The following is a 72,089-nucleotide window of genomic DNA, read 5'->3' as shown; positions in this document are numbered from 1 at the left end:
AACAAAATTTTGTAAATACCATGACTGGTAGAGAAAAAAACTTTAGAAATAGGAAAAAGCATTTTTCCTGCTTTTTGAACAAGAGGCCTGTGTTTTCACTTCGCACCGGGCCCTTAAAATTATATAGCTGGCCATGCTTGTGAAACGTAGATTTTTATCATGCGCAATTTTTGCGTATACATCAAAAAGGAAACATAAGACAGATTGGTTCTGTCAGAGTGGAAAGTCTAGCATCTAGCATATATTAATTTCTCAAAATGTTAGTTAGCTTTCTTCTCTATCATTATGTCTTTCCCTTTCAGCAAAGCAAGTTGTAAAACTACTAATGAGCATTTACTGAAAACTAAACTGTTTCTATTCAGACGAATCTAAGTAGTTAAAAAACATCCTAGAACTTATCCTGGGTGCTCTTCTAATGCTTTCTGTTTTCTAGAATCTTTGGATCAGGACCAAGGTCAGTCCCTGCCATAGCAATTCAAGTCACAAGGCCCTGTCATATAAGAACCAACTTCTATCAACACTTTTATAAACAACCGAACCAAGAGATTTGCTCTGTAAACCACCGAAAACGGCATTTCCCTCTAGGGAGACATATTCAGAACAATTAGAAGTTTCCACTCTGACAATGACTTGAGATTTTGAACTATATTAAATCCTTTTTTTAGAAATAGATGGAACATAAATAAAAAATGAATGTAATCTCCGTTAGAGCCATCTGGTGTTGATATTTCTGCTGTACCTCTGGAGAACTCCTAAGAGCCAAAAAGAAAGGAAGTCATAATTCTGTTCACTGCAGCTGCTGAAGTTGTCACCAACTTTTTTTCTACATTTACCTATAAATGAGAACCAGCAGTCAAAATAACACATTTTCTTAGTATAAATAGTTATTAGTCAAATAGGGAATGATTTACGTTGTTATAACCCAATACTAATGACTTTTGATCCTTTAAAGTTCCTGGATTTAGACAATGTAATTTCTCAGGTGTGGGCTAATAATGGGAGAAAAATAGAGGCCCAGAGTAGTTTTGGTAAAGAACTGCTTATTCCCAGTTCATATTTTAACTGCAGCAAACACATTTTTCCCTTAATCTTCCCTTTGCAGAGTAAATACAGAATTCTCAAATCTTTTCATTTTTCACGAGAAAGGCTTTTACTCTCATCTATGCTTATTGTCACTGATGTCTGCAAAATTGCTTCCAATCTGGGTCTTCCTTGAGTTTGTTGACTTTAGAAATTATGTGTATTTGTCTCATGAAGGTAAATAGGCTATTTTGTGACTACAAAGTCTCTGCTTATGCTACTACTCTCGTTTCATTCATCAGGCAAAAGAAATACAGTGAATAAAACAGACGCCTCTGGGGCTACTGTGTCCAGAAGACCCCAGGTGGGCTGCTTAGTCCTGGGCTGTTGACGATGTGGTAAAACAAAAATAAAAATCTTCCCAGCTCTCTAAAACTAATACCCCATGAAGCACCAAGATGTGTGAAAGTGTTCAGTTAGGCTTCATTTCTTTGGTCAAGCTGACCTAGGGCTCTGTACCCACAAAAATCCAAATATGCTGAGATAGAATACTGAGTGATGCTACTGTCTTTCCTAACTCACTTTAAATAAGTTGATCTGAATTTTTTTCTAAGAGCAGCTGTGTCCCTCTGTGTGGAGGAGTGGGTGGTAAGAGGGGGGGAAATAATGTTTAGATGCCACCAACGGGATTTTCTAAATAGCAAAGAATTTATTCTACTTCATAGTTTTGACTAGGGCTCATCATGCTGATGATACATTGTAAATTATTTTCATCTGACTTTCTTTTAGAAAATATAAGAATGCAATTTAGAGGGAAATGAAAGCAAAGAATAAAATAGTAAGGACTAGATCAGCAAAGTCCTTATCCTATAATGTCAAATATTCCATCGTATGGAATCTAACACACCATAATTGTAAAACATGCTATAATGTACTAATAAAAAAGAAAAAAACAAACTATGACAAAAGGCTTTCCTAACACTAAGAATATTCATTTATACTTATTTTAAAAGTACTTTTGTACTTAATTATTGTAGATTTTTATTACACATCATTGTGTGCACATACCAAAAAAAAAGGTAAATAAATTGGTTATTTCTTTCTACAATTTTTACATCCAAGTCTACCTTTTGGGCTCAGTCTCATGTTTTAATTTATTTCCACAAAATATCCTCTGTTGCATTAACTGCACTGGTGACACAGTATTTCATAAAATAATCTATCAAAGAACCAAAAGCCATTGGTGCTACTTGAGACTATGTAAAGCTGGCTGACATCCCTTTGACTCCCAATGCAAGCAGGTTGCAAACACATGTGACTCACCACCTCACTTACCTCTTCCACAGCCATTTTGTTCCTATGGTTTAGAAGAGTGCTCAATTAAGAAATGATGAAAGGAGGCAGGGCGCGGTGGCTCACGCTTGTAATCCCAGCACTTTGGGAGGCTGAGGCGGGCGGATCACGAGGTCAGGAGATCAAGACCACGGTGAAACCCCGTCTCTACTAAAAATACAAAAAAAAAAAATTAGCCGGGCGTGGTGGCAGGCGCCTGTAGTCCCAGCTACTCGGAGAGGCTGAGGCAGGAGAATGGCGTGAACCCGGGAGGCGGAGCTTGCAGTGAGCCGAGATTGTGCCACTGCATCCAGCCTGGGTGACAGAGTGAGACTCTGTCTCAAAAAAAAATAAAAAAAGAAATGATGAAAAGAAAAAAGATATTTAAGTGAGCACAGAGTTTCTTCCTACATGATACATGTTGATTACCAAAGGAAAAATAGTAACTACAGTGTGGAGGAACCTGGTGACATCATGTTAACCCAATAATCAAAGTTGACATCAGTGATAAGACAAAATGACATCATCAGGTAACTCCTAATGTGCTACACTGAAAATAGATATCTGTGATTTTCCTGACCCACTTCTCCTCCACCAAAGAAAGTATAACCTGAATCTAATCATGAAGAAACACCAGAACAAACTCAAATTAAGATACATTTACAAAATAACTGGCCTGTAATCTTAAAAAATGTTAGGTCATAAAAGAGAAGGAAAGATTGAAGAATTTTTCAGATTGAAGGAGACTAAAGAGACAAGACAATTGAATACAACATGTGACCCTGACAAGAATTATTTCTTTTGCTGAAAAAGGGCATCTGTGGGGCGGGGAGTGCTGGCTCATGCCTGTAATTCCAGTACTCTGGGAGGCCAAGGCGGGCAGATCTCTTGAGGTCAGAGGTTCGAGATCAGCCTGGCCAACATGGTGAAACCCGGTCTCTACCAAAAATACAAAAACAATTAGAAGGCTGAGGCATGAGAATGGCTTGAACCCAGGAGCTGGAGGTTGCAATGAGCCAAGATGGGGCCACTACCCTCCAGCCTGGGCAACAGACAGAGTGAGACTCTGTCTCAAAAAAGGCCAGGGTGGGGTGGGGGGGAGTGGCATCCATGGAACAATTGACAAAATTGGAATGTCTTTAGATAAGAATATTTCATCAATGCTAATGGACTAATTTTGATGTCTGTACTATGGTTATGTTAGGAAATGACCTTATTTTTAGAATATACACATTGAAGTATAGTATTATTTAGGCTAAAGGGCATTGTGTCTGCATGCCCGAAACTTACTCTCAAATTATTCAGAAAAAAACACCAATATATATTACCTAGATAGAGACAGAATGGTAAAACAAAATGTGGTAAAATGTTATCTTTGTGAAATCTGGGTCAAGCTTATAAAGAAATTATTTGCATCATTTTTTTCTGAAAGTATGCAATTATTTCAAAACAAAATGGTTTCAATAGAGTGCCATGATATTTTTCTGACATTTTCTTTGAAATAGTTGACATTCCTTCTGCAAATTTTGTTAACAGTGCTTCTAGGTTCCAAAAAGAAGGGTAATGCCACTACAGCACCTTTGCCATCTGACCAGCAACAATTTTAAGACGTCATTGATTCTAAGATGCATCTCAATTTCCAAGATGTTAAAATGAACAAAATACATCGCTTAGGATCATAAACACATTTTAGTTGGAATAAACACATTTGAAGACCAGATTTGAACAATGATTCTCCCATTTAGTATCCACATTAGTTTCCTACTGCCTCTGTAACAAATTAACACAAATGTAATGGCTTAAAACGAGACAAAAGTGTTGTCTTATGGTTTTGGAAGTCAGAAGTTCAAAATGGATCCACAAGGAGGGGCTGGAAAGTAAAATGGTTTTTCTTGTCTTCCCCCAGCTTCTAGAGGTTGCTTGTGCTTGCGTCCTTGGCATGAAGCCCCTCTCCAGTATTGTCTTCCACAGTATCCCTGATAACAAGACCTACACCTAGCTCAGGTATTACATGTGCTACTCCTGGGCATCTCAATCTCTTACTTAAAGAAATATTGCTGTGCAAATACAGTCTTGTAATAAAAGGAAATTGTGACTGGAAAAGAGAAAAAAAAAGCTGCTGATAATAAACATGTTAGGAAAACCTGATCTTGGGAAGACAGTTTGACATTTTGACACAAATGTTTCCTAATTATCATGGAAACTCTGTTTAGGCTATAAGACTCTATTGTTATTGATGTTATTGTGGATTTTCCAGGGCAATAAGAAAACATGTTATCAAGAATTAATTCCGTTTTTGTTTTTTAATCATTTTCTTTTCTAAGCATTGACTGAGAGATATAAATTCTAGAAATTAAGGAATTCCAGAATTTTTAAATTGGGTTAAATATATCCAGAGCTGATAAAAAGCAGTATAGAGTGGCCAAAAGAATACATTGTTGGTGGTCCTCATAATCAATATGACTTTCTGTAATTGTATTAAATTAATTCTTACACATACATATATGTATATATTAGAAGAATGCTTGACAACAATTATATGTGTTAGCTATTACTACTATATAGTTATATTTATATTATTATATAGCAATTATTATGATCTTTCTTGGCAAATATTACTACTAGTTTGCATTGAAATTGCAAGAAAACCTGGATCATAGATGGAAACATTTTTATTCTGATTCCCTAGGTTGATACATGAAGCAACACACAAAAACACTTATTTATGTGGATATGTATATATTCATCTGTACACACTATCTACTTTATTAGTTGTTGGAGAGATTAAGAGAGTAATGCATTTAAGGCAGTTTGCCCTTGGCGGGTACGTTATTTTTAATAATAAGTGTTATTATTTCTCAACTCTGAGAAACTCTTTAAAGGGCCAAGATGATGCTGAGTTTGGAAATGAAATAAGGAAAACAAGAGAGAAAGATGGCATGTTAGGAAGTGAGTAGAAAATTACTTCCTTTAAGTGAGATAATTCCCTAATCAAAAATACTACCTATGATATTGATAATAATTGCTAATGTTTTTTGAGCATATACTATGTTGTAGGTATCATGATAATCACTTTCTACATATTATCTTGTTTGGTCCTTAGAACCAGATGAAGTGAATGTTCTATTATCCTTATTTTGCCTAGGGATTAAGTAATTTTCTTAATGTCACAAATTAAATATAATAGTACTGAATGGTATTGAACCCAAGCAGTCCAAACCCGTTCTAAGACACTGCTATGCTCTCTCCACGATGTATGATTCTTTACTCCACAGACCCTACTTCACACCAGATTATTTTGCCCATGTTCCCCCGATGCTTGCTAATTGCGCTTACATTTTCTGTTTTGTCTCTCTAACCATTCCTACACTCCTCAAAGGCAGAGAAAAAGCTTTCTATTTCTTTTTTTACTTAACCCAAAAGCTTATTATTAAGGGCAGAACACAGTATGTTTCTGAAGAGACACTCTGGGCTCACAGCAGAGGGCAATGCAGATAATAAACACCAAGAGTACTATCTAAAACCTAAGAAACATCAAAATTATTCCCCTTCCTCACTTTTCTTAATCAATACTTCCTATTTATTCAGAGCCAAGCTTACGAAGGGTGAAGATTGCCTTGATGAAGAGCAAGCCCTCCAGCTACTGATGCTGATATCTAGAAAAATCACTATGCTCGGATTCAGTATTCTGCACTATAGCTCCCTAATAGACTCAAACAAAGGGCAATGGATACACTCAGCCTTTTCTGAGCTTCTAGAAAACATTCACCTATTGCATTTCTCTTTAACTTCTTTTTTAATTATCTGACTGCCTCTTACCTGAGCCCAGTAGAATTTTAAATATGAGAAAGGAATCATCAGAGAATAGGCTTAAAATGAAAAAAGGAAATAGGAAACTGTATTTTATTTGACTTTTTAAAACTCATCTACTTTCAGATTGAATCAGTTTGCTAGCTAAAACAAGATTTTGGGGTGAATAACTTTTACTAGAACATACAAAGTGCATTTTAACAATGGTCTACATTCACAAGTGGCCACTATTCTTGTCCAAACACAATTCAGCTGAGTGTTCCTAGGCTACCAAACCCAGAACAAAGCAGGACAAAAGAAAAATATACTATTTGAAGTGCCTTGCTTGTGCTTTTCTAATCTAAATAGACTGCTCCCATATTAAGAAAATTACTTTAGGGGCAAATGATACCTCAAAAAGAAGTAGATAGATATGCACTGATTTTTTTGACATTATAATTTATATCTTAAATTAATTTTAGACTAATTTTCCTCTTACTTAGAGCAAAATATTGCTAAGGGAACAGCCTGTTTTCATCTGGCTTATAGTAAACATTTGCTGCTTAGTATTCTGAAACCGGTTGGCCTTTTTAATCTTTGGCAATAGATGCTAACATATCCTTTATGAATTATGGCAAGCCAATAGGCAGAGAGCAACCCAGAGGGTGTAAGATGTCTAACAACTAACCAGGCAATAGAATGGGGGTTGGTAACCATCAACTGCATGCCCTGAAGGCAAATTTTCCACAGCCTTCCAGATGCTGCCGTACTGCCTCCCTCACTCCACCTTTTGCCCCAGCTCTCCAAACTCAGCCCTGGGAAGTTGGTTCATTCATTCCTTCAAAGAATTGCAAGGATAAAGAAGCAGGAAACTAATTACCCCATGGTGTGATAAGTACAGGATAATTCTATAGAAAGAACACCTAATGTAAACCTAGAAGATCAAAATAAGCTTCCCAGAGAAAGTGATGTTCTGGCCAGGAAAAGAAGAAAAGAGACACTTGGGCCAGGCACGGTGGCTCACATCTGTAATCCCAGCACTTTGGGAAGCCAAGGCAGGAGGATCACTTAAGGTCAGGAGTTTGACACCAGCCTGGCCAACAAGATGAAACCCCATCTCTGCTAAAAATACAAAAAATTAGCAGGGTGTGGTGGTGTGCGCCTCTAGTCCCAGCTACTCAGGAGGCTGAGGCAGGAGAATCACTTGAACCCAGGAGGCAGAGGTTGCAGTGAGCCGAGATCGTGCCATTGCACTCCAGCCTGGGTGACAGAGTGAACTCCATCTCAAAAAAAAAAAAAGGATGAATAATAAGGAAGAAAAACACTCTTATTGCTGATGTGGAGAAAGGTTTTAGTGGTCTAGGTAGAAGATTAAACCAGATTTTTTTTAAAAAAAAAGAAAAAGAGACACTTGAAGAAGAGATGGAAAAGCAATCTAGAAAGAGAAAAGTATTTGCAAAGGATGACAGGTAAGCATGACCAAGGAACTGAAAGAATTTCAGTTTAGCTGCAGCATCTGATGAACACAAACACTTAGGGATCCAGAGTGATGGAGACAACATCTCATAACCACAACAATAGAATCATCTGGCTTTCTTGATCACCACAGCAGGGGAACAGACATCTGAATGACTTTTATATACTTCAGTCTAGAAGTGACACACATCACTTCTACCCACAGCCTATTGGTTAGCACTAGTCATATGCTTCTCCCACCCCACCCCCAAAATTATAATGACCTAGAAAAGTAGGGGCAGATGTAATGTTTAATGCATACCACTGTCTCAGGTGTAGGCATGATATTAATGGCTGTCTTACTCTATTTGTGTTGCTATGAAGGAGTATCTGAGGCTGAAAAATTTACGAAGAAAATAGGTTTATTTGGCTCATGGTTCTGCAGACTGTACAGGAAGCATGGCAGCAGCACTGGCTTCAGGCCACTCCACTCATGGCAAAGGCAACAGAAAGCCACATGCACAGAGAACACACATGAGAGAGGAGGCAAGAGACAAAGAGGAGGGAGGTGCCAGGCTCTTTTTGAATAACCAACTCTTTAGGAACTAATAAGAGTGAGAACTCACACAACACCCACCCTATGCTGAGAGAGCATTAATCTATTCCTGAGAGATATGCCCCATGACCCCAACACCTCTCACAGTCCCCGCCTCTGACACTAGGAATCAATTTCAACATGTGATTTGGGGGACAATATTCAAACTTTAGCAATTACTTTGTAAGTCATGTTTAAGCAGTTTGCTTTATTCTGAGGGTATCAAAGAGCCAATGAAGAATTTTAAGCAAGATAATTAAAGGACTGGATTTAGAACTTTTTGCAGCTTGGTGGGGTTTCCTCCCCCATTACTTCTCCTCACCTCTAAGTGGATAGGCAGTCTTTCAGAAAGCTATATCCATGGGAATAATGCTGTTAACAAATACAAGATAGTTAAAATCAACAGTATGATCCATTGTTGCCCCCATCCCTCAATTAAAAGCATGTGCTCTTTTGAGTGCCTCAGAGAGTAAATGCCCCCCACCTTTTTTTTAAAGCTGCTAGTTAAGGTGTAGCAGCCTTGAGGAAGATGGATCATTCAGGTGTAGTCAGGCACTGACATGTTTTAGTAAACAGAACCAAGAGAAGGGGGTACCATGAGGCCTGAGCTTTGAAAATGAGGAGACACTGCTGTTATTGGCACATCCTTTCATTCCTTCTAGAACAAGCCTCAGCAGACATCAGTGCCATCAGATCACTCTTAAAGAAGGGCCTCAGCGTAGCATCCACAGCTGGTCACAACTTCCTCAGGGATGACTTGCACCTGGCAGGAAAAATAGGAGAAAGGTGGAAGCGCAGTTGATGTTATTTCTTTATCTGTATTGCCAATAAAATTGCCTTTTCAATTGTTCTCAGTGATTAATATTTGTATGATGTGTGTGTATCAAAACAGACTACAGCAGGTTCTCTCTAGCTCCTCTTGCTCCAGTGGTCAATAACTCAATGATTAGCAGAAGCACCTCAGAAGCTTGTGAAAAATACAGTCTTAGTTCATGCATTCAACTTACTTAATCAAACTCTCTGGAGTAGGATTCATGAAGCTAGTTTTAGTTGTTTTTGTTTTTTTACAAAAATTGCGCAGGCTTGTAAAATGTTGCTGTAGTTAATGTAGAAGCAATCTGCCATACAATTTTTTCCTTTTTTTTTTTTTTTTTTTTTTTTTTTTTGAGATGGAGTCTTGCTCTTGCTGCCCAGGCTGGAGTGTAATGGCGCAATCTCGACTCACTGCAACCTCCGCCTCCCGAGTTCAAGCAATTCTCCTGCCTCAGCCTCCCAAGTAGCTGGGATTACAGGCGCCTGCCACTACACCCAGCTAACTTTTTGTATTTTTAGTAGAGACCGGGTTTCACTATGTTGGCCAGGCTGGTCTCAAACTCCTGACCTCAGGTGATCCACCCTCCTTGGCCTCCCAAAATGCTGGGATTACAGGCGTGAGCCATCATGCCCAGCCTCATAAAATTATTTTCTAGCTAAAGATCTACTATGGCTTTTAGTCATTTGCAGGGTTTTGTTTTGCATTATTTAAATGTGTCTGTTTCGACACATCTCTCTCAAAAAAAGTTTTCAAAAAACCAGAGACCTAGTCTTCCTGCTGTTGAATTTCTGTGACGCTTTACACATCGGTAGGTACTTGGCAGACATCTAAAGAATACAGAATAGAAGGCAATAACATCAATTTGAATTGGTATTCTTGATGGAGATGAGTCTGCAGACGCATATCACAGGAAAGGAAACAGCATTCCTCCCTAGGGCACAGACCTATTTTTATGTTCAAGCTGCTCCCTTTTGGTAGACAGCGTCATAAGCATCACCAACTTAAATCTGCTGTTTGACAGGTGGAGTCTTATGTGATTGACTTGATAACAATCACTTTCTGAACACATTTTTTTTCCAGCCTTCATAGAGAAGTTATGAAAGGAGCATTTTTATTGCCATGTTGCAGGTTAGCCAACAGGATAAAATTTGTTCATTGTGGCATCAAAATAAAAAAATAGCTCTTTTCTTTTTACCTAAATTTTTGTGCTCTTTATCCTCATTCTAGATGCCATGAGTTGTATTTGCCTTTTATATGCATGTTTTTGCTTTGTGTTTAATACAGGTTTGGATATTTCAGAAACTTTATGAAAATATGGAAACCCTATTTGGAATTTGATCTCAATTTGCAGAAAGAAAGTTTGGGAAATTTTTTTTCAGTTAAGAGACAAACAAACACCTATTAAAAGTGATGGGCCAGGCGTGGTGGCTCAGGCCTGTAATCCCAGCACTTTGAGAGGCTAAGGCAGGCAGATCACTTGAGCCCAGGAGTTTGAGATCAGCCTGGGCAACATGGCAAAACCTCGTCTCTAAAAAACAAAATACACAAAAATTAGCCAGGCATAGTGGTGCACACCTATAGTCTCAGCTACTCAGGAGACTGAGGTGGGAGAATCACCTAAGCCCAGGAGGTCGAGGCTGCAGTGAGTCATAATTGTGCCACTGTGCTCCAGCCTGGGCGACAGAGTGAGACCCTGTCTCAAAGAAAGAAGAAAAAAATTTGAGACACAACAGCTTACGATGCAAAATAAAACATATAGGTGTCAATTAATTTCAACTTTTCTGCAATCTGTATGCCAGTTTCATAAGGAAATAGTTCAAATCAGGGCACCCGCAGGAAGAAAGTAGTTGGTTGATGAAATTTCTTCCTCTGCTCAAAATTTAACAACCGCTCTTAAATTTCATCATGAAATACTTGACCTTGGTACTGAAAGAAAAGGGTAGTACTAAGAAAAACTTTGCCTTCTTCTATAGACCGCACCCTTCTTGAAAATAACTTCTTATGAAAAGTAATATCAAACGGGCTAGCATTTCCTTCATAAAAATTATCCAGTAGAAAGCCTTCTCAGTACAACTGGTTAATACAATTTAAAGTTATTGTTTCTGAAAGACTGTGAATATCACAACTTACCTCATCACCACAAGTTTGCAGATTAACCCATTCATCTGGAAAAACTCAGTTGGATCAAAATATCCATGATAACTATAATTACAATAAGAAATTATAATAAAATGCAGGTGGCTGCTTGATATTGCCATTTCATCTTGTCCAGCTCCAGACACAGCAAGCAATGGAGCTCAGCAATTACCCCCAGGCACCATACCTCAAAGCACAGTGCCCTCTCAGGAAACAGAAATGTCTCTCTGTCATTAGTTGAATGCCAACAAGAAATCACTAAGGGATAATATTGTTTCTTTAATTCCAAAGAAAATGTTCGTTCCTGACTACATGACACCTCTTAAATACTATATCACATTTTCACACTCATGCTGAACCTACTAGCACACAAATTAAATTCCTGGTACCTTAAAAATAAAAGCAATCCCTCAAGTGCTATTCTTCTTCAATCATTAAGGCTTCTCACTTTCAAGAGGAAACAGAAAGCTTAAAACAGGACCCTTGAATATTGTATTTCCTCTACAAAATGTATTATGTTTCATAAGCAAGCATTTTAAAATATAGATAATGCCATCCACATTGAAGAGAACTTATGTTCTTATATAGACTTAAATATCTCCTCACTATAAATACTTATTAGTAATAATATTTATTTTAACGGTAAACCCCTAGTTAACTAAAATTATTGGTGTATGTATACAGTACATTGAATATGTCTTTATGCATCCTTTTAGACTTTCACCTCACCTGTCTTGCATTCTGGCTGCATGTGAAGCAACCAGTCTGTGCACCTCCAACCACTTTAGTGTAGGTACACCTTTACAGCACCTTGCCTCAGACCAGTCCCCAGGAGTCTCTCATCTTCTGCCCAGGTGTTCTCTGTTGACTGCACTATGTGAGATGACACAGAAGCATGTTTTGCACCCATGCATGTGTTGCCCAGGAGCGTAAAGCCAATCATTTGACCATTGAGAGGTAAAGGTTTCTCACTGTCTCAGAAGGACAGTCCTAAGACACATTTTATGTGCCTGGGTGATTGAGGAGCTAGTTGCCTGTGGAGATACATACTTGATAATACATTGTCATTTTGCATCTCTCTTCTGTTTGGCTCACCTTTGATCCCTGGACTCACACTTCCCAATAAAGTGTTTTAAAACAAGACTTTGTCTCAAGCTCTGCTTCCTGGCAAACCCAAGCTAAGATATAACTGTACAATATACATATATATAATAAGAATTATGGTTGTCACATACTGTTAAGTTACAACAGTTCAAGAATGGGTAAAAGTCAATACTATTACCATCATTATTAGCCATGAAAAAGACGAAAGAGATTATCTGGCTCAATGATCTTTCTAAGTTTATGTAAGACCCACATTCTAACTAATTAAATAGCTACAGGCATATGTATCTGGAATTCAGAAGACTGCTTAACCTTTCCTGCTTTTGTTCACATTAAGAAGGAAAACCTTAAACACCTCTAAAAGAACAGATTTGTTTGTTTGTTGTTTGTTTGTTTTTATAGAGACAGGGTATAGCTATGTTGCGCAGGCTGGTCTCAAACTCCTGAGTTCAAGCAATTCTCCTTCCTCAGCCTCCCAAAGTACTGGGATTACAGGTGTGAGCCACCACATCCAACAAAGAGTGGATTTTTTTTAAAACTTTCTCAATGACAGAAGAGAAGTCAACCAACTCATAGGTTCATACCCACACAAAATAGCACATAAACCTTGCTTAACCATTACTTACACACACACACACACACACACTCTTGCATGCACATACACAGACCCAGGGGATCAACAGCGTATTCACACAGGGATGAGAACACACCAGAACAGAATAGACCAAAACTTAGAGATAAACGTTTTGAACAGGGCATTTTTTTTATCCAGGTAACTACCTGATGATCATAGTGCAAATTATGCCCTCATAAATAAAAATAAGACACAAAACAGATTATAGAAATTCTAAGTCTTTACTGAACTAATTTTCTCAAATTGTGCTGGACACAGACAAGTCATATACTAGATTCAATACTGTTAAATATACTTTATAATAGTTTCTAATATCCATGTATTACCTTATATTTTAATAACTTTTTCACTGAGTTCTTATTTAATCCTCCAAATCTGTGAAATAATTGACTTTATCATTCCCATTTTACAAATAAAGATCACAGAGGGTAAATAACTCATAGAGGATACAGTATACTGCCTGCACTGCAAAGTCAGATTTGTAGAACTATTTACTGAGCCAACCTTTCAAACTCATTTTATCGCTGGTTATTCATTAATATTGTCTCCCACATACCAGCTTCTCTGCTAACCACTTCTCTAACTTGACATTCTAAAAGGATCCTAAATGTCTGCTTTCATTTCCATAGATTTCACCACTTCTTAGTGTATTTATGGTCTCCTCTGCTTCTAAACGTTTAGACCAACCCAAATCACCCATAAACCACAAACCTAGGATGATTGTGCACACCAGTTGGCTGCCTTCATAGCAGTCCTCCCCAGTTTTTTCCATGCTTGAAGGGCCCTGATTTCATTTGATGTCTACCTCTCTTCCTGCCACAAGAACCAAGGAGGGGTTACCCCATTTTCAGTTCCAAGAGTAAATCTTGATAAGCCTATGCCAATAATTATGACCCCAGTTCTTTTTCCAAGGATTGGTTTAAGCACAATCACATGACATAATTCTGCACAATGAGACATGAGGGGAGATGATATGGGAGAAACTTATGGAAAGGTTTTCCACTACTGTTATGAGCAGAATTGTGTTGAATTCATACACTGAAGCTCTAACTCCCAGTACCTTAGAATATGAATGCCTTTGGAAATAAAGCCTTTTTTTGTGTGTGTGATGGAATTTTGCTCTTGTTGCCCAGGCTGGAGTGCAATGGCACAATCTCGGCTCAGTACAACCTCCAGCCCCCAGGTTCAAGTGATCCTCCTGCCTCAGCCTCCCAAGTAGCTGGCATTACAGGTATGCACTACTACACACGGCTAATTTTGTATGTTTAGTAGAGGCAGGGTTTCACCATGTTGGTCAGGCTGGTCTCAAACTCCTGACCTCAGGTGATCCTGCCTCAGCCTCCCAAAGTGCTGGGATTACAGGCATGACCCACCGAACCCGGCTGAGATAATGTCTATAAAGAGGTAACTAAAATTAAATGAGGTTTTATGGGAAGTCCCTAATCCAATCTGACCGATGTCCTTTTGAGAGGAACTGTGGACACTTGAAAAGACACCAGGGATAAGCGAACAGAGGAAGGACCATGTGGGGACACAGAGGATGTGGCCAGCTGCAAGCCAAGGAGGATGGCCTCAGAAAAAACAAACCTGTGATATCTTGGTGTTGAACTTCGAGCCTGCAGACTATGAGAAAATAAATTTCTGTTCTTTATGAAACTCAGCCTGTGGTATTTGCTTATGGCAGCCCTAGAAATCTAATATAGTCATTTAAAAATGACATGTAAATGAATTTTAAAATAATGACACAAGGAAGGAAGCACCCTTTCTGTTACTGGACATTTTGATATCTGATTATGAAGATGGGAACTGCTTTAGCCATCTTACACCTGTACAGAGAATCCATCTGAGAACTGGTTTCCACGTTGAGTATGGCAGATCTACCAAAATATACATAAAACAAAAACTTGTTTCTTAATGATGCTGCTGAGCCACTGAATTAACTAAACTTGGATCACTCTGTCTTCAAGTGTCCTCTTATATGAAAATATGTTTCCCTGATTTCTTTAAGCTGTGGTTTTCTATAAATTATAGCCAAAATCATCCTATTAACACAATCAATTGGATAAAGTTTAGCTATTGACAAGCTAAGGCTGTTTCAGCAGTTGCTCTAGATTTTACTCCTTTATTCCTCATCAGTTCTTAGTCTTCTTCCATTTCCAACTCTATACTCTTGGCTCTTAAGTTTTGCCTCCAACCCGTCTCAGAGTTTTTAACTCATCTTTAACTTATCCATAGTTTTCTAAGCATTAGACTCTCAATTGTCCCCTATAAACTTGCTTAGTTTCTCTTAGGTGGGAATTACAATCTTGGATCTATCCACTTAAAACGAAGTCCAAGATCAGTTCCAAAATGTAGGCAAATTCAGAAAGATAAGCTAATAACCTATCTTTTAGTTGACATGGTCAACCCAATACATATAACTGTGTTATGCTCTGTGTATAAGTAATGGAAAATTCCTGAAGGACCGACACCCAATATCACATAGGCAAAAAGTCTGAGACCTCAAACCCAATTTCCTGACACAAAATACTTTACTAATTCCATTATTCATCATTCTACCCAGTTAATAAATTTGATGTTAATATATTGGGACCAGATAGTATTCACTTAACAGTTTTAAAAAATTACAAGGTGAAAATGTAGAAATACATACAATTTCTCATTAACTTTATAAATCACCAGAGATATAAGGATTTATAAGATATTAAAAGGATTTTGTAATTGTAGACTCTTACCTCCCTACTTGGAAGTTTGATAGAGTATTTACAAGCAAGAAATGGACCCCTTTGTGAATATAGATAGGATGAATACATAGAGCTTAATCTATAATCCAAAATTCAGTGGGAGAAGACATGCCATCAGGTAAACATTTTACTTTCCGTAGCTTAGCTACAAATACATTGACCTTGATCCAGCCATTGAGAATATCATTGACTTCCAGAGTTTTGGGGCTTTTTAATTTTTATTTTACTATTATTATTATTATTATTGCTTACTTGTTTGTTTGTTTCTGGCTAATTCTCCTTATCTGATTCTCTGACCCTATTTTGGTAACTTGTCTTTCATATTTCTAATCTCATTTACTGCTTTTTGCATCACTTTTCATCAGGTATTGATTTCTGTATTCCTAGCCATAACCAGTTAACCTAAATGTCATTCTTGAAAATCCTTTGTATCTAATAATTCATTTTAATGGTCTTGGAACTATACAATACCTTGACTATACACGCAACATTGAAGTTCAACAAAAGAACCCATGTTCCTTTCCCTGACTCAATAAATATTTAGACAGGGTAATCTACTGGGAAAACAGTAATATGGTTTCTGTAAGGGGATATTATAGTCATCTAGTAGCATTCTTTGAAAAGGTAAATTAATAAATAAGGGGCGGGCATGGTGACTCACACCTGTAATCTCAATACTTTGGGAGGCCGAGGCTGGTATGGATCACCTGAGGACAGGAGTTCAAGACCAGCCTGACCAATATGATGAAACCCCGTCTCTGTTAAAAATACAAAAATCAGCCAGGCATGGTGGTGTGCACCTGTAATCCCAGCTATTCGGGAGGCTGAGGCAGGAGAATTGCTTGAGCCCAGGAGGTGGAGGTTGCAGTGAGCCGAGATCACACCACCGTGCTCCAGCCTGGGCAACAGAGCAAGACTCCGTCTCAAAAAAAAAAAAAGAAAAATAGATAAATAAGGACAATAAGCAAAGGTAAAGTGCATAGACTTTAAATTCAGACCTTCGAACCAAGGATTATCTTAAAGGTGAATCACTCACTGTCGGATTATACAGTTAGCAGCCCTCTGTATCCATGGGTTTCTCTTCCATGGATTCAACCAACCATAGATCAAAAATATTCAGGAAAAAAATGCATCGCTACTGAAAACGTACCAATGCATTTTTTCTTGTAATATTTCTAAAACAACACAGTATAACAACTATTTACATAATTTACATATTACATATCTTTGTTGTATTAGGTATTATAATGATTTAAGAGATTATATAAAGTATACAGAAGCATATGCATAGGTTACGTGCAAATACTTTTTTTTTTTTTTTTTTTTGAGACAGAGTCTCACTCTGTTGCCCAGGCTGGAGTGCAGTGGTGCAATCTCGGCTCACTGCAAGCTCCGCCTCCCGGGTTCACGCCATTCTCCTGCCTCAGCCTCTCCAAGTAGCTGGGACTACAGGCACCCGCCACCACGCCTGGCTAAATTTTTGTATTTTTAGTAGAGACGGGGTTTCATCGTGGTCTCGATCTCCTGACCTCGTGATCCGCCCGCCTTGGCCTCCCAAAGTGCTGGGATTACAAGCGTGAGCCACCGTGCCCAGCCACAAATACTTTTATCAGATACTTGAGCCACTGCACATTTTGGTATGCTCCAGAGGTCCTGGAACTAACCCACCACAGATACTGAGGGACAACTGTATTCACAGAAAATATTTTATCATGGATTAAAAAAATATATTAGTGCCAAAAATTAGAGCCTGAATTTTGGAGGAATCCATGCAATGGGAGAGATGTCACAGAGATCAGTATTGAGATTAACTTTGATCAATAATTTTTTTTTTTGAGCCAGGGTCCCACTGCAGTGGCATGATCATAGCTCATGATCATTGCAGCCTCAGTCTCCCAGGCTCAAGCCATCCTCCGACCTCCACCTCCTGAGTAGCTGGATCTACAGGCATACCACCACATCTCGCCTGGCTACTTATTTATTTATTTATTTTGAGTCAGAGTCTTGCTCTGTCACCCAGGCTGGAGTGCAATGGCACGATCTTGGCTCACTGCAACCTCCGCCTCCTAGGCTCAAGTGATTCTCCTTCCTCAGCCTCCCGAATAGCTGGGATTACAGGTGCCCACCATAATGCCCAGCTAATGTGTGTGTGTGTGTGTGTGTGTGTGTGTGTGTGTGTGTGTTTTTAGTAGATATAGGGTTTCACCATGTTAGGCAGGCTGGTCTTGAACTCCTGACCTCAAGTGACCTACCCGCTTTGGCCTCTCAATGTGCTAGGATTCACGCCTGTAGCCACCATGCCCAGCAACAATTTCTGAAATAGAAGATGACTGTAGAGTATCATTTCATAATTTAAAAATGACTTACCAGTGGTGAATTATGAAGATAAGGAAAAAGTTTAGGAAATTTCACAAGGTAGGCAGTTGGACAGAAATTTAAGATACTAGCTTCTTGATGAGAAAAGTGAGGTCCTATTATGGGCTAAGCTGTGTTTCCTGAAGATTCATATGCTGAAGTCCTAAGCCTCAGTACCTCAGAGTGTGACCGTATTTAGAGATAGCATCTTTAAGGAGGTAACTAAGTTAAAATGAGGCCAGTAAGGGTGAGCCCTAATCTGATATGACTGATGTCCCTGTAAGAAGAGGAAATCTGAACACAGGTGCACAGAGGGAAAATGATGTGAAGACAGGGAGAAGACGGCCATTGACAAGCCAAGGAGAGAGGCCTCAGAAGAAACCGACCCTGCCAACACCTTCATCTTGGACTTCTAGACTCCAGAACTGTGAAGAAATAAATTTCTATTGTTTGAGCCACCCAGTCTGTGGTACTTTGTTACAGCAGCCCTGGAAAAATAATAGAGGTCCTAAAGCTAGAAGTAACGTAAATAATGGCCAGGGGATAACTGGCTTAGAGGGCCATTTGGAAAAACAAGACAGAGAAGTTGTTGTCAGTCTAATGTGGTTCTAATAGACAAAGAGGCCATCAGAGTATTGATAAGCAGAAGGCAGTGAGTTGAAAGCAGAATAGAAGACACTCTTATCCTTGGCACAAACCATGTACAGTCACTCAAAAATCATCTTAGGATGCATAGATTTAAGCAGAATGCACAGAAAGTAGTAACTCCTAGTCTACAAGGATGAAATACAAATAGGATGAGGAAGACAAAAAGGGAAGGGAAAAGAAGGAAAGAGCTAACCCTTGTAAGTATTCACTCATTTAATCCTTATGGCCACCCCTATGAGTAAGTAAACTGAACATTATTTTCTCCACTTTGGAAAGGAGGAAACTGAATCACAGAAAGAGTAAGTAAATTGCTGAGTCACACAGAAAGTGAAAAAGCTATGCTAAATAATAGATCTATTAATGTAAGAACAAATCAAAAAATTTGAAACCTTCTATTTTCTACTCTCATGTTTTCTTACTAACAATAGAAAAGAAGCTTAGCTTACATTTTCAGATAGAGAGGAAAGGATATTGAGCCTGATTCATTTTGTATCTTCTTGTGTTTCTATGTGTTCATTCTTAAACAAGTAATGGAAACTACACTCAGTCTAGAACATGTCAGCCTTATTTTGGCAAAACAATCCCCCCGTCTTCTTCTGCATCTACCCTTGACCCCATTGCAAAATCTAGCACAATCTGATAACAGGAGAGAACAACAGAGAAAAATTTGAAGGAACTGTGTTTAACCTTAAGGAAAGCATGGCTTCTGTTTTGAACAATGGCCCTATGTAGTTTCACCTAAATCTTATCTGTGTACAAAACTCTTGGTTGCCACTCTGTGCTGTGAAACTGCTACATGGTTGTATTTCAATATTAAGTATGTAAGCCAGTGAGTAAACCAAACCATGATAGTTCGTGAATCTACTAATGGAGACGATCATATCAGTACTATTATTCCAATACAGAAATTCAAAGGTAGTGCATACAGAAACAGAGATCATAAAATGCAGTCATTTAAAATTATTTTTTACACTAAAAATAATTTAGACATTGTGCTCTGGACATTAAGTGAATTAATAAGGACATGCTTCGAAGTTTATCTCCTTTTTCTCTTCCTCCCCCAACCCCCACAAAAAAACATGGTGAGAGAAAATTTTCTAGGTCTAATCTAAGCCTAAAGAAAACACACCTTTTGTGAATACTAAGTAGGGAGACATAGAAAATGAAGAGAAAAGACTCTAATGGTCTCAGAAACTGTATAAAGAATAATTCTACAGCTGAAGTATTTGGACATTTTCTTTCTTTCTTTCTTTTTTTTTTTTTTTTGAGACGGAGTCTCGCTCTGTCACCCAGGCTGGAGTGCAGTGGCGCAATCCTGTCTCACTGCAACCTCCATCTTCCACGGTCAAGCGATTCTTGTGCCTCAGCCTCCCAACTAGCTGGGATTAAAGACATGCACCACTACTACTGGCTAATTTTTGTATTGTTAGTAGAGATGGGTTTTCACCATGTTGGCCAGGCTGGTCTCAAACTCCTAACCTCAGGTGATCCACCCGCCTTGGCCTCCCAAAGTACTGGGATTACAGGTTTGAGCCATTGTGCCAGCCAGATTCCATAAAGTTTGTTCAACTATTATTTTCCTAGTATGCATGACCTATTGCCAAACTCACCACTTCATTGTCAGATTTTTTTTTATCAACAGGGAGGAGATTGTTACACAGGAATTGAATTTGTTTTATTGAAATTGGAATTGAATTAGTTCAGATAACATCCTTAACTTTCTTATCTCTCTCCATTCACTTTCAATTATTTGAATTATAACAAGTTCCATTGGAAAAGATGCATACTTTTACCTTCTCTTTGGATTAAAGGTAATCTGAAATAAATTGATTGTTTCTGCTAAATAGACAAATAGAATTACTAAGTATTATCAGATCTCAAATAACACTAATAGAATATGTACACAGGTAAGACTCATTTAACATTATTTAAAATCTCATTTTTAAAAAATATGATAATGGAGATAAATTTGCTATTAAATAATTTATTTGCAATGTATAAATGCCCTTAGCAGTCAATCCTATTTGGGTTTGAGAAAAACATGACATTTTCAAGTTATCTTAGTTGGTGTAAGTCTAAAGATATGGAAGGGAAGAAAGAACCAAGAGGTTGTGTCTTAGCAACTACTCAGCCAGCAGCTGGAACTGTGGCTCATTCAGAACACAAAATGTAGAGGACTGATAGCAGCCTTACACTCAACAGCAACATCCGCAAAGATTCATTCAGCAGTAAACTTCTGTTGCTTTCTCTGACGAGGATTCCCAACTTGTAAGTGGGTTGATTTCAGTCTCTGCTTGTACCTCTGTACCCTCCAACACTGTTCTCTCCACTTGCCTTCTCTCCACCTCAAGGTCTGTGTTAGCTTTTACTGTCTTGTGACTTCTGAAGCCTCAATGTGTCTCTAGTTTCTGCTCACTTAAGCTTCCCTCCAAACTCCCAAGGGAGATCTGCTTTATGGTTAGTCAACATCCAATATTGACCATTCTTGCTGGGCAGAGTTTAGTTACACTTCATGGGCTGATAGCCAGGCTTTTAGCTATCTCTGTCTCAAAAGTTAATCCTGGAACTGAGTCATTGCTGACCCAGAAAAGCAGAAGTCACATGATGTAAAGCATAATGGCCCTAGGAGCAGAGAAACACTCAGCTGTCTTTCATAGAAGAGGTCTTTGGACATGGAAGGACAATGGGCATGGGCAGACGCACAGAGCGACATGGTCTCCTCTCCAGTACAAGTCTTCTTTTAAGGAATCAATGATATGAAAGTTTATTTTTTAAAATTATAAAACAACAATGCTGGTTTCATCCTCCACCCCAAAATTCCCAGTAATTATAGTCACGTACTGTATAACAACATTTTGGTCAACAAAGGACCACATATAAAACAGTGGTCCCATAAGATTATAAAAGAGGAGGGCATAGATCAGAAATCTGCAAGAGGTCAAAGACGCCCAGGCCAGGTGCCCCATCTCAGGTACTCCTGTCCTGATATGAAGTAGGAGGGGTGCGGTGCTAGAAGCCCCTTCCTCAGTGCTGCCAACCAGACACCCAGCCCATGGCGAACACTGGCCTGGGGCTGCCCCTGGCCCTGGGCATGCCTCTGCTGCAGGCCTGCTTAGGCCCAGCCTTGAGACAAACCTCCACAGCAGGGGCCCCTTCTGTAAATGAGAGCAGCACTATCATGCCCACCAGCTCCAGCTCTAATGGGACCCTGTCTCAGGGGGCATCACTACTATCATGTGGACTAATCCATCCTGGCCACCCTACTCCTGGCTGTGGGACTGGAACTACTGGTGCCGAAGCTTCAGGAGACGCACTGGTGGAGGCAGAAACCTACCTACCCAGCAGCGAGGAATAGGTGGGTGTCCATGCGCCACAGACCCTCAACTTCAAATTGCCTCCGGAGGAGTAGCAACTCATCTGAACGCTGGTGTCAGAGGCCTTTGAACCAGAGTGACTCCATCTTGAATAGGGGCTGGGTAAAATTGATAAACGAGTTAAGAAGAAATTACTTAGGCAGTTAATGAGGATACGGAAGTCCTCGGTAAGGTTTTCCTTTTAATGAAAAGCAGCCCCAAATTATTTTTCTTTCTAATGAAGAGCAGCCTGTAAAACCGAGCTGCAGACATTGATTGGCAGTTGTGCCAATCGTGTTCAAGATGGTGGCTCCATCTTCTTTTTTTTTTTGATATGGAGTCTTGCTCTGTCACCCAGGCTGGAGTGCAGTGGCGCAATCTCGGCTCACTGCAAGCTCCGCCTCCCGGGTTCACTCCATTCTCCTACCTCAGCCTCCTGAGTAGCTGGGACTACAGGCGCCTGCCACCACGCCCGGCTGATTTTTTTGTATTTTTAGTAGAGACTGGGTTTCACCGCATTAGCCAGGATGGTCTCGATCTCCTGACTTCGTGATCCGCCCGCCTCGGCCTCCCAAAGTGCTAGGATTACAGGCTGAGCCACCGCGCCCAGCCAAGATGGCGTCTCACTCTGTCGCCCAGGCTGGAGTGCAATAGGGTGATCTTGGCACACCACAACCTCTGCCTCCTGGGTTCCAGCTATTCTCCTGCCTCAGCCTCTCCTCCCCACCTGTAGGTGAGATTACAGGTGTGTGCCACAAAGCCAGGCTAATTTTTTTGTGTTTTTAGTAGAGACAGGGTTTCACCATGTTGGTCAGGCTGGTCTCAAACTCCTGACCTCAAGTGATCTACCCGCCTCACCCTCCCAAAGTGCTAGGATTACGGGTGTGAGCCACCACGCCCAGCCCATCTTCCATTCTTCTGTACAGTAAGGAGCAGACAAGATGGCGCTGGTTAACTGGAAAGCCCATTTGCACAATAAGATTAGGGTGGGGCAACCAGCCTTACCACAAGCACTATGAAAACATCATACCTGATCGAACCAATTTGTGAGCCCTATGTAAATCAAACACTGCCTCCTCAAACCTGACTATAAAATCTGGCCCATCCACTGCTGGCAGGTCTTTCTTCTCAGAAGTCTGCTCTCTCTCAAGAGGCAGAGCTGTTTTACTTTCTTTTCTTCTGCCTATTAAACTTCGCTCCTAAACTCCTCACGTGTGTCTGTGTCCTAAATTTCCTGGCGCCAGACGACAAATCCCGGGTATATACCCCAGACAATGTAGCCACTTCAAAATGAAGCTGCGATCTACTGGGCTGCATTCCCACGAGGTTAGGTATTCTAAGTCACAGGATGAGATAGGAGGTCTGCAAAAGATACAGGTCACAAAGACCTTGCTAGTAAAACAGGTTGCAACTGGGCGCGGTGGCTGACGCCTGTAATCCCAGCACTTTGGGAGGCCGGGGTGGACGGATCACCTGAGGTCAGGAGTTTGAGACCAGCCTGGCCAACATGGCAAAACCCGTCTCCACTAAAAATACAAAAATAAGCTGGGTGTGGTGGGCGACTGTAATCCCAGCTACTCAGGAGGCTGAGGCAAGAGAATCACTTGAAACCAGGAGGCAGAGGTTGCAGTGAGCCAAGATCACACCACTGCACTCCAGCCTGGGCAACAGAGCGAGACTCTGTCTCAATAATAATAATAATAATAATAATTAATAAGAAAACAGGTTGCAGTAAAGAAGCTGATCAAAACTCACCAAACCAAGATGGAGATGAAAGTGGCCTCTGATGGTCCTCACTGCTCATGATACGCTAGTTATGATGCAATTATAATGCATTGGCATGCTAAAAGACGCTCCCACTAGCATCATGATGGTTTACAAATGTCAGGAAGTTACTCTGTATGGTTTAAAAGGGGGAGGAACCCTCAGTTCCAGAGGAATTGCCCACCCCTTTCCTGGAAAACTCGTGAATAATCCACCCCTTGTTTAGCATATAATCAAGAAATAACCGTAAAAATAACCACCAGCCCTAGAGGCTGCTCTGCCTGTGGCGTAACCATCCTTTATTCCTTTACTTTCTTAATAAACTTGCTTTCGCTTGACTCAGTGGATTTACCTCGAATTCTTTTTTGCACGAGATCCAAGAACCCTCTCTTGGGGTCTGGATCAGGACCCCTTTCCGGTAACACTGGGGACCACTGCAGCCACTGCCCCTGCCCAGGACTGCCGGTTGCTGGCTTGCTGTATACAGTAGCTGCCACCACCTCTGACAGCTCAGGAGGACTTGCAGGAGGGGCTGGGGGGCGTCCGCCTGTCAGGCAGTCAGCCGTGCCTACAGCTGAGGGTGTCAGGGCTGGGGATCCACCTCCTCGCTTGTGGAACCATCTTCCCTCTGTGTGCACTGCAGACCTGACAACTCCCTCTCTTTTCTTTCAGTTCTCCCATGCAGTCGAGGCCTGGGTCCCTTAGGACTCCAAGAAGAAAGTGTGGGGCTGCCTGCCCATCTAGTTCCCCTCTCCTCCATTTGTCCCACTTCATGGCTGTGTGACCTTGGGGAAAGGTAGAGTCCTCTCTGGGCAATCAGATCCACCCAGTTCTTTTTTTTTTTTTTTTGGTGAAACAGTCAGAACACACACACATTTATTGACGAAGTTTGCCATCTCATATGGGCATGGTTTATGGCACCCCAAAACAATTACAACAGTAACATCAAAGATCATTGATCACCGATCATCATAACAGATATAATAATAATTTTAAAAGTTTGAAATATTGCAAAAAATTACCAAAATGTGACACAGAGACATGAAATGACTTGCTCTATCCAGGGTTGTCATACACTTTGAATTTGTTTTTTGTTTTTTTTTTTTAAAAGCAATATCTTTGAAGTGCAATAAAACAAAGTATGCCCATACGAATCAACAGTTTCTGAGAAATTTTTGCATGTTTATATAACTTTAATTGTTATCTTTACCCTCCTCCTGGACAATACAAGATTGTATATTGTTTTGACTTTAATCATTTCCCTGCTTGTTTTTTTTGTTTGTTTTTTTTTTTCAATTAATTATACTTTAGGTTTTAGGGTACATGTGCACAATGTGCAGGTTTGTTACATATGTATCACATTCCGGGGACTGTTGTGGGGTGGGGGGAGGGGGGGGGACAGCATTAGGAGATATACCTAATGCTAAATGACGAGTTAATGGGTGCAGGAAATCACCCAGTTCTTAAGAATAGCATGGAAGAAGGTGTTTCAAAGACTGCTCCTGGGGACAAGGGAGGGCAGGGCTGCTAACTTTTTATATACTTATATAAAATTAATAGTGAAGTATAATAAAGTTTGTTTGTTTTGAGCTGGTGGAGGCATTTGCCAAGTTGGAAGACACAAATGCAGAGGAATTGTAAGGTTGTAAGGATCCTAGGGTATTGGGGGCTTCCTGGAACTCCTTTCTAGGATCCAGTTAAAGAGGCTGCCCTTGGAGGGTGAGAGGTGGGTAGGTTGTGTTCCCCTCCAGAGAAAGGGCCTTAGAGAAATTCACCAGGAAAAACCAGCTTCTGGCTCTTGTGGCTTTATTGAAGGACAGGGGTCTCCTCCCGACCCTTGATCCTTAACCGTCAAAGCACTTAAGATCAGCCACTCTGGGCTGGCTCCTGGCCTGGGGCTCTTGCTGGTTGCTGGTGGGTGATGGAATTCAGGCCTCCCAATTCTTCCAGTGACTGGAGGTGAGCGTGCTCTGCTAGCAGGACTTTGCGAGGCTGGGCTCTGGGCTTCTCTGGAGAACTAGGGTCTGGAGAAGGATCAAGAGGCTGGACTATCTGGACAATATCAAAGTTGGACTTTGTGGGGGCTGGAATTTGGGGGCTTTCTAGAGGGCTAGGCTGGGTGGGCGCTGTGGAGAGCCTGGAACTGGGGCTCTCCTGGGCTGTAGAATCTTTGGCTGCCTTGTAGGGAGGGGAGAGATAAAGGATTAGGGACTCTGTGAAAGGAGAGTGTTCGGGGTCCCCTCCACTACTTGGGTCTGCAGGAGCTGTTGAGGACTGAGACGGAGAGATGACTTCTTGGTCAGCCTCTAGGACAGCTAGGACTTGAGATTCCTTGAGAAGCTTGTAGCATCCACAGATGAGGCATTTTGCAGAGATGGCAGGTCTGCAGGCAGGGACAGGGGCTGAAGCTCTGGCAGTTTCTCATTGTCTGGTTGCTATCTTGCTCTTTCTGGTATGTTGGGCTGGGCAGGGTGGAGAGACAGGCAAGTTGCTGGCCTTTAGATGGCAGAGGGGTTGGCAAGTTGGATGGACCATTAGGGTAAAACTTGGGGAGGAGGCAGGGTTTCCACCAGGATGAATCAGCTGTCTAGGTCCCCTCTGTGACAGCAGTTTAAATTCTGGCCTGGTCTCAGGCTGCCTGCACTCTTGGCTCCAACACTCAGACTATCCAGAATATCACTCAACAAATCCAGTTATTCTCTAGACCTCAAGATGCTGCTGCCTATAGCTTCTTTTGCCCATAGGCTCCCCTCATCCTTAGGGCTCAGAGGAGGTGTTCTGGATGAGGATGGGCAGCCTCAGGTATTTGCCTGAGAGCCCCAGCCCTGGTCAGGCTGCGCTGGAGTTTGGGGACCCTTCTCCGCATCAGTTGTGGCCTCCTGCTTCCAATATTGGTGCTCCCCTTTAGATTTACCCCTCCCTTGGGGGCTTAGAAGGTTCCTCTTCCAGCTGGAGTCTCCTGCTGGGGTGGAGGGGCTGGTTCTGCAAAGGGTGGGAATGACAGGACCTGGGGAGCTGCAGTCTCAGGGGGCTGAGGCTTGTTGGAAGAGAGTGAGTGTGAAGTGGGTGCCAAATATTAGGGTAAGTGAGGAGGGAGGCAAGATGTCTAGATGGGGACTGGGTAGGTGGAGGATTCAGTGATAATACCAAGCGTGTGTATGGGGGAAGGGGTGTTCTCACCTGTTCAAAGTGCTAAGTGACAGGCAGGTGCTGCTGCAGGTGATCTGAGTGGCTGGTGAGGGCTAGGCCCTCAAGGAGCACCTCCTCTGGGGGCCAGAATCCCCATCTGAAGAAGAGAATGCCTGAGCTGGGAGCCCCTCCCGCACCCCCCAGATATTAGCCTTTGGCTGGTCTTACCTTATAGATTAGCATGCTCTGCATCCCCCTCAAGCTACTCTTGGCCTATGGAAGCATGAAGGGAGAATGACACCCGAGGCTGATTGGACCCCGGGCATTTCAGAGCTCAATCCTCTTATCTCATAAGACAGCTTCATCTTGCCATCTGTCCAGCTCTGTGTCTTAAATATGTTCACAACCCCCTATGCACCACCCAAGAAATCAATACAAACTTTCACTCCTTTGGCTAATACAAAAGGAGTATTCCAGGAGGAAATAATCCCCAAATAAAATGAAAAGTGGCAAAACAACATTGTACAAGTGTTCATAGCTCAAAGCCATAAAGTATAAAATCACGTGAACAATTTTGAGCTGCAAAAGTTGGCTCCAGGAAACTTGTCGGCTTGAGAGGAAAAAAAAAAAAACACATAAGGGCAAAAGCTGGGATTATATGGTCCAAGGACAAAGGATGCTTGCCAGTGAATCTTGGTTGTCAATTTTAAAGAAGCGGGCTATGATTTTGACAAAAAGGAGCATGATAAATGGAAAATAAATGTGGGAAGACTTGTTAATAGAAAAAAGATTATGGGCCGGGTGTGGTGGCTTACACCTGTAATCCCAGCACTTTGGGAAGCCAAGGAGGTTGGATCACTTGAGGTCAGAAGTTTTTGAGACCAACCTGGCCAACATGGTGAAGCCCCATCTCTACTAAAAATGCAAAAATCAGCTGGATGTGGTGGCACGCCTGTAAATACACCTGTAATTACACCTGTAATCCCAGCTACTCGGGAAGCTGACGCACAAGAATCACTTTAACCTGGGAGGCAGAGGTTTCAATGAGCCAAGACCGTGCCACTGCTCTCCAGCCTGGGCAACAATGTAAAACTGTGTCTCAAGAAAAAAAAGAAAAAAACGATTATAATGAAGCTGAAAAAATTGTATTGCCTAGTGATATCACAGCTGTCATAACGTTGCAAGGCAACACATTGCTCGCATGTTTGTAGGGATACTGGTGTGAACAAACCTACTGCATTGCCAGTCATATAAAACTATAGTATGTACAATTATGTACAGTACATAAAACTTGATGATAATACCGGTTACTTATTTATATATTTACTATACTATATTTTTAATTATTTTAGAATATACTCCTATTTACTTAAAAAAAAAAAAAGTTAACTGCAAAACAGATTCAGGCAGGTCCTTCAGGAGGTATTCCAGAAGAAGGCATTGTTATCACAGGAGATGACAGACAGCTCTATGTGTGTTATGGCCCCTGAAAATCTTGAAATGGGAAAAAATGTGGAGGAGGAAGACAATGATATTGATGACTCTGACCCTGTGTAGGCTTAGGGTAATGTGTGTACTTATGTCTTAGTTTTTAACAAAAATGCCTTAAAAGTAAAAGATACATGTAAAAATAGAAAAAACGCTTTTAGAATAAGGATATAAAGAAAGAAAATACTTTTGTTTGGCTGTACAATGTGTTTGTGTTTTAAGCTAAGTGTTATTACAAAAGAGTAAAATAGTTGAAAAAATTATAAAGTTGATAAAGGAAAAAAGTTATAGTAAGCTAAGTTTAATTTATTATTGAAGGAAGAATACTATTTTTTAAATAAATTTAGTATAGCCTAAATGTGCAATGTGTATAAAATCTACAGTAGTCTATAGCAATGTCTTAGACTTTCACATTCACTCACCACTCACTCACTGACTTACCCAGAAAAACTTGCAGTTTTGCAAGCTCCGCTTTTTTAAATATATATTTTTTTCTTTTGATACGGGGTTTTGCTCCTGTTACCCAGGCTAAAGTGCAATGGCATGATCACTGCTCACTGCAGCCTTGAACCTCCTGGGCTCAAGCGATCCTCAGACTTCAGCCTCCCAAGTAGATGAGATCACAAGTACATGCCATGACACATGGCTAGTTTTCAAAAAATTTTTATAGAGACAGGGTCTCCCTATCTTGCCTAGGCTGGTCTCAAACTCCTAGGCTCCAGTGGTCCTTCTGCCTCGGACTCCCAAAGTGATGGGATTACAAACATGAGTTATCGCACGTGGCCTCATTTTTTTTTCAATCTTTTATGCCATATTTTTACTGTACCTCTTCTATGTTTGGATACACAGATACTTACCATTGTGTTACCATTGCCTACAGTATTCAGTACAGTAATGGGCTATACAGGCTTGTAGCCTCGGAGCAACAGGCTATACCTTATAGCTTAGGTGTGTAGTATGCTATAGCATCTAGGTTTGTGTAAATACACTCTATGATTTTCATACAATGAAATCACTTAATGACACATTTCTCACAATATATCCGCATCATTTAGCAACACATGATAGTACTAATTTTTTTTTTCTTTTTGAGACGGAGTTTCACTCCTGTCACCCAGGCTGGAGTGCAGTGGTGCGATCTCGGCTCACTGCAACCTCCACCTCCCAGGTTCAAGCGATTCTCCTGCCTCGGCCTCCTGAGTAGCTGGGATTACAGGCACCTGCCGCCATGCCTGGCTAATTTCTTGTATTTTAGTAGAGACAGGGTTTCACCATGTTGGGCAGGCTGATCTCGAACTCCTGACCTCAGATGATCCACCCACCTCGGCCTCCCAAAGTGCTGGGATTACGGTGTGAGCCACTGCACCCGGCCATCATTTTTTATTTTTTAGTGATGGAATCTCTCTCTGTCACCCAGGCTGGAGTACAGTGGCACAATCATAGCTCACTGCAGCCTTAAATCCTGAGCTCAAGGAATCCTCTCACCTCAGCCTCCTGCGTAGCTGGGACTACAGGTGTATGCCATCACACCCAGCTATTTTTATTTATTTATTTTTTGTAGAGATACAGTCTGGCTATGTTACCCAGACTGATTGGTCTTGAGCTCCCGGCCTCAAGTGATCTGCCCATTTCAGCCTCCTAACATACTAAATTAGTTTTTAGGATTTTCTTGTTCTTAACCTAGACTTAATTCTCTGTTAATGTATTTCTACACAATTTTGATATAGACTTCAAATTTATTGCAAAAATAGCCCTCATTTTCTTTATCTTTTAATATTCAGTATTGTGAAGGCGGACTGGCATATAAAGGGTAATAAATAGATGTTAGTTGAATCAAGTCCGTGAAACAAGTAAATAATGACAGAAACATTTGTATTGATATCACTAAAGAGAGCCTCAACTTCAAGCTTGGCAAATGAGAAAACCTGCTTGGCAGGGGCAGGAGTCCTGGGGGTCTGGTCTACTGGGCAGGTGCACTGTTAACAGAAGAGCAAGAACATTTCCTTATAAGCTGTAAACTTCTTCAGGATTCTAGGAAAGTGGGAAGGACAGAGGTAGGAATACAGAAGAGGTCCTACCAAAAGATGGATAGAGTGCACCTCCAGGACATTTAATGAGCAGGCCATCTCGCTAGATGACAGTAGGCATCCTCCTGGCTTAATGTAAGATTAAATACAGTCAAGGGCTGCACATGAATATACTCATGCTCTAGCTTCTAAATGTGGTTTCTGTCAATGTTGCAATGTAAACGCATGCATATCTCTACTAACTTTTAAGGTAATGATACTGTGTTTTGGGGCATTTCATATGGAGAGTCCGTCAAACTGGCATCATGGTTTTCCAATCATCCAAAAAATAAATATTATGTACAATAAAACATAAATTCCAGCCAGGCATGGTGGCTCATGCCTGTAATCCCAGCACGTTGGGAGACTGAAGCGGGTGGATCCCCTGAGGTCAGGAGTTCCAGATCAGCCTGGACAACATGGTGAAACGCTGTCTCTACTAAAAATACAAAAATTAGCTGGGCATGGTGGTGGGCACCTGTAATCCCAGCTACTTGGGAGGCTGATGCAGGAGAATCACTTGAACCCAGGAGGAGGAGGTTGCAGCGAGCTGAAATGGCGCCATTGCACTCCAGCCTGGATGACAAGAGCAAGACTCTGTGTTTAAAAAAAACACTAATTCAACATTAATAAATATTTGATAAGCCCATTATTATAATATAATTGGACTTTTATACCAACCTGTCATAAGCAAATTCAATAAATTTTTCTATACCTATGTCCTTCTTATGCACAGGGATAAACTCAGAGTTCTCCAATTATTAAGACTTAGTTACAAAGCTAGTTTCAACACAGGATTTCAAACAAGCCTGGGTAACATAGAGAGACCTAATCTCTGCCAAAAATTAAAAAAAAAAAGTTAGCTGGGCATGATGGCACATGCCTGTGGTCCCAGCTACTTGGGAGGCTGAGGTGGGAGGATTACTTGAATCCAGGAAGTTGAGGCTGCAGTGAGCCACGAGCATGCCACTGCACACCAGTCCGGGCAACAGAACAAAAATCTGTCTCAAAAAAAAAAAATTAGTTACAAAATTAAGGTACAGGTTAATTCAAAAAGTGAATAATCAATAAATACAAAAATAATAAGGTTATAACCATCACAAGATGTCCATTAATCAAACTAAGAGTAACAAGGGCAGAAAATTTTGAGGTTATGTAAAAGCAAACTACTTTGGAAGAATGCAACTTGCAAAAAGCAAAATTTAAACCAATGTATTCATGAGTTACCTAGCTGTAAGTGGGAAGGATCAGTAAGAATACATGCCATGATCCATAATATCAGCCATGGGCATGTAGGTGAATATTGTACCAAGTCTTTCACCTTTGGCCTAATATCTGGTTTAGCTCTAGAGAAGTCTGTGTTAAAATGTATGCAACTGGAGCATGCAGTTATGATGACAGGGCAAAAGGCTGATTTAAGATTTTCTAATGGTCAGGGTTACATAAGTAAACAGATGGCATACCCAAAGGTTTAATCAAAGAAAGTTTAATGAAGGTAGTACTTACCAACATGTGAAAAGGGATTAAGGCAACTGACAAGGAAGAGTAAAGCTCCCAGTGACGAGCAACTGTAAGCAGCCATTACTACTGCTAAAAACGAAGGAGTGAGCAGCAACTAGAACTCTAGCTGCTAGCTGTAGAGGAGCTCTTGTTTTCTTGAAGACGTAGGAGGTGAAAAAATACTATGAGAGTGACAAGGTGAAGGTGGATGTGGAAGTTTGATGACAGTGGATTTTTTTTAGTCAATTTAAAGTGAGAAATTTGGCTCACGAAAGAAATATACATAGTTGTCAGGCAACTGAAAACTATTGAGCCTGTTGAACATAAATTCATAGTAAATTCTGCACTCTTGTGTCTTTTCTCCAGTGGTGTTGAGATAGTCAGAAGCAAGCTTGGAGAAAATATGTGGGTTCACCCCATGTTGCTCTCACCAAGAAGTTATGATGGAAAGATAGAAAAATAATGTTTAATATTTTTACAAGAGAGTAATTTAAGAACTTGACCACAACATCCAAGATAGATAAGGAAGAGACCTGACTGATAGAGGAACGAGTAAGAATTAAGGGCCTGAAGATTCTTATCTCTTCTAAAAACTTTTACCATAAAAGTACTTGAACACATAAGCTGAAATAATAAGGGACTTTGGTCAGGAAGTGGACTATTTGAATTAGTGACTTTGGAGTAGATCCTGCCTGGTGATTTTCAGGCTCAGAATGTAATTTTGGAACAGATATATAATTGGAGCAGGTAGGTCATTGGAAATGAGAAGTTAATAATTGAGCAATGTGGAAATTAGATGGGTGATGTGATGATAAATCTCATGTGTCAACTTGACTAAGCCATAGTACCCAGATATTTGGGCAAACACCAACCTAAATGTAGCTATGAAGGTTTTTTTTTTTAAGATGAGATTAACATTTAAATAAGTAGACTTTTGATAAAGCAGATGACCCTCCATAATGTGGTTGGGGCTCATCCAGTCAACTGAAGATCTTAGAAAAAAACTGAGGTCCCCTCAAAAATAAGAAATTTTATTTCCAAACTGCCTTCAGAATCAAGCTGCAACATCAACTATTTCCTGGCTCCCCAGGCTGCCAACCTATCCTGTAGATTTTATACTTGCCAAGCCCCACAATCACAGGAGTCAATTCCTTAAAATAAATTTATATAGAGATAGATGATTAGATAGATAGATGATAGATAGACAGATAGATAGATAGACAGATAGATAGACCAACATTCCATTGGTTCTGCCTCTCTGGAGAACTAATCTAATATAGGTGATAAATATGGATGTTAAAGTCTAGGAAGTCTTTGAAAAATGATCCTAGGTTATTATTGTAAGTCAAAGTTTGCATTTATGGGCTTGCAGCCATGAAGTACTTGGGAGGGTTGGGTTAAGGTCAGGAGGATGTAATATTAAGTAAGGTTAGTGGCACAGACTACTTCTGAGGAAGAAAGGTCAAGATGCACACTACATATCTAAATCTGTAGGATGACATAAAAATAGAATTTAGTATTAAATGCCTAAATTTAGAAAAAATAATGGACTCAAAACAATGACTTTAGCTTGGACCTTGAGAAATAAAAGACCAAATGAAATCCAATGCAAGCAGAAAAAGAAAATAATAAAGATCAAAACATAAATTGATTAAGTAGAAAACAGAAAATAGTGGGAAAAATCAATGACACCAAAATCTAGTTTTGGGGGAAGATCAATACAATTGATAAAACTCTAGCCAGATCAGGAAAAACAGAGAAGACAAATTAGCAATATCTAGAATGACAGAGGTGACATCACTACAGATTCTACAATAACCTTTACTATTCTACAAATACTAAAAGGTTAATAGGAGAATATTACTGGGGTAAACAGACTTTAAGGTATTCCCGTGATTCCCACATCCTGGTGTTCATGACTTTGTATAATCTTTCATCCTTAGGTGTGAGCATGACCTGTAACTTGCTCCTAAACAATGGAATGTGGTAAAGGCAATGAGGTACACGTGTTTACACATATCAGGTTACATAAGAGACTTGCTAGCATCTCTCTCTCTCTCTCTTTCTCTCTCCATTGCTGGCTTTTAAGAAGCAAGCTGCCATGAGTCCTACAACCACAAGGAAATGAATTCTGCCAACAACCCCATAGAGCCTGGAGGAATATATTTCCCTGATGAGAATCCAGTCCTAGATGACACTTTAACTGCAGCCTGTGAGACCGTAAGTGAAGGACCTAGCTAAGCCATGCCCAGACTCCTAGAAGATGCTCAGAAACTGAGATAATAAATGTGTGTTTTAAGCCACTAAGTTTGTGATAATTTATTACATAGCAATAGATACATTATGTACAACTTAAAATACAATCATGGACAACTTCAATACAAATGCATTAACTTAAATTTCCTCAAAAAATACAAATTACCAAAGTTTACTCAAAAAGAAATAGATAATATTAATAGATGGAATCTACCAAAACAATCTAGAACTAATATGTAAGCTTAGCAAGATGTCTATTTATTATAGAAATCTTAGTCTGTTCAGGTTTCTATAATAAAATACTATCAAGCAGGTGGTTATACACAACAGTTTATTACTCACAGTTCTAGAGGCTGGTAAATTGAAGATCAGGACACCAGCAGATTCAGTGTCTGGTGAGGGACCACTTCCTTGTAGATGGACATCTTCTCCCTGGAACTTCATATAGCAAAAGAGTCAAACAAGCTCTCTGGGGTCCCTTTTATAAGTACACTAATACCATTAATAAGGGGATCACCAAAGGCCCCATCTTCTAATGTCATAACCTTAGGAGTTAGAATTTCAACTAACTTTTATGGGGGTGACATAAACATCCAGTCCATTGCAATGATTAATATACAAAAAAAAGTATTTCTATATACTAGCAGTAAATAATCAGTATTAAGTATTTTTAAATATCTTTGTTTTTCTTTGAGTTGGAGTCTCACTCTGTTGGCCCAGGCTGGAGTGCAGTACTGCAATTTTAGCTCATTGCAGCCTTGAACTTCTGGGCTCAAGTGATCCTCCCACCTCAGCCTCCCAAGTAACTAGGACTATAGGTGTACACCACCACGCCCAGCTAATTTTTAAAGTATTTTGTAGAGACAGGATCATGCTATGTTACCCAGGCTAATCTCAAATTTCTGTCCTCAAGTGATATTCCTGCCTTAGTCTCCCAAAGCACTGAGATTATAGGTGTGAGCCACTGCGCCCAGCCAAAAATACTTTTCGTAATGTCATAAATATATGAAACACTTAGGGATATAGCTAACCAAAGATGTTAAATGTTTCTTTAGATTAATGTAATCTTTCTTTAGATACATTAATAACCACAAAATGTAATCTAGTCAGTCTATTCAGGCTTTTTAAGATAGTTTTACATGTATCTAAACTTCTTGATCAAGTATTCACTTTACACAATTGTCAGAAACAACCAATTTATATTTTGCTAAGTTTTAACTATTTCTAACCATTATGGTAGTTCTTAAATACCAGATTTGGGGTCAGATGACCTTATTTTAAATTCCAGCTCTGACAGTTAATAGCTGTATAATCCAAGACAAAAATTCTGATATTTTGGATCTCAGTTTCTGCATTTATAAAATTGGGATAATAATACTTAATAGCTCAGATGGCCTTGTGTTTTCATACAAACTCTGAGACTTTTTTGCTACATGATTTGGGCATGTTAAATAATATTTCTAGTCTTTAGTTATTACCTCAGCCGGTTGCAGTGGCTCACACCTCTAATCCCAGCACTTTGGGAAGCTGAGATGGGCAGATCACTTGAGGTCAGGAGTTCAAGACCAGCCTGGCCAACATGGCGAAACCCCATCTCTACTAAAAATACAAAAATTAGCCAGGCATGGTGGTGGGTGCCTGTAATCCCAGCTATCTGGGAGGCTGAGGCAGGGAGAACTGCTTGAACCCAGGAGGTGGAGGTTGCAGTGAGCCGAGATAGCGCTACTGCACTTCAGCCTGGGCAACAGAGCAAGACTCCATCTCAAAAAAAATAAAAATTAAATAAAATAATAAGGTATTACCTCATCTATAAAATAGTACCTGTCTCTTAATATGGCTATGAAGATATAATGACATAAAATATTTAAAATGATTTAGGATAATACCTGGCACTCAATACATGTTAACCTTTATAATGTTCACAAAAACAGGTACAGGCCTGACACATATAAAGTATCATAATGTTGGTGGCTATAAGTCTTTTCTCCTATTATCTATAATTGGGCCATTCTAAACTCAGTAAAGTGTACATATTTATCAAAATCTTTTGACTTTTTGTAGACAGTCATTTAATCAAAAGTGGGTCTCTATAACATTATAAAATTGAGTAAAGTCTTTATGGAATGTTTATATTAATTTTTAGCAAGACTCTGAAATGAGATACCTGAGATCATTAGTTTTTTCAAACTTTATTTAGCAGCAGAACCTTTTTTCAAATAAAATCTTATTTGGAAGATCAATATATAAATATATATCAACTGTACAAAGCCAATAAAAGTTTTTCAGTTGAACTATAAACCCACAAGGCTAACACAATTTGGGCATTTATTATGTGCTAGGTGCAATTCTAAAATTACACTAACCCCAGTATTGGCTCTGGGGCTTCTTTCTTGGAACCATAAAGTGCAATGAACACAGTTTAAAACCGGCTTCTTTGAAATTGTTAAGCTATTCAAGGACAAGAACCTATGACATGTGTTTTAACCAAGTATTTAGTATGGTATTGCGCACTTAATAGGTGTTGAAAAAATTTTGGTGGACTTGGGTAGCACAGAAAAAGCTAATGAAATCTTAATGACCCCACATGCTGGTAAATGGTTGCTGCCTCATGCTCCAAACATACCACTTCCTCGTTTTTTTCCAATTCCTAAGCAGTGAGGTTTGGCATAAAGCTAGGCCAGAAATGTCAGTCCAGACTATTTCCTGGGGATATTTAGAGACACCTACTTAGTTAGTAGGAAATGTAAATTGTGCCTAAATTTATCAGGATTATTTCTCAGACACACAACTATAGTTCATCTCACCTCCAAAGTAGCCTCGGGACTCCAGAATTACACCAAGGGCCTCTTCCTAAAATTGACTAGAAATTTTGCCAGCTCTCTAAAGAATAATATTGACTGTCCCAAAGATCTCTTGGTCAAAGTCTATATTCATGATTTGGAATTTTCCCAAGCACCAGGAATTATGCTGTGAGCTAACATTTACACAGACATTCTCCCAGTTACTTTCAGTTTTCGGTTTTGTTAGTTATCGAGTAAAGGGGATAGCAGGTAAGGAGAAGGCAGGCAAAGCCATCAGAGATAAGTTACACTAGGACATAGCCTTGGCTTGTGTGTCATCTTCTTTCTAAATGCCATGTCTCCTCTATTACTGAATATTAAGATCTGTTCTTGAAGACAGAGACTTGATCTGTAGTTCTATTGCACTGCTCACACTATTAATGGTAATAATAATAAAATTAATTTTTATTGAGGCCTTATGAAGTGCTTAATATTGTGCTAAGGCCAGGCATGGTGGCTCACACCTGTAATCCCAGTACTTTGGGAGGCCGAGAAGGGAGGATCCTTTGAGCCCAGGAGTTTGAGCTAACCAAGGCAACATGGTCAGACTCTGAGCCTACAAAAAATAAAAAATACTAGCTGGATGTGGTGGTGTGCACCTGTAGTCCCAGCTACTCAGGATGCTGAAGCACAAGAATCTCTTGGGCCCAAGTTGAGGTTGGTTGGGGCTGCAGTGAGTCATGACGGTCTCCCTGCACTCCATCCTGGGTGACAGAGTGAGACCCTGTCTCAAAAAAGAAAAAAAAAATTGTGCTAAAATACTTAAGCACTATCAAATGTGCAAGTATTAAATGAACATTTGGCATTTAAAAACTTTAAAATATATATCTTCTGTAGAAATATTTCTGGGTAAGCAAACAAAACAAGTAGAAATAAAATGAGTTTTTTATTACTATAGATCAAGTCTCTGTCTTCAAGGACAGATCTTAATATTCAGTAACAGAGGAGATATGGCGTTTAGAAAGAAGATGACACACAAGCCAAGGCTATGTCCTAGTGTAACTTATCTCTGATGGCTTTGCCTACTTTCTCCTTACCTGCTATCCCCTTTACTTGATAACTAACAAAACTGAAAACTGAAAGTAACTGGGAGAATGTCTGCGTAAATGTTAGCTCACAGCATAATTCCTGGTGCTTGGGAAAATTCCAAATCACGAAATAAAATGAGTTTTTATTTCTTCTTATATCAAAGGTAAAAACTTAAAATAGTGAATTTTCAGGATTGTTTTTAGAGACTTGAAATGAGGGCAGGTCGGGCAAAGTGGCTTACGCCTGTAATCCCAGCACTTTGGGAAGCTGAGGTGGGCAGATCACTTGACGTCAGGAGTTCGAGACCAGCCTGGCCAGCACGGCAACACCCCGTCTTTTCTAAAAATACAAAAATGAGCTGGACATGGTGGCAGAAGCCTGTAATCCCAGCTATTCAGGCAGCTGAGGCAGGAGAATCACTTGAACCCAGGAGGCGGAGGTTGCAGTGAACTGGGATCGCCCCACTGCACTCCAGCCTGGGCAACAGAGCAACAGTCCGTCTAGAAAGAAAAGAAAAAAAGAAAAAAAAGAAAAGAAAAGAAAAGAAAAGAAAGAAGGAAGGAAGGAAGGAAGGAAGGAGGGAGAAAGAGGAAGAAAGAAAGAAAAAAGCAAAAGAAAGAAAGGAAAAGAAAGAAAGAGAAAGAAGGAAAAGAAAGAAAGAGAAAGAAGGAAAAGAAAGAAAGAAAAAGAAAGAAAGAGAAAGAAAGAGGAAAGAAAGAAAAGAAAGAAAGGAAGGAAGGAAGAAAGGAAGAGAGAAGGAAAGAAAGAGAAAAGAAATGAGGGCAAGTTAGAAAGAAGAAATTGATCATAAAATCATGTGCTAAAATAAGTCAATAAGGTGAGAACAATATAGAGGGTATCATAATCCCTATAAACCATTATACAAATCCTGAAAAAGTAAAAACAGTTTCTGAATTAAACTACCAGTGTTGAACACTGATATTAATAAAATATAAAGCAACACCGTACATTACAGAGGTTATGGATTATCATGGAGATCTGTATAATTAATAATAACCTATTATTATTTGACATCTAATTTTAGAGACACCATTGAAGCTTTACAAAATGAACTCTAAATGCAATTTCATTTCAACCAAGGAAACCGAAAATCAAGAATAGTTATATTCTTTTCCTAAATTTATAAAACTTTTCTTCTAAGAAATGGATACACAATATTATGAAATTAGTTTAAAAAGAAAGATTGACTGACATTTATTACATAAATGGTTGTTTCTCCTAATATCTAATTTTTACTCCTCTCTTACTTAACTAGATTTGTGACTGATGACATTGCTTTATGAATAGCATAAGCCCTGTTTTAACTAATTGGATCATTGGGCTAGAAATAGAGATTCCTGTGCTGTATTTCTAGCTCTGAGTAGTTCTGTGACCTTAGGCAAACTTCTCAGCAGGAATCTCAAATTATCCTAATTAAAACTAAAATGTCATTTTCCACCCACTATATGTATTGCATAAAGGTTGTGACATGATTATCCCTCTTTTTACAAATAATTGAGTTACTTCATATAAAGGTAAAAATGCCATAAAATTATTTCTACATTAATGTCATATTTAATCATATGAAATGATTTTGCCTTAATAGGATAAGATAGTAAGTGCAAACAGAATAGAGTTCTGATTATCCTTTAAAGTTAGTAATTATTGTTAGAATATATACTAGCTTTCATGTGTATATATATAATTCATTTATATTCAACTAAATCACCATGGCTATCTTGAATATTAGAGGCAAGAGGATTCATTATTATATTCACCAATATATTCAGTATCGGTGGCTGTTATTAAAGGCTTGTAATTAATATAAGGGGGCCAGTCAAGAAGAGTGGCCACTGGAATCACAAACACTGTACTTCCTCTCCCATGTTCTGCTTCATAACTATGATCAAGTCACAACATCTTAGCCTCAAGACATGAAGATAATAATACTGCCTTAATTTTGTTCTGTTTTGTTTTGCTTCAGGAGACCTAAACGAGCTGCTGGGTATAAACTGTCTGGCACAGGGCCTGATGCACCTGAGGTGCCAAAAAAAAAAAATGTTAGTCTTTATTCTTTCAAGAAATCCTATGAGATCCTTGATCTTTTTGTTGTCACATATATCTGTAAAATATCCCCCCATTTCCTTGAGAACCTGTCGTTCAATCGGTATAAAGTTTCAGTTATGTTAGATGAAAAAGTGCTATACATCATAACGTATATAATATTGTAGTCTTCAAAATTCTTAAGAGAGTAGATATGTATTCTTTGGAAAAAAACCCAAAGGGACACAATAAAACTTTGGGAGGTGTTGGTTATGTCTATTTCCTTGATTATGGTAATGCTATTACCAGTGTTTGCATATGCACAAACTAATAAAATTGTACACATTAAATATGTGCAGCTTTTTATATATCAATTATACCTTAATAAAGCTTTAAAAAAATAGAAAATATGCTGGGCGTGATGGCGTGTGCCTGTAATCCCAACATTTTCAGAGGCAGTTCACTTGAGCTCAGGAATTCAAGACCAGCCTGGGCAACATGGCCAAATCCCATTTCTACAAAATATACAAAAATTAGCCTTATGTGGTGGTGTGGGCCTGTAGTCCCAGCTACTCAGGAGGCTGAGGTGGAAGGATTGCTTGAGCCTGGGAGGCAGAGGTTGCAGTGAGCCAAGGTCATGCCACTGCACTCCAGCTTGGGTGACAGAGCCAGACCCCCTTAAAAAAAAAATAAATTAAAAATGAAAACTTTAAAAATTTAAAAATTGAGACCTTTTAAAATAAAGAATAAAATAAAATATCCCCCTCTATTAGTTCGTTTTCATACTGCTATAAAGAACTGCCCACAGGGCACAGTGGGACATGCCTGTAATTCCAACACTTTGGGAGGCTGAGGCAGGTGGATCACCTAGGAGGTCAGGAGTTTGAGAACAGCCTGAGCAACATGGAGAAACCCTGTCTCTAATAAAAATACAAAAATTAGCCAGGCATGCTAGTATGCACCTGTAATCCCAGCTACTCAGAAGGCTGAGGTAGGAGAATCTCTTGAACCCTTGAGGCGGAGGTTGCAGTGAGCTGAGATTGCAACACTGTACTCCAGCCTGGGAAACAGAGGGAGATTCCATTTCAAACAATAAAAAATAAAAATAACTGCCCAAGACTGGGTAATTTATAAAGGAAAAATGTTTAATTGACTCACACAGTTCAGCATGGCTGGAGAGGCCTTAGGAAACTTACAATTATAGTGGAAGGCAAAGGGGAAGCACGGCACCTTCTTCACAAGGCAGCAGGAAGGAGAAGTGCCAAGGGAAGGGGAAAGAGCCCCTGATAAAACCATCAAATCTTATAACAACTCACTAGCATGAGAACGGCATGGGTGAAAGCACCCTCATGATCCAATTATTTCTACCTGGTCTCTCCCTTGACTCGTGGGAATTATGGGGATTATGAGGACTATGATTCAAGGTGAGGTTTGGGTGGGGACAGAAAGCCTAACCATATCAACCCCCATTTCTTGAGATAGCTAGAGTGACTTCCACTGCCTAAAAGTCAAAAGAGCTTCTCCAATCATTATGCTTTGCTACTTCATGAAGTTCTAAATTGTTGATGCATTTTACTTTGCACATTTTCATTCTATACTCCCATAGATGTTCAGTAAGTAGTGTTATGTGAACTCTCTTTATTTAGATTCACCTGTGCATTTATTATTCTTTCATCTAATACCATCATATACATGGAGAATGCATGCATTGGGAGGAGGCCATTCATTTGATCTAATAGATTAAATATAATAAAACATCCAAAATGAAGCAAAAGGTCCTTATTCCCTGTTTTCCTGACCATTGAGAAGAAAACTCATAAACCTAGATTATTTCATCTTTATCTCAGATTTCATCTTTCCCTTCCATTTCCAAGGGAGATGCTTTTTTTTTTTTTTTTTTTTTTCCAGAATATTCAGCTAAGGATTGGCTCCACAGCTCATCTCTGAAAAAAAATTACTTAGAGTCAGCATGATTCATTGCTACTGTCTCAAATGCTCCTAAGACAAAGAATCTTCTGCCAACATGGGCATACATGTTTAAATTAAGCATTCCCTATAGCAGTGAGCAGTTAATAGTCCAAGGAAACATCAGATGGCATTGAGGTCCAAACTGAGAAATAATGAATATATAGATATATCTTTGATATCCTGTATCGCATCCTCCCTCAAGTAACTAAATCTTTCTTTGCACTCCTTTCTCCCTTCAGGCTTCCACTAATAAATGAAATTTAAAATTCTTAGAGTAGCTGAATATGGGTTAAAATAAACTGAATCTGCTCATAAATAGAGTGGTTTACGTATTTTGTACACACAATTTATAAAATACGTGGTTTTTTGTTGTTGTTTTTGAGACAGAGTTTCATTCTTGTTGCCCGGGCTGGAGTGCAATGACGCAGTCTTGGCTCACTACAACCTCCACCTCAGCAATTCTCCTGCCCCAGCCTCCCAAATAGCTGGGATTACAGGCACCCACCACCACGCCCGGCTAATTTTTGTATTTTTAGTAGAGACGGAGTTTCACCATGTTGGCCAAGCTCGTCTTGAATTCCTGACCTCAAGTGATCTGCCCACCTCGGCCTCCCAAAGTGCTGGGATTGCAGGCATGAGCCACCACACCTGGCCTAAGTAGATATTTAAAAGAAATATATATATACACTTTAAAAGTGTACGTACATACACATATATGTACACACACACATACACACTTCAACGAAAGTTAAACTTACAGAAAAGAAATAAAACACACAGTCCTTATCAAAAACAGATGTGAAATAACATGAAAATCCCTCTTCTGTAACCTGTTTTGTGATGCTGCACCTGGCACCCTGCAAACCACAGTTCTGCTTTGCCAGCTGACCCTTGAAGGCACTGAAGGGAGACTACAGGCTGGAGGAAGAAGAGGCGTACTTCTTCTTGTCTGTTTCCCATTCCTATGAGAACCATCCTATTAATACTTCTTCCCCCCAGCTGCAGCAGTTCCTTTCCATGGCTGCAGCTGAATCTTGTGTGCAATTTTTTTAACATTCACAAAACCAGGCTCATCACACTCACACCCCCGCCCCACAACACTCCAGCACCAGTGCCCTCAACTCTGAAGTTTGAGTTTCAGCTTTTCAGGGCCCTTCCTCTAAGTTTCTAAGTTTTACTAATTCTCTTATCTTCTCTTTATTCTCTCAGTCCTAAGGGTGATAGCTGCTTCCTATAGTTGCTACCTCCTTGATGACTAGAATTCACTTTTTACCCTTTCAGTTACCTGGTTAATAACTTTACATTTTATTAATAATTCTTCTGATTCTGTCTGTTTAAATAGCAGATGTGATTTCTGTCTCCTATCTGGACCCTAACTATAATATGGCTTGACACATATAAACTGGTATCATATAAACCGAGTACACCAAGATTGCTTTAAAATAAAACTATGTAAGGCCAGGCGCGGTGGCTCACGCTTATAATCCCAGCACTTTGGGAGGCCGAGGCGGGCGGATCACGAAGTCAGGAGATGGAGACCACGGTGAAACCCCGTCTCTACTAAAAATACAAAAAAATTAGCCGGGCGTGGTGGCGGGCGCCTGTAGTCCCAGCTACTCGGAGACTGAGGCAGGAGAATGGCGTGAACCCGGGAGGCGGAGCTTGCAGTGAACTGAGATCGCACCACTGCACTCCAGCCTGGGCGACAGAGCGAGACTCCGTCTCAAAAAAAAAAAAAAGAAAAGAAAAAGTACTTGGTACTTTTTCACTCCTAGACCTTTCCCTTCTGCATCCCCCTGGCCCCCTGGGCCCATAAAACGACAGTAGCCTTTCGTTTGGCAGTGAGACACGACCTCTGTGCTGATCCACCTGGCCCTCAACTGATGAGCCATTCCATGGGGCAAAACAGCCAGAGGAGGCAGCACTTTCTCCTTAACGTCTTGCGTATACTAACACAGGAAGTGATTAAAGGCTTGACTGTTACTTGCATTTTGGCTTGTTGCTTTAATTGGCTACTCTAACACCTGTAAGTTCAGCACTCTCCAGCTCAGCTGGGCCTCTGACAGGTACTAATACTCCTTCCAGTGTGGGAGGTATCATTAGAGGCCTAGTTAGGAGCCAGAATTCACAGACTACCTGGCAGTAAAAAGGTGGTATCCCCTTCCTTTGCTGCAGTGTTACCAGCAAAAGCCAATTAAAACATAAGTCAAAATAAAATCCAGAGTCTCAAAACACAATATTCAACATGTCCAGATCTCCATTGAAAATCACTCATCATACCAAGAACCAGGGAGATCTCAAAAGGAATGTAAAAAAAAGATGTCATAGATAATGAAACTACCTAACACAGATTGTAAAGCAGTTGTCATAAAAATGTTTCAATGAGCAACTGTGAACATGCTTGAACGAATTTTTTTTAATCTCAGCAAAGAAATCAAAAGTCTTGGTAAAGAAATAGAAGATAAAGAAAATGAAGAAAAATCAAATTAAAATTTTAGAATTAAAAAATACAGTATTTGAAACAAAAAGCTCAGTGGATGAACTCAACAGCAGAATGTGGCTTGAGTCAGGTAAAAAATATGATTAAAAAGAAAACAACAGAATAAAGGGAACAAAGGAAAGAATAAGTAAACTGGAAGATAAAACAATAGAAATTATTCAATCTGGCCAGGCACAGTGGCTCATGCCTGTAATCCCAGCATTTTGGGAGGCTGAAGCGGGTGGATCACTTGAAGTCAGGAGTTCGAGACCAGCCTGGCCAACATGGCAAAAACCCACCTCTACTAAGAATACAAAAATTAACCAGGCATGATGGCACACACCTGTAATCCCAGCTACTCGGGAGGCTGAGGCACAAGAATCACTTGAACCTGGGAGGTAGAGGTTTCAGTGAGCCAAGATCATCATGCCACTGCACTCCAGCCTGGGCGACAGAGCAAGATTCTGTCTGAAAAAAAAAATTATTCAGTCGGGGCCAGGCACAATGACTCATGCCTGTAATCCCAGCACTTTGGGAGGCCGAGGCAGGTGGATCACCAGGTCAAGAAATTGAGGCCATCCTGGCCAATATGGTGCAACCCTGTCTCTACTAAAAATACAAAAATTACCTGGGTGTGGTGGCACGTGCCTGTAGTCCCAGCTACTCAGGAGGCTGAGGCAGGAGAATCACTTAAACCCGGGAGGCAGAGGTTGCAATGAGCCAAGATTGTGCCACGGCACCCCAGCCTGGCAACAGAGTGAGACTCCGTCTCAAAAAAAAAAAAAGAAAGAAAGAAATTATTCAATATGAACAATAGAGAGAAAATAGGGAAGAAAATGAACAAGTCCTTAGGGACCTGTGAGACTATAACAAAAGTTCTAACATTCTTGTCCTCACAGTTCTGGAGGGAAAGAAAAAAGAGGGCATGAATGAAAAAGTAGTTGAATAAATAAATAGTAGCTGAAAACTTCCCAACTTTGACAAAAAAGATATACAAATTCAAGAAGCTGAGTGAATCCCAAATGGTACAAACCCAAAGAAACCCACAGGAAGATACATATAATAGTCAAACTTCTGCAAATTAAAGACCAAAAAATTTTTTTGTTTTTTTTTGTTTTTGAGACAGGATCTTGCTCTGTCTGTCGCCCAGGCTGGAGTTCAGTGGTGCGATCTCAGCTCACTGCATCCTCTACCTCCCGGGTTCAAGCGATCCTCCCACCTCAACCTCCCTACTAGTTGGGACTATAGGCATGTGCCACCACACCCGGCTAATTTTTGTATTTTTAGTAGAGAAAGGGTTTCACCATGTTGGCCAGGCTGGTCTCGAACTCCTGAGCTCAGGTTATCTGCCCACCTCGACCTCCCAAACTGCTGGGATTATAGGTATAAGCCACTGTGCCTGGCCCCCCAAAAAATCTTAAAACAGTAAGAGATGTAACAAAATATACCATTCTAATGTTCAATGTTGATAGTGGGTAGGCTGTATATATGCAGTATATATGAGAATGGGTTATATGAAAACTCTGTGCTTTCTGCTCAATTTTGCTATGAACCTATAAATTATCTAAAAACTAAATTCTGTTAAAAGAAAAAGAGATACACATTTACCTATAGGAGTAAACAATTTGCATGATGACATTAGTAGACTGAGATAAGTTATGTATATATAACATATTACCTTTCCCTCAAATGTCTATACAAAGAGATACACACGAAAATACTACATATACAGAAAAGTAAAACTTAGAAATAAAAATAAGAAATAAATACTATAGATAATCAAAATAAAATTCTAAAAATTGTTCAAGTAACCCCCAGGAAGACAGGGAAAAGAAAAATAGAGAAACAAAAAACAGAAAGTACAAACAGAAAATCAAAAAACAAAACAGCAGACTTCACTCCTAATGTATCAATAGTTATATTAAATGTAATTGGTTTAAATACCCTAATTAAAAGACAGAGATTGGCATAGTGGATTAAGAAAACATAAACCAACTATATCCTATTTATAAGAATAAATAGTTTGAAAGTAAAATGATAGAAAAAATAGCATGCTAGCATTAATCAAAAGAAGAGTGGCTAAACTAATATCATTTAAAGTAGGCTTCAGTCGGGTACAGTGGCTCACTCCTGTAATCCCAACGCTTTGGGAGGTCAAGGTGGGAGGATTGCTTGATTTTAGGAGCTGAAGACCAGCTTGAGCAACACAATGAGATCCTGCCTCTACAAAACATAAAAAATGAGCCAGGAGCAGTGGTGCCCATCTGTAGTCCCAGCTACTCAGTAGGCTGAGGTGAGAGCATTGCTCCAGCCAGGAGGTCAAGCAGCAGTGACCTGTGATTGTGTCACTGCACTCCAGCCTGGGTGACAGAGTGACACCCTGTCTCAAAAAAATAATAATAATCTGGGCGAAGTGGCTCACGCCTGTAAAATCCAAGCACTGCAGGAGGCAGGCAGATTTCATGAGTCCAGGAGTTCGAGACATGCCTATGCAGATGGCAAAACTGTCTCTACCAAAAAAAAAAAAAAAATAGCTGAGCATGTAGTCCTAGCTACACAGGAGGCTGAGGTGAGGTGGGAAGATCACCTGAACCCCAGAAGCAGAGGTTGCAGTCAACCAAGATTGCACCACTGTACTCCATTCTGGGTGACAAAGCGAGACCCTGTATAAAAAGTAAAAAATAAAATAAAAATAAATTATGTAATAACAAAAAAGTAATCCACCAAGAAGAAATAATCTCAAATGTGCATATATCAAACAACAAAGTGACAAAATACTTGAAGAAAAAAGCTGATAGAACTGACCAGGCATGATGGCTCATGCCTATAATTCCAGCACTTTGGGAGGCCGAGTCAGGCAGATCATTTGATGTTAGGAGTTCAAGACCATCCTGGCCAACATGGTGAAACTCCATCTCTACTAAAAACACAAAAAAAATTAACCGGGCATGGTGGCGCATGCCTGTAATCCAAGCTACTCAGGAAGCCAAGGCAGGAGAATCGCTTCAACCTGGGAGGCAGAGGTTGCAGTGAGCCAAGATCATGCCACTACACTGCAGCCTGGGCAACAGAGCAAAACTGTCTCAAAAGCAAAAAGAAAGAAAGAAAGAAAAACTGAGTAAAATTCTAGCAATACTGACAAAGAAAATAAGAAAGAAGGCACGTATTACCAATATCAGAAATAGGGGCTATCACTACAGACATCAAAACTATAATAGGGAGCCCTACAAACAACTGTATACATATAAATTTGAAATCTAGATAAAATGAATAAATTCCTCAAAAATAAAATAAAATAAATAAACTACCAAATCTCATCCAATATGAAAAGGATCATTTGAGTCTCCCTGTAACTATTAAGGAAATTGAATTCATAATTTTAAGACTCTCATAAAAAGAAATCTCCAGGCCTAGATATTTTCACTGGAGAATTCTACCAAATATTTCAAGAAGAATTTACACTGATTCTACACAATATCTTCCAGAAAATCAAAGAGTAAGGAACCCTTCCCAGTTTATTTTATAATGCTAGTATTGTCCTGAAACCAAAACCAGACACACACACACACATACAAAACAATGAAATCTATAAACCAGTACTTGCAGAATACATATCCAAGAAAGGACTAATATCTAGAATATAAAAAGAGCTCTCAAAATTCACCAGTAAAGGCCAGGCACAGTGGCTCACACTTGTAATTCCAGAACTTTGGAATGAGGATTTCTTGAAGCCATGAGTTGAAGACCACCCTAGGCAATATAGTGAAACCCATCTCTACAAAAAGTTTAAAAATTAGCCAGGCATGGTGGTGCGTGCCTGTGGTCCTAGTTATTTAGGAGGCTGAGGTGGGAGGATCTCTTGAGTGCAGGAGTTCAAGGCTGCAGTGAGCTATGATGTGCCACTGCACTCCAGCCTGGGCAAAAGAGTTAGACCCTATCGCCATAAAAAAGAAAAAGAAAAAAAAATTCACCAGTAGAAAAAATAAACAATACAATTCCAGAATGGATAAAAGACATAAGACATTCTACTGATATCTATAAGCACATGAAAAGATGTTCAACATGATTACCAATCAGGGAATTACAGATTAAAGCACAATGAGATATCACTACATACCTATCAGAATGGCTACAATGAAAAATCGTGACACTAAATACCAGCAAGAATATGGAGAAACCGTATCACTCACAGATGGCTATTGAGAATGTTAAGTGGTACAGTCTCTGCAGAAGCAGTTTGACAGTTTCTTAAAAAGCTAAACATGCAACTACTGTATAACCCAACAGCTGTATCCCTAGGCACTTATCCCAAAGACATAAAGACCAATGTCAATGCAAAAACCTGTACATGAATGCTTATAGCAGCTTTAATTCATTACAGCTAAAATCTGGAAACAATCCAGCTACCTGTCACTGGGTGAATGGATTAAACAAATTTTGGTACGTTCATGCCATGGAATACTACTCTGAAATAAAAAAAAGAATGGACATTCATACATGCAACAACTTAAATGAATCTCCAGATAATACTACTTAGTGGGGAAAAAAGCTAATCCCGAAAGGTTAGATACTGATTCCATTCATATAACATTCTTGAAATGAAAAAACTATAGAAATGGAGAATAAATCGGTTGTTGAAGTTGGGGGAGAAAGGGAGAAGGGAAGTAGGTATCAACATAAAAGGCAACACGAGAGATCCTGGTGGTGATAGAAATATACTAGATCTTAGTGGGTGGCTGATGCCTGTAAACCCAGCACTTTGGGAGGCTGGGGCGGGAGGATTGCTTCAGTCCAGAAATTCAAGACAAGCCTGGGCAACATAGTGAGATCCCACCTGTACAAAAATAAAAACAATAAAAAGAAATATACTGTATCTTGACTGTATTAATGCCAATATCTCAGTTGTATTATATAAATAGTTATATATATATACTCAGTTATAGTTTTGCAAGGCATTACCATTGGAGGAAACTGGGTAAAGGGTACACAAGATCTGTCTCTGTATTATTCCTTAAAACTGCAGGTGAATCTAAAATTACTCAATATTAAAAATGGAATTTAAAAACTTTTTTTTAATGCAAGGGAAAGGACCACAATTCTCAGCAACTTGACATGAAAAGAAAATACTTGAAAAGGTGGCAGTGCCTTCAGGTCATTGACTGCGATAGCACACATTTTTCCAAATTATGAAGAGTGGTTGTTTTACATTGTATTTCATAAAAGATATTAACTTCCTAGCATCCAAGTTTTATGATCCTTAGAGATTTGCTTCTCCCTTTGGAATTCTGCAATTCTAATATAAATTAAATGTAAGCTGATCCAACTGGGAGTTGCTAAACTCCATAAACGCAATTATAGTCTAAAGAGATGCTATAAAATTGATATTAGAACGATGCAACCCTCAACCACTTCCCACCCTCTACCAACTTCATATACACACACAAACGAAGTGTTTGCCATTTTTCCTTGTGCCTGAGTGTAACCCAGGTAACTGTAGTCTGTATAAAGTTATTTAGTTTTATTTATTTATTTATTTATTTTTGAGACAGAGTCTCACTCTGTTGCCCAGGTTAGAGTGCAATAGCACAATCCCAGCTCACTGCAACCTCTGCCTCCCAGGTTCAAGCAATTCTCATGTCTCAGCCTCCTGAGTAACTAGGACTACAGGCGTGGTGCCAATATGCCTGGCTAATTTTTGTATTTCAGTAGAGACAGGATTTTGCCATGTTGGCCAGGCTGGTCTTGAACTCTTAGCCTCAAGTAATCAACCCGCCTTGGCCTCCCAAAGCGCTGGGATTACAGGTGTGAGCCACCACACTTGGCCCAGGTATTGATTTTAAATTTTCCTTTATTAAGTGTATGTCAAGAACAAACTATTATCTTGACATTCTGAATGACTGTGGCATAAAACAGCTCATAAAATCAATGTGTCCTGTCTTTTCATCCTTGATATCTTGGACACAACTAATGTCCTTTTATATTCATATGGGGATTCAGGACAATCAAATAAATAATTAACTAATGACTGACACCCGGAAATTTACAGACCTTTCCCTTTTTTCTTTTTTCTTTTTTTCTGAGACAGAGTTTCCGTTCTTGTCGCCCAGGCATGCAACGGCACAATCTCGGCTCACTGCAACCACCACCTCCCAGGTTCAGCAATTCTCCTGCCTCAGCCTCCTAAGTAGCTGGGATTACAGCCATGTGCCACCACACCTGGCTAATTTTGTATTTTTGGTAGAGATGGGGTTACACCATGTTGGCCAGGCTGGTCTCGAACTCTTGACCTCAGGTGATCCTCCCAAAGTGCTGGGATTACAGGCATGAGCCACCATGCCCGGCTGCCCTTTTTTTCATAGTTACTTTTTCCCCCCGAGATAATAAACATCATGGTCATTGTTATACTGCAAACTTGTATTTTTCCTTACTCAGGTGCTGGAAAACTAAAAATATAAACAGAGGCAGATTATAGGGGGAAAAATAGGCTATTCCTGATCTGCCCTCACAATATAAAGTGTCTCAGTACAGATTCTCAATTTTTTAGTGTGCTAATTTGAAATGTTTGGAAAACAAACAAACAGCATAAAAATAGTTCACAGTAGTTTGCCAGTCAAATCAGTTCTCTTCAGTTTATACTCTCTAAGCCTTTTCCCAGCAATTCAGAGGTTTTTTGGTGACTAAATTATTATAAATCTGTTTTCTCCTTGTGGGTAGTTTAGTTAAAATAAGATTATGAACAGGGACGCTGTCTTCTTGTGACCAGAGAACTATTATCATAATCAAATTACCAAAATGTTAAATATACTCTGGCTCCCTCAAAACTCTGCTCACATCTAAGAATCAATCTAAGATAATCAGTTTACATAAAATTGTAGCCAACACTAGAAACCCATTTTCTTCAAGTTCTTGATTTAAAAAAAAAGAATCTATTAACAGGCACCTAATTATCTATATATCCCAATATTCAAAAAAATAACACAATAAATACTAGCATAATTATTTTAATTCATTATATAATTAAATCATGCTGTTTTATCACAAAAGTAGATTGTCATTAAAAAATAAAACAGCTATATTTGTAATTTCCCTCATGCTGAGAGCAACATTCCAGTTGCTGTAGGTGTTTATTTTCTTCTAACCAAACACTACTATTAATAACACCTCATAAAAATAAAACGTTTGCACAATAAAGCAGGTTCCCCAACCTACCTTCTTCCCTAAATAAAATGCTGCTTGTGTTCCAGTTTGCATCCTCCTCCTTATTTAAGTAAAGCTACTTTTAGTTTTGTGGCTGTAATATAAGGTATTTATTTTCAGAACTGGACAAATGAATGAATACAGTCATAATTATTTATTATTTATTTATTTATTTTTGAGATGGGGTCTCGCTCTGTCACCCAGGCTTGAGTGCAATGGCGCGATCTCGGCTCACTGCAACCTCCGCCTCCTGGGTTCAAGCAACTCTCCTGCCTCAGCCTCCCGAGTAGCTGGGACTAAAGGCGTGCACCACCACGCCCAGCAATTTTGTATTTTTAGCAGAGATGGGGTTTCACCATGTTGGCCAGGGTGGTCTTGAACTCCTGACCTCAAGTGATCCACCCGCCTTGGCCTCCCAACATGTTGGGATAACAGGCATGAGCCACCACACCCAACCAGGCATAATTCTTTTAAATGAGCAGGACATTCCAGCACAGCCTTCACAACAACTTCTAGATAGACAATCTTGTGACCCAGAACTAGCTTGCAAATTAGCTGCTCCCATTTCTTCATTCACATCCAAAGAAATGTCCTCAAAGATTCATGGCTTGTAGAGAAATCAGGATCCCTGATGGTTCATCTCTCATAAGATGAAATTTTCTCTAAGAAACTATTATGGAGAAAATTGTTCATTAAGAAAATGATAGCAGCTGGGCATAGTGGTGCACACCTATAGTCCCAGCTACTCAGGAAGCTGAGGTATTCCTGAGCTACCCAGGAGTTTGAGGCCAGCCTGGGCAGCATAGCAAGACCCCATCTCTTAAAAATAAAAAATTACAGCAAATTCTTGACCTCGAAACCAACTCTTTGCTAGACATTACATGAGGCTTCAGCAGTTAAGCAGTCAGAGGAAAGCATGTTCCCATTAGCACAAAGTCTGCAGTCTAACTGAAGACAATTAACAAGCAGGTATTACAAGTGGGAAAAGTGTGACAAAATTAGTTAACAATAAGGTATTTGGATTTAAGTCTCACTTTTTTAAATATTGGGACTATATGAACCCAGATGCCATATTTTTACTTCTTTCATTGAGAAAATCCTTTCATCTCGCTATTTTGGCTATTTTTTAATAAGAGATTTTATTGTATCTCCTCAGACCAAATATAAACAACATCCATGAAAGAACTATGCTATATTGAATTGGACCAGCCGAAAGTATATAGACTCAAACATTTCTTAAAAATCAAGAAATCTGGGCCAGGCGTAGTGGCTCACGCCTGTAATCCCAGCACTTTGGGAGGCTGAGGCAGGCAAATCACTTGAGGTCAGGAGTTCGAGACTAGCTTGGCCAACACGGTGAAACCCCATCTCTACTAAAAACACAAAAATTAGCCGAGTGTGGTGGCGGGTGCCTGTAATTCCAGCTACTCAGGCGGCTGAGGCAGGAGAATTGCTTGAACCCAGTAGGTAGAGGTAGTGGTTGCAGCGAGCTGAGATTGTGCCACTGAACTCCATCGACAGAGCAAGCCTCCGTTTCAAAAAAAAAAGAAGTCTGAAGACAGGGATTACAGGAGCTGACTCAGCTGCTCAACAAGGCTGCTAGAGACCTAAGTTCCTCCTATCATTTTTTTTTTTTTTTAAGGCACATAACCCATTTTTATTATAAAAAGAAATGTACATATAAGTAGAAAGACCATTTTAGTTAGTCCCACCATTCGTTGGTAACCAGTGCACTACGTGTACATCTTTGCAGATTGCTGTGCACACATACAAATATTTTTACGAGAATAGGATCATACCATGAATACCACCTATAATGGTATGTCTGTTGTCAACATAGGTGTTATCATTAAGACTGTGTAGCCTTCCACTGTGGATGTACCAAAATTTATTTAATTCCCTGTCACTGGACGCTTTTGTTTCACTAATAAGTAGACACTGTGTAAGCAATCCCTCAACATCTCTGCACCTCTATTTTTGGTATAAGTATTTCCTTAGGATAAAATCCCAGAAATGGAATTGCAAGGTATAAAAGATTATTAACATTTTTCAAGGCTTTAAGATGCCTTTATGGTGTATCTGTTACATCCTGCTTCCACACAAATTCTTCTGTATAGCCAGTACCCAAGCTGCAGCTCTCAGCACAGGTGAAGACAGCCAGGATGCCCCAGTCAATGCTCTTGCCCAGTCTGTCAGCCTTCAGGTAGTTTAGGAGCTGAGGCACGACCTGGAATTCCAATATTCTCTTGGCACCACAGGGGCAATCTGGAATATCCTTTTCTTGAGGAATATTTTCACCAGAAATCCAGATGGGGGCAATACCTCTGCCATATCTAAGAATCTGTTCTGGTTCAAGGGCTATCTGAGTTTTAAACTTCTGAAAAATTTTATCTTCCCTGGATTCATGTTTTGCCATAGAATCCAGTTCTTCCTCAAGTGCTTCACCCGTGCTCCCTATAATCTCTGAGTAATCTTCCTTTTCCACAACCTCAGGCATAATCTCATCTTCTGTTTCTATTACAATTTCAAATTCTGGAAAAAGGAAGTTGTGGTCTGGAATTATATGGTCCAGATGATCTGGTTGTGCACAAGCCTGCTTATGTCCCAGTCTCCAGTCTAGGGTCTGATGCTCCTTGCTGCAGTAATATGCTTTGTGGCATCTGGAGCACGTTTTGGGGCCTAAACAGCCACAAACCCTGCACAGATGAGCACCAGACTTCAGCTGGAGACACACTGATTCTCCTGTTTCTGGGGGAGGATTCTCAGAAGGTGGCTCATATGAGTAAAAATCGTTTTTCCTGGGTAGTTGATTCCTAAAAACTCGCAGGCCGGCACAGCACGGCTGCTCGCGGCAGCAGAAGAGGAAGATGCAGCGGTGGAAGGCGTCCGTGCGGCCGGGCAGCGGCGCGTATACCTGCAGCAGGAAGGAGAGCGGGCGGCCGCACAGCTCGCAGGCCAGGGCCCGGGGCCCCGGCAGCCCGGCCGCGCTCAGCCACGCCGGCCGCCCGCCCACCTTGCTGGGGAACTGCTCGCTGCGCAGTCGCCACGCCGGCGCGGACTCGGCGAAGCCCAGCTCCACAGGTCTGGCCCCGGCGGCAGCCATGCGGGGCGCAGGCTGGCGTGGGGCGCCGCTCCTCCTCTCATTCTGCTCCAACACACTTGGCATGTTGTCCTTTGCCTTCACGCCTATTACCTCATGATTGCAATATAGTTGCTGTTCAGGTCATCACATCCTCATTCATGGACAGAAGGAAAGGAGGAATAAAGGGAACTGTTCATCCGTACCTGACATCTTTCAACATGAAAGCCAAAATTTCCCAGAAATGCCTACAACAGACTTCTCCCTACATCTTATTGATCAGAATGATGTCAGATGGTGAGCTTCTTTGCCTTATGGCTTCTGGTCAGGTCAAACAAGAGACGTGAAAAAAGATTGGAGGGTGTGTGTTGAGTGAAATCAGGGAATTTCTTCCTTGTTCCTTCCCATTGTCCCATTTCAGCAGAATTCTGGGACTGGTCATGTCCTCCATCACTACAGCTTCTTCTAGACACCCTTCTCCAAAGCTCCAGCCTCTCCGGGCTCTGGTAACCTTCCATCTCTTGCTTTGTCAGGCCTTGGGGTGGGAACAGCTGGTCTCTGGGTACTTCATTGATATCTTTAACCCTGCCACATCTCCATAAGTGGATTCATCATTAAAATCTTATTTTATTTTATTTTAGACGGAGTCTCGCTCTGTCTTTCAAGCTGGAGTGAAGTGGTACAATCTTGGCTCACTGCAACCTCCATCTCGTAGGTTCAAGCAATTCTTCTGCCTCAGACTCCTGAGTGGCTGGGATTACAGGCACACACCACCACACCTGGTCAATTGTTGTATTTTTAGTAGAGATGGGATTTTACCATGTGACTAGGCTGGTCTCAAACTCCTGACCTCAAGTGATTCGCCTGCCACGGCCTCCGAAAGTGTTGGGATTACAGGCATGAACCACTGCATCCAGCCTAAAGTCGTTTAAATTTATCATCAGAGTGAAATTGTGTTCCCTGCCAAGAGTCCAACAAATACATATAGAATTTTAACTGCAAAGGAGTTAGAAAATCAGACAACAGGGGAGCCATGTCAACGTGAACAAATTATGATCCACTGCCTGAGGTCAGGCACATTGCCATCCTGAACAAATGTATGATTAGGTTAAAGATATGGATATTCAGTGGGTGCCTTAACATTGTCTACCACATATGATTTATAATTAAGAGCCGTTTAAAAAGCAACCTGAATGATCTTGTATTATTCATTTCGTTACTGCCTTCAACTAACTCAGTGCCTGGCAAAATATGTCTACTAGTGAGTAAATAATACCTTACTCACTAGAAATAATACCTTCTAAAAACTTTGTAGTCTATGAAGTGCTTTGATATACATTATCCCATTTGATCTTCACAAATAACCCTGTGAGCCCTGTGAGTAAGGCAACCCCAGCATTTTCATCCCCATTTTACAGATTCATAATCAGAAGTTGAGAGACAATAACCACCTTGCCTTGAGTCACCAAATTATTAAGTAGTAGAACTAGAAAGTAAAGACAGGTTTTCTGACTCCAAATTCAGGCCGTTCAAAGCCAAGCCTTGGCCAGTGTACCTGACTGGGTTCAGTACACAAAGCCAAAACCTGAGTGTTGGTTGAGGCCAGGCAGAAGAGAAAGAGCATTGTATTTCACAGTACCTCTGATCCCCAGATGTTGACATCTATCAGCAGAGAGAATGGAGAACTTCTACGAGTTTCCCATTGAAGAAACAAATTCTGCTTCCAACTGCAGCAGTTAAGAGCATGAGTTTTGAAGTCATATAAACATGAAGTGGAATTCTAGCTTTACCACTTACTAGTTGTATGACCTTGGCAAATTACTTAATCCGCATGAGCTTTATTTTTCCATTCTGTAAAATACAGATATTAAGTATCTTTCTTATGAAATTGCCAAAAGTTTTAAATTAGATCATTTAAGTGATTAATTTTAACTAAATGTAACATCTTACATTCATGATTATTATGACTGTAAATTATCTTGGATTCTGCAACAAACTTTCAGAAGTTTTGAATTTCATTAAGAAACAGCATTGGCCAGGTGCAGTGGCTCACACCTGTAATCCCAACACTTTGGGAGGCTGAGGCAGGCGAATCACTTGAGGTCAGGATTTTAAGACCAGCCAGCCCAACATGGTATAAACCCGACTCTACTGAAAAAAAAAAATGCAAAAATTAGCTGGGCATGGTGGTTGGCACCTATGGTCCCAGCTACTCAGGAGGCTGAGGCAGGAGAATCACTGGAACCCAGGAGGTGGAGGTTGCAGTGAGCGAAGATCATGCCACTGCACTCCAGCCTGGGTGACAGAGCAAGACTCTATCTCAAAAAAAAAAAAAAAAGAAAGAAAGAAAAGAAACAGCATTAATGTAGCACAGAGAAAGCCAGTAAGTTTATCAAACAACTCCCAGATAGAAATAAACCTCAAAAGTTACCTGCAATTTCTGATTTCCATGCCTTCTGTTCATTCACAAGGTCCTGATAACTAACATTTAAATATGGCTGCTATGTGTCAGGTGTCAGAAATAAATTTTTCTAGGCTGGGCGTGGTGGCTCATGCCTGTAATCCCAGCACTTCGGGAGGCAGAGGCGGGTGGATCACCAGATCAGGAGATCGAGACCATCCTGGCTAACATAGTGAAACCCCGACTCTACTAAAAATACAAAAAAATTAGCCAGGCGTGGTGGTGGGTGCCTGTAGTCCCAGCTACTCGGGAGGCTGAGGCAGGAGAATAGTGTGAACCCGGGAGGCGGAGCTTGCAGTGAGCCAAGATTGCACCACTGCACTGGAGCCTGGGCGACAGAGTGAAACTCCGTCTCAAAAAAAAAAAAAAAGAAAAAGAAAAAGAAATAAATTTTTCCTTCACAGAGTTTTCTAGAAAAATTTTACTGGGACTTAGGTTAAAGAACAGCCTTAAACCCAAAAGATTACTGAATAGATAGTGAAAGATTTACCTCCCCAGAGGTATGTGTTTACACTTCTAGGAAAAGATGAGACCCAAAGCCATAATGACATTCCAGGAGTTGTAAACCTAAAGACATTTATCTTATCTTCCCTTGGAGACGGGCACTTACATTTTAAAAGATAAAAATCTACGCCCTTTACCCTTCTATTCCCAAACAGAACTTCTTTATTGTAAGGAGCAAAAGTATCTCTCCCTTTCTCCAATAATGAAGGGACATCTCTTTCCTTCATAAGCTCCAAGATTCGTATTTCTAGGGCTTCTCTCCTATGGTAAAACCCAAACACCCCCATGTACAAGCCTGTCCATCTGGCTCTTTTATCATCACGGAAGGGGGAAAGTTGGGGGAGTGGTAAATAACAAATAAAATTATTGCTTTAAGTAATGATAATAATCAGCCTCTGTCCCAGAAACTTCCTGTCTACTTTCAGGATAATACAAATAGAGTAATTAAATACTTAGCAACAGACAATATCTTAAGGGCTTTAGATGAATTAACTCATTTATTTCTTATAGCTATACTATGTTAATTACTTCTATTTTTCTTCTTCTTTTTTTTTTTTTTTTGAGACGGAGTCTCGCTCTGTCACCCAGGCTGGAGTGCAGTGGCGCAATCTCGGCTCACTGCAAGCTCTGCCTCCCAGGTTCACACCATTCTCCTGCCTCAGCCTCTCCGAGTAGCTGGGACTACAGGTGCCCGCCACCATGCCCGGCTAATTTTTTTGTATTTTTAGTAGAGACGGGGTTTCACTGTGGTCTCGATCTCCTGACCTCGTGATCCGCCCGCCTCGGCCTCCCGAAGTGCTGGGATTACAAGCGTGAGCCACCGCACCCGGCCTATTTTTCTTCTTTTAAGACAGGGACACTGAAGCACAGAGATACCAAGTTGCCTAAGTCTCCCAACTAATAAATAGCAGAGGCAGGATTTGAACCCAGGAAGTCTCACTCCAAAATCTGTGCTCTAAATATGATTGCATGCTGCCTGTAACCAGTAATCTTTCTCATTGAATATCTGTGATTCACAGTGAACTAGTATTCAATGTGTCTCATAACTAGAAGTCTCTTATTCAATCACATCCAACTACTACTTTTGCCAGTTGAAATAATTTTATAAGGAACTTCTGCCTAGTTGTAGATATACACACAGACATTTAAGGCTTAATATAAAACACTATCTCTTCAAAATAATTCTACCAGTTCTGCTTAGAATAAGTGCATATAGACCATGAGTATTCATGTGTTGATGGCCATAGACGAACGGATAGACTAATTTGAGAATCCCCTTTTCTGCTACTTTAAGAGCCGGGCGCAGTGGCTCACGTCTGTAATCCCAGCATTTTGGGAGGCCGAGGCGGGCAGATCACCTGAGGTCAGGAGTCCGAGCCCGGCCTGGCCAACATGGTGAAACCCCGTCCCTACTAAAAATACAAAAAATTAGCCAGGCATGATGGTGGGCGCCTGTGATCCCAGCTACTCTGGAGGCTGAGGCAGGAGAATTGCTTGAACTCGGGAGGTGGAGGTTGCAGTGAGCCGAGATCGTGCCACTGCACTCTAGACTAAGCAACAGAGCAAGACTCCATCTCAAAAAAAGAAAAAAAAGAAGTTGTGACCTTTGGGCCAGATGCGGTGGCTCACGTCTGTGATCTCAGCACTTTGTGAGGCCAAAGCCGTCAGATCACCTGAGGTCAGGAGTTCGAGAACAGCCTGGCCAACATGGTGAAACCCCGTCTCTACTAAAAATTCAGAAAAAAAAAAAAAAAAGAAAGAAAGAAAGAAAGTTGTGACCTTTAGCAGAGAGACAAAACTAATGAGTGGCAACCCAACAAAAAGGAAGCTGGAGCAGTAAATACCCAAAACCCATTCCCCTCTCATGATCAGATCTCCACAGATGCCTCCCATTGGCCAAGCCCAACCTGAAACCAGAGGGGAAGGGAGCCTTTGGGACAGTTTATAGAAGTCAGCCTCTCAGGAAAACAAAGCACAGTGAAGAAAGAGGAAAGGTACATCATGAGAAAGAAACAGAAAATATTAAGCACCCTCTGGGTTAAAGGAGTTCCTTCCATAGGAGCTTCTCCCTGTTATCTCTTCTTTGCCAAAGACACTTTTCTCCCTAAAAAAGCAGTTTTCGCATTCATTAGCTACATGTATTCAGGAGCAAGAGGTACACAATTAAGGGTTTCTCTGCTATCAGCAGCAATAACAAAATTATCATGTGCCTCGAGCCATTTTATCAAGGACAGAAAGCCCTGACCCACCACGGAGATGCCATCTGAATCACAGGACATTGGCTGTGCAGGTGCAGATACAAGAAGATAAGTGTGGCATCAAAGGAACACAGCCTGAGGCCAACCAAGATTGGACAACAAAATGAGATTTACAGAGAAACTGAACTCTTTTCAGATCAACCTTGTTCAGCCAAAGAGAAGATTCCATTAAAGCTTAAGGATACAGAAAATTGAAGTTTACTGAGCACTAATTCTGTCAAGTTTTGCGTGTTAATCCATTTTAAGACAAACTATAACGCTTCTATATAAAAGTTGGTTGTTATTTTCGTATCTTTAACACATGTGATAAAAGATGTTTGATAAATACTAATGGTGATAAGTAAAGTTACAGAAAGAACTGAACGGATGCATCTCCCAGCTTCCACCTTTGCCCCTCACCCACCCACCCACAAGGTCTGTTAGCCATACAACAGATGAAATAATTCTTTTAAAATATGTCAGATCATGTGACTTCTCTGCTTAAAAATATCTAATAATTCCTTATTTTATTTTCAATAAAATCCAAATCTTACCAGGTCAACAAAGCCTTATCAGAATTTTCCAAACCATGAATCATGGCTCATTTATGGGTCATGAAATTAATTTAGTGGGTCACACTCAGTATCTTCTTAAAAATAAAATCAAATTGATTTGAATATTTAATATTGAATTGAATAAAAAATATTAGAATGCATAGCAAATAAAAATAGTAAATGTTTCATGAAAGTTTTCTTTCAGTTTTAAGAATATGTATGTGATTGTAGTATAAAAAAGTATTTATTTGAGTCATGATCCTAATTAAAAAAAAAAAGAAAAATCACTATTCCTACTTCCTGACTTCATCACTAATCTCTGTCCTCTGGCTCACTCTGCTCCAGCCATACTGCTCTTTTTTGTGTTTGTTTAAATCCTTGACTGGTGCATTTTCCTCCAAAACCCACAAAGTTCACACCTTACTTTAAGTTCAAATGTCACATTCCCTGGAAGAACATTGCTGACCACCTCATGTAAAGTAACCCTACCACCATCTTCAGTGTCTTTTTTCCTTGTACCACTTTATTTTTCTTCAGAGCTTTTATTAGCAAATGAAATACTATGTGCTTCTGTCTCTCTACTAAACTGTAAACTTTATGAGAGCAGGGACTTTATTGTATTCACTACTGTAGCTCCAAGCCTAAGACAATGCTTAGCACATAGTAGGGACTCAAAACAATTGCTGGTATATCCATTGGATGGATTGGTGAGTGGATGAGGGATAAATAATGGATAGATGGATGGATAGATAAAGGAATAGGATGGTCCCTAGGAAATAATATGCTTAGAGGATCCTGAAGCTGTTAACAAAGGACCCAGTTTTCTGCTTGCCCCTCCCTTCCACCTGTTCTACAGCTTCCTACTCAATCCCATACGCACACATATATTCATGCATATCTCCCTCATGGCTCTGCCTTCTGTTAAAATCAAGAAAGGTTTTTGGCCAGGTGAAGCTCCAGCCAGTGGTGGTGAGGAAATGAGTATGGAGTGAGTATCTATATATCTGTTTTGGCCTGCCTAGATTGAACACACTCAGAGTGTTCCTACAGGCCTTCAATCTAGGCGGGCCAAAGCAGATATATAGATACTCCATACTCCTGTAGTAGGATCGTCTACAGATTTGGGCAACTCACTTTAAAAGCTGTAGCCAGCAAAAGCCTTCACTGTGATCAGCAAGAACCCCCAACTATTTCAGATCCTTGGCTCTAACCTTCATCTCTTCACAGTTCTCAGACTCTTATTTCAGCCTTTCTTATCCACAAATCCAATCTTATTCCAAACTTTTTTTTTTTTAAGACAGAGTTTTGCTCTTGTTGCCCAGCCTAGAGTGCAATCTCAGCTCACTGCAACCTCCACCTCCTGGGTTCAAGCAATTCTCCCGCCTCAGCCTCTTGAGTAGGTGGGATTACAGGCATGTGCCACCATGACCAGCTAACTTTGCATTTTTAGTAGAGATGGGGTTTCGCCATGTTGGCTAGGCTGTTCTTGAACTCCTGACCTCAGGTGATCTGCCCGCCTTGGCCTCCCAAAGTGCTGGGATTACAGGCGTGAGCCAACGCGCCCAGCCCCAAAGTTTATTTTTTCCTCAGTAGTCCCATTAAGTACATTGATTAAACGGATAATTTTTCGTTAAGTACATTGATTAAACCTGCAGCAATTTTTAGTAACTTTTTTGTTTTTGTATCTTGAGATGGAGTCTTCCTCTGTTGCCCAGGCTGGAGTGCAGTGGCATGATCTCGGCTCACTGCAACCTCCACCTCCTGGTTCAAGTAATTCTCGTGCCTCAGCCTCCTGAGTATCAGGGATTACAGGCACCACCACCACGCCCAGCTAATTTTTGTATTTTTATAGAGACGGGTTTTCACCATGTTGGCCAGCCTGGTTTCAATCTCCTGACCTCAGGTGATCCACCCGCCTCACCTCTTAAAGTGCTGGGATTATAGGCATGAGCCACCGCGCCTGGCCAAAATGTTTCTTTTCTAAAACAATCATATAGCATTGGTTATTAACAACACATTACCTCAAAACCAACTGCTTTCAAAATAAATGAATGGGTTCACTTCATTTGCAAGTACTGTGGCTGTGGTGACCAGGAACCTTCCACCCCCAGCTTTGCTACATGTTTACCCTCCTACATTGCCTTCATAGAACCCTGCCTGTCCTTGAAAACAAGAAGGCAATTGCCACCATTCCCCAGACAGCAAGGCTCAGAATTAACACAAAGGCAGAGAGTGAATTGTCCCAGATTCAGAACACACTCATTGGGTTTGGACACCCAAGAATTCCACAGAGTTTTGAAGAATAAAAAGATATTCTTAGAGGCTGGGCAGAGTGGCTCACGCCTGTAATCCTAACACTTTGGGAGGCCAAGGCAGGTGGATTGCTTTAGTTCAGGAGTTTGAGACCAGCCTGAGCTAAATGGTGAAACCCCATCTCTACGAAAAATACAAAAAAATAGCTGGGCATGGTGGTATGCACCTGTAATCCCAGCTACTCAGGAGGCTGAGGCAGGAGAATTGCTTGAACCCAGGAGGTGGAGGTTGCAGTGAGCCAAGATCGCACCACTGCACTCCAGACTGGGCAACAGAGCAAGGCTTTGTCATAAAAGAAGAAAGAAAGAAAAGGGAAGGGAGGGGAAGGGAAGGAGAGCGAAGGAGAGGGGAGGGGAGGGGAAGGGAGGGGAGGGGAAGGAAGGGGAAGGGAAGAGGAGGGGAGGGGAAGGCAGGGAGGAAAGAAGGAGAAAGAAAGAAAGGAGAAAGAAAGAAGGAAGGAAGGAGGGAGAGAGAAAGAGAGGAAAGGGAAAGGGAAGGAAAGGAACGGCACCAAAATACCATTTTTTTTTTGCCAAATTGTCGGAGATCTAAACATTTGCTATCTCATTCTTCGTGACTGAGCCTGATACATGTCTCCCTGCAGACTGGAGCTTCTTGCTCTCTATTGCTTTGCACTCCCCACTGTACACAATGCATACCAGGATCCTAATAAATATTTCTTTCTTTCTGGTTTTATTTTGTTTTGTTTTGTTTTTTTCAGTCAGTCTCACTCTCTCGCCCAGGATGGGCCACCGTGCTGGCCTTAATAAATGTTTCTTGAATTGACTCTAGTGAAGAAAGGGAACTCAAAGCCCTGTTAATTGTATAAGCCATAGCAGGATTCTATAATGATTGCTGGAGTCAAAATGTATTTGTTGAAATTCCAGAAATCCTAAAAGCATTTTTCCTCTCATAAGAATTAGTACAGGCTGGGCGCGTTGGTTCATGCCTGTAATCCCAGCACTTTAGGAGGCTGAGGCAGGCGGATTTGAGGTCAGGAGTTCGAGACCAGCCTAGCCAACATAGTGAAACCCCGTCTCTACTAAAAATACAAAAATGAGCCAGGTGTGGTGGCAGGCACCTGTAATCCCAGCTACTCAGGAGGCTGAGGCAGGAGAATCCCTTGAACTCCGGAGGCAGAGGTTGCAGTGAGTCGAGATCACACCACTGCACTCCAGCCTGGGTGACAGAGTGAGACTGTCTCGAAAAAAAAAAAAAAAATAGTACAATAACCCACTCATCCCCACCAAATCTAGTCTCTCTCCCTACTCTAGTCTCTGTCCACACTGCCATGAAAATTACTTTTTGAAATCTCACAGTTCATTAGGTCTACACTGTACTAAAGACTATTTGGCATTGCTTACACAGTATGAGTATATATGTATATAATTCAAAAGAAACTATTTTTGGGCCAGGCTCAGTGGCTCACGCCTGTAATCCCAGCACTTTGGGAGGCCAAGGTGGGTGGATCACTTGAGGTCAAGAGTCTGAGACCAGCCTGACCTACATGGTGAAACTCTGTCTCTACAAAAAATACAAAAATTAGCTGGGCGTGGTGGTGTGAGCCCATAATCCCAGCTACTGGGAGGTGGAGGTTGCAGTGATCCCAGATGGTGCCACTGCACTCCAGCCTGGGCGACAGAGCGTGATTCTGTCTCAAAAAAAAAAAAAAAAAACTTTTTTAAAATTTCATGCCTGTAGAATAGTCTGAAGTATGGCACAAGACGTCATTTTACATTCTTGTTCCAAACAGTCTTTCCAGGCACATCTCCTGCCACTGCCTTCCAACCACTCTTGTCCTCCACCTCTTCTCAATTCTAATTCCCCCAATCTATTTTCTTTCCCAGACTAAATATGCATGTTCACATCTCTAATTCTTTGGAATTCCCTCTGGTAGGAAAGCTCTAAGTCCCACCCCACTGCACCATTTGTCAAAGCTCTACTCTTCTTTAAGGTCCAATTCAAATATCGAATCTTCTCTCTATATACACATTTTCCAATGTGGTCAGAATTTATTATCCATTCTTTTATGTTTCTATAGCCCTTCATTTATACATCTCTTCTAGCTTTGAAATCTCTGCCTTTTTGTTCATTGTGCTTATTTTTCATTTATTCAACATTCATTCAAAAAATATTTATTGTCTACTATATTCCAGGTGCTGGTATCTGTTTTAAAAAGACAAACATAGGTTCCTCCACCACTAAAACAGTCTTCTAAGTCCTCATGGAGCTCAGATTCTACTTGTAAGTTCTGAGTTTTTTGGATGTCAGTATTGATAGGGACAGCAGACAGCCAAGGGTCCCTGGGGAAACCCTGGCTGCCTTCAAGCCTAAAACCAGACTGCTGGTCCCGGATGAAGCCCGCCCTTTCCCGACTGATTCTCCCTGCATAATGCCCACCTACGCCCTGGGAGGACGGGGTGGAGCCTCGTGAAGTTCAGGCCATGTGTAGGTGGAGGAGCCTGGCCTCCTCAGTTCCTGTGTGGTGACTTGGCATTCCATCTGTGAGGCGGGAAACCTGCTAGCAGGACTCTTTCTCACTTTGCTGAGAATTCCTCTTTCCTTTTTTTCTCTTCACCGACTAAACCCTACAATGTGTCTGTGTGCCTAAATTTTCCTGATCGTGCGTCGAGAACCTGGTTTTTCTACAATAGTATCACCTTCTCCGGTACCAATTTCCTTCCTGTATAGAGCAGGCACTCTGCAGCTATGACTGCCTGTTTCTCCTTTCCCTAGATATGTTTCTCTGCAATTAACAAGGTGTAGGCACCAGCGGCGACGGAGGGCTCAGGCGTGGTGGGTTGGGGGGGGGCCCGCTGAACTGACCAGCGGCGTTTCAGCTCCTTTCCCCCTGCCCGTCGTAACCCTGGAGCCAGGTCCTTCAGCTGACAGTCACCATGACCAAGGCAGATAGCGAGGCAGAAACCTGCGCCACCAGCTGGACAGCCACGAACAGGACCTGAGCCTCAGCGACCTGAATGAAGACCCGGTCAACGAGCTGGCTGCCCTTCCAAAGACCACCACAGTGGATCTGTCTTGTAATAAATGACTATTCTGCCGGGTGCGGTGGCTCACACCTGTAACCCCAGCACTTCGGAAGGCCGAGGCGGACGGATCACCTGAGGTCAGAAGTTCAAGACCAGCCTGACTAACATGGAGAAACCCAGTCTCTACTAAAATACTAAACAAATTAGCCAGGTGTGGTGGTGCGTGCCTGTAATTCCAGCTACTCGGGAGGCTGAGGCAGGAGACTCGCTCGAACCTGGGAGGCAGAGGTTGCGGTGAGCCGAGATTGCACATTGCACTCCACCCTGGGCAACAAGAGTGAAACCCCGTCTCAAAAAAATAATGACTATTCTCCCATCGGATTTCTGTGGCCTCACATACCTGGCAAAGCTGGACCTTAGAAAGAACAAGCCGCAGCACCTGCCAGCGGACTTCGGCCGTTTGGTCAACCTCCAGCACCTGGCTCTCCTCAATAACAGGCTGGTCACCTTGTCAGCTTTGCTCAGCGGAAGAACCTGAAGTGGTTGGACCTGAAGGTTAACCTCTGGATCCCAGCCTGGCCAAGGTGGCAGGTGACTGGTTGGGTGAGAAGCCAGGGAAACAGCACGCAAACAAGGCATCACAGCACATGAAGGCCGTGCACGTAGACCACGAGCGGGAGAGGCAGCAGGGCTGGGAGTAGAACTAGAGGTGGAGGAGAAGCATGAGGCAAAGCAGCGAGCTAAGGAAGCTCAGGAGAGGAAACTGCGGAAGTGGGAGAAGGCAGAAGAGAAAGAGTGCCAGAGAAAGGAGTATGATGCCCTCAAAGCAGCCAAGCGGGAGCAGATGAAACTTAGGAAGGAAACAAATTAGGCCCCGAAATCTAAGTCCGAATCCTGCCCCCACAAGCCACTCCCCCGGAAGCACACTCATTTCTGGGCTGTGCTGCAGCTGCTGCTGTCTTGTGCGGCAGGAGGGCTGGTGGCTTGTCGGGTGACAGAGTTACAGCAGCAGCCCCTTTGTGTCCGGAATAATGGGTTCTTGGTCTCGCTGACTTCAAGAATGAAGTCGCGGACCCTCGCGGTGAGTGTTAACAGTTCTTAAAGATGGTGTGTCCGGAGTTTGTGCCTTCGGATGTTCAGATGTGTCTGGAGTTTCTTCCTTCTGGTGGGTTTGTGGTCTCACTGACTTAAGGAGTGAAGCTGCAGACCTTCGCGGTGAGTGTTACAGCTCTTAAAGACAGCGCATCTGGAGTTGTTCGTCCCTCCCAGTGGGTTTGTTTGTGGTCTCGCTGGCTTCAGGAGTGAAGCTGCAAACCTTCGCGCTGAGTGTTACAGCTCATGAAGACCACACAGACTCAAAGAGTGAGCAGCAGCAAGATTTATGGCAAAAAGAACAAAACTTCCACAGCACAGGAGGGAACCTGAGTGGGTTGCTGCTGCTGGCTTGGGCAGCCTGCTTTTATTCCCTTATCTGGCCCCACCCACATCCTGCTGATAGGTCCATTTTACAGAGAGCTGATTGGTCCATTTTACAGAAACCTGATTGGTCCATTTTGACAGGGTGCTGATTGGTGCATTTACAATCCCTGAGCCAGACACAGAGTGCTGATTGGTGCATTTACAATCCTCTAGCTAGACGTAAAAGTTCTCCAAGTCCCCACTAGATTAGCTAGACATAGAGCACTGATTGGTGTGTTTACAAACCTTGAGCTAGACACAGGATGCGGATTGGTGTGTTTACAAACCTTGAGCTAGACACAGGGTGCTGATTGGGGTGTTTAAAAACCTTGAGCTAGACACAGGGTGCTGATTGGGGTGTTTACAAACCTTGAGCTAGACACAGGGTGCTGATTGGTGCGTTTACAATCCTTTAGCTAGACATAAAAGTTATCCAAGTCCCCACCAGATTAGCTAGATACAGAGTGCTGATTGGTGCATCCACGAACCCCGAGCTAGACACAGAGTGCTGATTGGTGCATGTGCAATCCTCCAGCTAGACATAAAAGTCCTCCAAGTCCCCACCCAACTCAAGAGCCCAGCTGGCTTCACCTAGTGGATCCCATGCCAGGGCCACGGGTGGAGCTGCCCACCAGTCCCGCACCATGCACCTGCACTCCTCAACCCTTGGGCAGTCGATGGGACTGGGCACTGCAGAGCAGGGAGCAGCTCCCATCAGGGAGGCTCTGGCTGCGCAGGAGTCCACTGTGTCGGGGCTCGGGCATGGCAGGCTGCAGGTCCCAAGCCCTGCCCTGCGAGGAGGTGGCTGAGGCCTGGTGAGAATTCGAGTGCGGCGTGGGCGGGCCAGTAGTGCTGGGGGACCCAGCGCCCCCTCCGCAGCTGCTGGCCCAGATGCTAAGCCCCTCATCGCCCGGGGCCAGTGGCACTGGCAGGCCGCTCCGAGTGTGGGGCCCACTGAGCCCACGCCCACCCAGAACTGGCGCTGGCCCACGAGCACACAGCCCCGGTTCCTGCCCGCGCCTCTCCCTGCACACCTCCCTGCAAGCAGAGAGAGTGAGCTCCGGCCTTGGCCAGCCCAGAGAGGGGCTCCCACAGTGCAGCGGCAGGCTAAAGGGCTCCTCCAGCGTGGCCGGAGCAGATGCCAAGGCCAAGGAGGCGCCGAGAGCAAGTGAGGGCTGCTAGCACATTGTCACCTCTCACCTTTGCACCAGTGTGAACACCATCTATGACAATGCAGTCCAGGGTCTGCACCACCATGAGATCCTCCAGACTGACTGTCAGCAGTGAGCTTGTTCCCAGCACCTGCTGCCTCCCAGCCTTGGAGTTTGGATTCCTGTGGAATTGGGCTCTGTTGGACACAAACTCTTTTTAGCATCAGACCTACCTGCCATCATCAAATGGCTGCTGATTGGTACTTGAGACCTCTTTGTAGGACTTCTTCGTTCCTCAGTCAGGGTTTCCAGGTGGAATGAGGAGAAATGGGAGGCGGCCGAGGACAGTTACCTTCATGCCTAAAGGAATAGGCTTGGGGGTAGGGAGAAAGAAAACATAGCCATTTCTAGTTGTTACACAAAGCTGTGTAAAGGCTCGTTTCTACTAAATGGTCAGCTGTCACCAAAAAAAAAAAAAAAAGTGTCATGAGACCTTTATGAAACATGCCAATAGGGTATGGGAATTACCTAACTATTTTGAAGGAATCTAAGTGATTAAACAAAAAATACCACTGTCCTAACTAATAGCAGTTAACCAACTCATAATAGTAGTCACCCAGAGAATTTGTTAATCATCTAGAAATAATGGCTTGTTTCGTTACTGGATGATGATGCCTCTCGAGTCTTTATTATGCACCAGGCACTGTCCGAAAGCTTTCAGTATTCACTCATTTAATCTTCTCAACAACTCTGAGTAGTATGTTATCTCTTTTTTTTAAAAAAAAAGTAGATATGGAAACAGAAAGATGAGTTAAATTCTTTGCCCAAGATAACAAAACGGGTAAGGGATGGAGCTGGCATTTGAACTCAGGCAGGCTAGCTTCAAATTCTGTGTTCTCCACTACACATTAATGATGTAGACAGTGAAAATCTTTCCCAATATGTGATAGACTAAAATCATTGATAGATGATTACTAATGCAAGAAGACTGTTACACAAGTGGTTGTAATTTCTGTGGGGCTCTTTATATGTAAGGAATAGAGATGTATTCAGGTTATTCAAAGTAGTGTAACATGAGGAAAGATAGCAAAATAAGTTAACACATACGTGGAACTCAGGGAAAGCAGGAATCACTTAGAATCAGCCTCATACAGCCAGAAACTAGAAGGCCATTCAGATTTTTAAGCTTCCCTAGGGACCTGAGAAGCAGGACTTTATGAATTTTTCTTACTCTAACTTTCCACCGTTAACATATCTGCTCCTGTCTGACCCCTTCTCTTACTGTTATCAACCAGTTTTCTTTTCATTCTTCTCAGTTAAATCCCTGAGAAGAATCTGGTTGAATCAGCACAAAAATATTTAGATGGAGCCTTTTTTCCCAGGCCCACTCCTGAAGAACTAGCATGCCATGGCTGACTGTGCTGGAGTCCAGTTCCCTCTCTAGCCAACCAATGAAAGGCTGGAAGGAGGGAAAGGACAAAACAGTTGAGCTGATGCAAGGTCTGGGCATGGGTAGCTTCCATGGAAAAGTGCCATTTGTGGGGCAGACACTCTTGTATAAGAATCTCATAGCCTGTCATGGTGGCTTTTGCCTGAATCCCAGCACTTTGGAAGGCCAAGGTGGGCGGATCACCTGAGGTCAGTTCGAGAACAGCCTGAACAACTTGGTGAAATTCCATCTCTACTAAAAATGCAAAAATTAGCTGGGTATGGTGGTGGGTGCCTGTATTCCCAGCTACTCAGGAGGCTGAGGCAGGAGAATCACTTGAACCTGGGAGGCAGAGGTTGCAGTGAGCAGAGATCGCATCATTGCACTCCATCCAGGGTGACAGAGGGAGACTCCATCTCAAAAAAATAAAAAATTAAAATAATCTCATGCTGGTCAGGCACGGTGGCTCACGCCTGTCATCTCAGCACTTTGGGAGGCCGAGGCAGGCGGATCACTTGAGGTCAGGAGCTCACAACCAGCCTGGCCAACATGGCGAAACCCCATCTCTACTAAAAATACAAAAAAATAGCCAGTGTGGTGGCAGGTGCTTGTAGTCCCAGCTACTTGGGAGGCTGAGACACAAGAATCGCTTGAACCTGGAAGGTTGGAGGTTGCAGTGAGCAGAGATCCTGCCACTGCACTCCAGCCTGGGTGACAGAACAAGACCCTGTCGCAAAAAATAAATAAATAAAGTAAAAAAAAAGAATCTCATGCCTTGTCTAAGAATTAAGAATGTGTGGTCATTACTTTCAATATCAGCATAGATGTAGAGACTTACGTTTATAATAAAATACTTAATATGTTTGGAAGCTTTGTAAACTCTCATCTGAATTACTACAATTGCCTGCCAACTGTGTTCTTCTTTCCACCCTAGATTCCTTATCATCTCTTCTCCATTCATAACACAGCCATAGTGATCCTTCTGAAGTATCTCAGACATCTCAACCCCCACAGCCCCATGACCTCTCCATCATCACACTCCAAGTAAAAGCATCTTGACAATGGCCTACAAAGTGTACATGATCAGCCAGGTGTGGTGGCTCACGCCCGTAATCCCAGCACTTTGGAAGGCCAAGGCAGGCAGATCACTCGAGGTCAGGAGTTCGAGACCAGCCCAGCCAATATGGTGAACCCTCATCTCTACTAAAAATACAAAAATTAGCCGGGCCATGGTAGCACATTCCTGTAGTCCCAACTACTCAGGAGGCTGAGGCAGGAGAATCACTTGAACCTGGGAGACAGAGTTTGCAGTGAGCAGAGATCGGCCACTGCACTTCAGCCTAGGTGACAGAGACTCTGTCTCAAAAAAAAAAAAACAAAAACGGTGTACACGAAGGCATGCCCTCTCACCTCACTGACTGGATTGCCTCCCCATCACTCTGCCCAGGAAATGGGCCTTCTCACAGTTTCTCAAACATACCAAACACATTCCCACCCCCAGAGCTTAATCTATCTCCCTCTACCCTGCCATAATACTTAAGAACTTCACACCCGATATCATTTATTAATTTATTATGCTTATTTTCTGCCTCCTTCTGCTAGAATATAAGTTTCACGAGGTCAAGGATTTTGTTTAAAACGTAACCTCTTCAGTAGAACAGCACCGAGCACATAGTATGCACCCAATACAACGTTTGTTGAGTGAATAAATTTGCCATCAATTATGTAAGGCATTATCATTCTATTTCCTAACCTATGAGTTTTGAAAGATTTCTAACATGACCTTGAGCTTTTCAATTCATGCTGGCTGTTAAGTTGATGTGAGTTGGCGGTCTTATTTGACCCAAGAAAAATTCAGTATAGTTGAAAAAAGTTGAGTACGGCCGGGAGCAGTGGCTCATGCCTGTAATCCCAGCACTTTGGGAGGCTGAGGCAGGTGGATCACCTGAGGTTGGGAGTTCGAGACCAGCCTGCCCAACTTGGAGAAATCCTGTCTCTACTAAAAATACAAAATTAGCCAGGCATGGCAGCGGGAGCGTGTAATCCCAGCTATTCGGGAGGCTGAGGCAGGAGAATCACTTGAATGCAGGAGGCGGAGGTTGCAGTGAGCCGAGATCGTGCCATTGCACTCCAGCCTGGGCGAAAGGAGTGAAACTCCATCTCAAAAAAATAAAAAAT

The 72,089-nt window shown here is 41.2% G+C and overlaps 1 protein-coding gene and 2 pseudogenes across 1 annotated transcript; 1 reads left to right on the top strand and 2 right to left on the bottom strand.

Annotated features, from left to right (window-relative positions):
• Nucleotides 1–25,587: 25,587 nt before the first annotated feature.
• Nucleotides 25,588–27,157, bottom strand: LOC116475516 (DENN domain-containing protein 1C-like; annotated as a pseudogene).
• A 26,462-nt stretch (nucleotides 27,158–53,619) lies between these two features.
• On the bottom strand, nucleotides 53,620–54,869 carry LOC116469354 (programmed cell death protein 2). The gene has a single exon (XM_032154429.2). The coding sequence runs from the start codon at nucleotides 54,839–54,841 to the stop codon at nucleotides 53,807–53,809; it is 1,035 nt and encodes a 344-aa protein (XP_032010320.1). The 5' UTR covers nucleotides 54,842–54,869; the 3' UTR covers nucleotides 53,620–53,806.
• Nucleotides 54,870–55,061: 192 nt separating this feature from the next.
• On the top strand, nucleotides 55,062–68,618 carry LOC116476695 (leucine-rich repeat-containing protein 59-like; annotated as a pseudogene).
• The last annotated feature ends 3,471 nt before the right edge of the window (nucleotides 68,619–72,089 follow it).

The sequence above is a fragment of the Hylobates moloch genome, unplaced genomic scaffold (genome assembly GCF_009828535.3).
Source record: "Hylobates moloch isolate HMO894 unplaced genomic scaffold, HMol_V3 SCAFFOLD_2, whole genome shotgun sequence".
NCBI lineage: Eukaryota > Metazoa > Chordata > Mammalia > Primates > Hylobatidae > Hylobates > Hylobates moloch.
Note: the sequence above shows the minus strand (reverse complement) of the source record. Positions and strands in the feature narration are given on the sequence as shown.

Excerpts from the sequence above, each read along its gene's own strand:
- LOC116469354 (XM_032154429.2), bottom strand. The coding sequence starts at position 54,841 with ATGGCTGCCGCCGGGGCCAGACCTGTGGAGCTGGGCTTCGCCGAGTCC.